At 45.6% G+C, this 71,635-nt stretch overlaps 3 protein-coding genes across 7 annotated transcripts in view; all 3 read right to left on the reverse strand.

Moving 5' to 3' along the window:
• Window positions 1–29,484: 29,484 nt before the first annotated feature.
• zdhhc18b (zDHHC palmitoyltransferase 18b) lies at window positions 29,485–45,868 on the reverse strand. The gene is made up of 10 exons (XM_076302237.1): window positions 45,737–45,868; window positions 44,634–44,877; window positions 43,484–43,644; window positions 40,158–40,316; window positions 38,663–38,800; window positions 36,405–36,456; window positions 35,738–35,840; window positions 35,504–35,616; window positions 34,908–35,001; window positions 29,485–30,908 (listed from the first exon to the last, which is right to left on the reverse strand). The coding sequence occupies exons 1-10, from the start codon at window positions 45,861–45,863 to the stop codon at window positions 30,006–30,008; spliced, it is 2,094 nt and encodes a 697-aa protein (XP_076158352.1). The 5' UTR covers window positions 45,864–45,868; the 3' UTR covers window positions 29,485–30,005.
• A 706-nt stretch (window positions 45,869–46,574) lies between these two features.
• LOC143141023 (uncharacterized) lies at window positions 46,575–51,697 on the reverse strand. Its single transcript, XM_076302238.1, has 9 exons — window positions 51,610–51,697; window positions 50,422–50,532; window positions 49,965–50,204; window positions 49,323–49,434; window positions 49,143–49,225; window positions 48,982–49,048; window positions 48,669–48,729; window positions 48,496–48,532; window positions 46,575–48,297 (listed from the first exon to the last, which is right to left on the reverse strand). Exons 2-9 carry the CDS (start codon window positions 50,506–50,508, stop codon window positions 46,624–46,626), a joined length of 2,361 nt encoding a protein of 786 aa, XP_076158353.1. The 5' UTR covers window positions 50,509–50,532; window positions 51,610–51,697; the 3' UTR covers window positions 46,575–46,623.
• Window positions 51,698–57,509: 5,812 nt separating this feature from the next.
• The window catches only part of arid1ab (AT-rich interactive domain 1Ab), a 57,523-nt gene continuing 43,397 nt past the window's right edge, over window positions 57,510–71,635 (reverse strand). For 4 of the 5 annotated variants that reach the window (XM_076302242.1, XM_076302243.1, XM_076302240.1 and 1 more), the window contains 12 exons: window positions 70,835–70,977; window positions 70,280–70,428; window positions 69,173–69,382; window positions 68,288–68,489; window positions 65,716–65,848; window positions 65,099–65,265; window positions 64,632–64,773; window positions 64,199–64,318; window positions 63,535–63,631; window positions 62,194–63,055; window positions 61,728–61,858; window positions 57,510–61,463 (listed from right to left, as the gene is read on the reverse strand). In XM_076302242.1, the coding sequence (XP_076158357.1) occupies window positions 59,418–61,463; window positions 61,728–61,858; window positions 62,194–63,055; window positions 63,535–63,631; window positions 64,199–64,318; window positions 64,632–64,773; window positions 65,099–65,265; window positions 65,716–65,848; window positions 68,288–68,489; window positions 69,173–69,382; window positions 70,280–70,428; window positions 70,835–70,977 (4,402 nt within the window). In that variant the 3' untranslated portion in view covers window positions 57,510–59,417. The remainder of the gene's footprint in view (window positions 61,464–61,727; window positions 61,859–62,193; window positions 63,056–63,534; window positions 63,632–64,198; window positions 64,319–64,631; window positions 64,774–65,098; window positions 65,266–65,715; window positions 65,849–68,287; window positions 68,490–69,172; window positions 69,383–70,279; window positions 70,429–70,834; window positions 70,978–71,635) is intronic. The other variant, XM_076302241.1, reaches the window with a different exon arrangement.

Genomic DNA, 71,635 nt, shown 5'->3' on the forward strand with positions numbered 1-71,635 from the left:
TCTGCTATTATATAACACCAGTTAAAGGTATTTTGAAGTCTACTTGTCTATCTTTAAATCTATTGTAGCATTGTTTGAGGAGTATTAGTCCTTGACATGAAGGATTATTAGTCCTTGACATAAAGGTCACATGGAGAAGACAAAGCAAGCATGTTACGCAAAGGTAGCCAGTGCAAGACAATACGTCTCATGGTGAGCAAACAACATGCACATTCTTTCCTCTTCATTCCATACCTGCACAACACATGCAGCCTCTTTCCCTCGGCAGGGAGGAAATAAATCATATCCTTGTTGCGCTGATGAGGAAAGCAGTGCATGCACGTGTGTGTGTGTGTGTGTGTGTGTGTGTGTGTACAGTATGTGTGTGTGTGGAGTAGCGTAAAGGTCATCAGGTCACCAAACTCAGGGAAATATCATTTCTGCTCAGCTCAGCAGTCCCTCTTCCTCCTCCTCCCCCAGAATGTATGCTGTGGGGTACAGGAACACACTCTCCTGAAGATCTATGTAACGTGAGCAAGATCCCTGCACATGAGTTTGCCTAACAGTTTTCTTTACTAGCTTTGCCGTAGAGGCACCCTACTGCACATGTGCCATATGACAGGAAGGTTATAAGTATCTGAACATTTTCTTGGCCAGTTGCAAAAACACTAAAACAAATCATAGCATTAATAAAACAAAGTCACTCACTCTGGCTCCGAATGTATTTCTGTTTATTTAAGATAATATTTTAGCCCTTCATACCTTCCTCACATCCAAGATGGAGTCAGACTGGATGATACTTTTTAATCATTGTTCTGTTCTGTGGAGAACGATTTACTGAATTATACGATGAAGGTTTGCCCATTTCATTTCATTTTTTCCCCCATACACTTCTACTTATAAATAGCATGAGTGTGTGTGTGTCTTCTTTTTGCAAACTCCCATTTCATAAACTACATTAATCATTGTTCTGTTCAGGTAATTGGCACCTTGCGTCATACCATCACTCATATCACACCATCAAAGAAGCCCAGATTGGATCATAGGTAGTCTTGTGGCAAGTATTTGTTGATCGTTGGAGATAGCAGAATAGCTCTATTGCTGAGTGCGTTGTGTTACTAATAATGATCAGAAACTGCTTTCTACGTGCATTTAGTGTAGCTTGTGATCTGTAATCTGTAATGTAGCTTGTGTATCTGTAATCTGCAGTTTTTCATATCGATCTCCATTTCTCGAGGTCACCGAGTACTGTCAGTATGAAAAGAAAAAAATTAAATCGGTAATACAGCCAGGCAGCTACAGTATTGAGCTCCACTCAATAATGATCAGAAACACCAGGGAGGGTGTTCACCATGCTTTCTATGTGCATTTAACCTAAAAAGACCAAACCTCATCATTGACTAATCATTTCCAGAAAAAGCAAACAGGTAATCTCTCTCCAGGGGACACATGTGTATTGTTGGAGCTAGCTGTTAGAGGGACGAATAATACTTTTGAGCCATTATGACGTAACAAAGGGGACGGAATGGTAAGGAGCTTATTTACTGGATAGCCGTGACAACATGGAGGGAATTGTAGAATTCACCGCAAACTCGAGGCGATGATTAGAACCCAACAGGCATAGCAAGGAGCGGCCTTTTATGTGATGCAATGACATGATCGGGCCACATGTTTTTCTTTCTGAAAAGGTCACTCATTGTTTCGTCTTTCATATTCATGTGAATGGCTGAGAGGACTACTTCCCCCGGGGGATAAACAATTGCTCACAAACAGGTGGATTGATTTCACCGCTGTTGCCTGCCCCAGACCCCCCCCCCCCCCCCCCCTCCTCTGGGCTGTCATCAGAACTATGGCTGGGAACTGAGCCAGGACGCGTGACCCGGGTCATCACAGCTGTTAAGCCTTTCCCTCTCTCCCTCTCTCCCGCTCGCTCTCAGGAGCTGTCAGTGAGCGCACACGGAGAAGCACGTGCGGAACCCCGAAAAGCTTTGAAGATACGGGCGTTATGTATCTTCTGTGGGGGTTTTTTTGCCTCTGGTGAAATGGAGACGCATCTGAAAGAAATTACCTGCTGGCCTGGGCCTGGTTCCTCTCTCGCTACCTCATCCACAGATATGGGGTTTAGCACACAACTGGAGATGAGAGTGGAGATACAATACCCTCATATCTCTCTCTATCTCTCTATTTCTCCCACACTCTCTCTATCTATCTCATTCTCTCTCCTGTGCACTCTTTCTCGCTTAAGTAGGCCTGTGAGGCAGTCTGTCTCCAGTGTCCATATTACGCTATTTTCTCACCATGTTAAGATGCAGTGGAATCACATAAAACATATCCAAACCAACGATAGTTTAAGGGCAGATAAATGGCAGCTAGAGAAAAAGCTGGACCTCCACAACATGTTCAGGAAGTCTGGAAGTTTTGGCCACACAAGGAAAGCTGATTAAGTCCAAAAGATAGTTCCCTTGACCTAGAATTAGTTAGTGACATGAACACCTTATAATATTGGTAATAAAAGAAAATGTATGCATGTGTTCATTTCTTCAACAAATAATGTATTGTAGTGTAGTGTAGTAGTGTAGTGTAGTGTAGTGTAGTGTAGTAGTGTAGTAGTGTAGTGTAGTATAGTGTAGTGTAGTGTAGTAGTGTAGTAGTGTAGTGTAGTGTAAGAGCAGGGATTGCATGCAGTAGCCTTATAGTCACATGTTCGATTCCCAGCTGCCACTGTTTGAGCAAGACACTCAACCCAGACTTGCTCCAGGGAGTCTGACCCTGCAATTTACTGTAAGTCGTTTTGGAGAAAAGTGTCAGCCAAAAAAGAAAGATAAAGAAACAGAAGCTGGGAAAGAGACTAAAACATCCAGCATTCTGGGAGGAGGAGGAGGAGGAGGAGGATGGGACAGTAGCTGAGGGGAAATACTCTCCCAATGAAGACCCTCATACCCCTGCAGGTTCTGACGCGTTGGAGGCCAGGAGAGTGTAGTGTCCCTGGGCTGAGATGACCACATGACTGTCCTCATCCATGGGAGGCAGGGGAAACGTTTCCAAAACACTGTTGGCTGTGGCGCAAGCGGCAGCACTGTAGCACATAGGGAGTCGGCTTCAGTTCCGACCTGTCCTCATTTGCCCATCCCACACCATGTCGCTCACCACACGTCTCACTCTGTCCACTGTCCTATCAACATAAAGGCTAAAGCCCTGTTGCAGTTGTATGATGATATGTTTGGGAGTAAGGACAGTGGAAGTTTTCTCTGTATCTTAAATGATCTCTGTTTCTCAAGGCATGATTTTAAAGATGCTCCCAGAGTGTAGCACTATAGCTGTCTGGCTGCTCTAGCTGTTGGCTGCAGCAACTCGAGCTAGGTAGCACTGATGGGGTTTTTTTCTTTTTGTTTTTTTGCATTTCTAGTAGTGGAGCAATAGGATCAAAGGTGATTTAATTTGATATGATAGGACTTATATCTAGTTAGCAGTGTGGGTGTGGAGAAGGAAGTAAGCTATTTGCAAACAGCCATCAAACGCTCAAAAGTCATCTCCATTCTCTCCTGCTTTTGTCAGAACAAGTGGATCCTATCCACGGGCCAGATCTATTAAGATAAATCAAAAGCACAAGATTGTCTGATCCCTTGTGCACTGATATTCCTGGCCCCCTCTCCAGTTCATAACCCCATACAGGTATTTTTCTTTCCTCTTCTCCTTCTGTCTTTCTTTATATTCCTCCCTCAGGCATGAGTGTATCCGCTCCTCCATGTGAGTACTTCCAGGAGGCAGTAAATAACTCTGACATTATCATGTCTGCCCCAATACAGAGTTGTTTTCTTCCAAAATGCCCATTTTCTGCTAGATCAACAATCACCCAGGTGTTGAATGCCCTTTCAGGATAAAGGTTGCGGAAAGAGCTGTGGACAACTTTGTGCGGCACATGTGATCTCTGTAGGCAGCTCCTTGGGTCCAGCTCCAGCACCTGGGCCTAATGATTCTACCTGAGTGCGTTCGTAACGACCGCCACGCAGTCTAGGTCATGCACCCGAGTTGGCAGTGGCGGAGGCTTGTATGCCAAAAGCGTGCAAGCACCTGAATTTCCACCTAATGCACAAGCCCAGTTTGGGTTATATACAGTACTAAAACTCACTCACTGCCACGCTTGCATGCATCATTGCTGTGAGTGTGAATGCCAACTCAAACTGTTAGGAGCCAAGACAACATGAAACCAGTTGGAGTCAAAACCATACGTGGCAATGTCTGGGGGTGCAGTTAAAGGCAGTTAAAGGCTAAGTCCATGATTCTAAACCAATATCCACAAGTTTCCACGGGGTGCTGCTGTAAAGAAGAAAATGGGTCAAACTTCCGGTGAGGTGGCGGAAGTAGTATACTTCGTGTTTTTCGTGTGCTAGTTATCGAAGAGGCCAAGTATTTCTCGGATTATTATTTACTATGTAGAGTCGCAAACCATGTTTACACCAGCAAAAGTCTGTTGTGTATGTATGCAATCATGGCTCATCTATAAATGGGAAACAAACATAGTGGCTTAGAATTGACCTGTAAATATTTTCAGCCAATCAGAACATTGCTTCACATTGCACATTGAGCACAGAAGGAAAGGTGTAATTTGATTGGCTGTTAGGCTGAAATATGAATTGTAACCTTAAGCATTTACTATATTTCCTGAATATCTTGTTAGGGTAGAATTTAGAACTAATAATCATTTTCCTGGGAAGTGATGGACTGATTCGCAAAAAGATGTGGTGATTGAGGTACATTTTAAAACGGAACTGTTCCTGAGTATAACAATCGCCTTCTTGTTTCATCAGAATCACCCACTGTATCTTTAACCCAAGGGAACACTCCAGAACCCTGAGGCCTTCCAGAACCCCCTGAGCCGTAATGGCTTACCTGCCTGCCCCCTACCTGTTGGTTTAGTGGAAAACAAATCCTCTCCTGTGCTCTCCATGATGCACGGCGCCAAAGATTGAGCCCAGATGTTTGTTTTTTTGTGCGTCAGGCCCGCAGAACCCCTCGATTTTATGGCCGTGTAAATTTATTGCGGCCCCTCGCGTTTGAAGTCCCGCTTAGCCAAATGCATCATAACCCTGACATGCTGCAGCGCTTTGAAGCTCGACTGACGCTGAGCCCGATATCATAAAAGCCATATCTGCTTGCCATAACTCTCCTCCTACAAAATAATATATCGCTCTCAAGCACAGAGTCTCGCCACCGACATCCTGAACACATCCCTAACTTCGCACAGCACCTGCGTCTTAAGTAAATCAGTGCTACTGGCCTGGAGAAAGGGGGGGGGGGGCAGTTGTTCTTTTAGGAGCTTTGCTTGGAGATGCAAATTGATCAGAGCATTTATGAGAGAAGCTGTTACAGGGAAGGATGTTCTCCCAGGCTTGAGCAAACATGATGGAGAGGTCTGTTACACATAACGCAAGTGGATGTGCCTTAAATCAAGTCAGTGCAATAAAAAGTGATGTTTATTGTTCTCTTATGTCATGGCTTTTTCACCCGCGTCGGGAGTGAATTGTGTATTATTGGACATCAAAACAAAACTCTGAGAGAATAGAGAGGAGTGGCGTCTGTTTTATCCTCTCAACAAGATGAGCAGAAATTAAATGAAAATGACATAAAACGCTCCTCAAAAGCCTCATGTTAACCATGTGGCAGAACCTCTGACTCTAAGTGCAAGGAGCAGGGTGTTCACCAGATCTTTAAATTGTTTCTTTTCAACTGAGAACGGCCCTGCTGAATGTATATCTGTCCATGCATTTAATGTTCAAAATAAAGTTGATTGATATCTACCAGAGGCTTTTATCCAAAGCAATACAGACTTTCAATGGTGGAAATCAAACCAGGGTCAACAGATTGTCAGTCTGTGACGTTAGCGCTGCTCTACCACACAGCAGACACCATTGACCTCTGAAGTTCAGATCTGGCATCTTGCGATTTTTCCTATGGGAAAATAACATGGGGATTTTGAATTATCACACATGTTAAACTCTCTCAGGGAAGTGACGTGAACGTGAAATGCAGACGTTTTGCTCAACACACTCTTGCTTCTGCCCGAGTGGATACTGTGATCTTTGATACGTTAAGATGGCAAACTTAGATTTTTGCTAGCACAGAGATAACTTGCAATGCAACTTGTCATAGGTAGTTAGCTTCAATTAACATCCGGATCTCCATATGTGGGCAAAGATGGCAGTTTTGGTTCCTTTTTGTAGCCGAACTTCAAAGGTCTATTGCCCAAAGTGCCGCACGGTCCATCTAACAGGCAGGCACCTAACAGTGCTTACACTCAGTTGCTTTGCGTCTGGTCTAATTGTTTCAACTATTGTGCGGCGCTATCACGTCTGGCCAGTTGCATTGATTACAGTGGAAGGTATTACCGGTATTGCAGCAGACGCTCCACTAACGAGACGCTTCAGTTACGTACCTGGTGGAGTCTGCTTGTAAGGCCTATGGTATGCACCCTTTGACATGTGCCTCCCTGTTACTCCCTGGAAAGAGTTTCCACATGTTCATATATCTACTAATCCCTAAGGCTAAGATAGGCTAGGCTAGGCTATACTAAGCTGTTTTTGTTGACCTAAACACAAAAGCTGCAGTAACTTACATTCATGTGTTTGGATTAAAATGGAAAATGTGGTTTATCGAGGGTGGTCTCTCTCACCCCTGCAGGGCAACAAGGCTCCATTAAACCCCTGTAATCTCCCCCTGCTAGCCTTTGCATACCCCCATATATCATCGTCCGCCCCTAACAACACACCCGAGACATGCACAGAAACCGCTTTACTTGGTATTTTAGTAGTGTTAGTAGTTTTAGTGCAACTAGTAGTGCAACTGCATGGAAGCGATGTTGCATTTGATCCTTTGGAGATTTCTGATTGTTTACTGCATTTTTTATTTATTGTCTGAAAATTAATTCCACGCTCATAAAAGTTGATTTCCGCCACAGTTGTCCTGATATAACCTCGTGCTCTGAATAGCACTGAGGCCTCCCACCATTCTTAAGTTAAGTTAGTTAAGTTAAGTTATACTGTATAGTCCTATAGGAAGTTCTTATTGGACATTTGTTCTCTGCATTTTACCCATTCCGGTATTCTGACTGAAGTAACACTCGTAGTGTGTGTTGTATGTGTTTGTGGCATTGTGCTTTGCTTTCTTCTGTGGGGACTGACTGACAGACTGCATCTGCAATTGAGCTCAGGACAAAGGGACTAAAAAGGCTGCTGTTGGCTATAAATAAGGACAATAAAATGGCAAACTTGAAACATTCTCTCATTTCTCCTCGCCTCTCCCATCCCTGACCCTCTTTTCTCCTCTCCTCTCCTTAATTTCCCTCTCTTCTCCTATCTTCTCTTCTCTTGTCTTCTTTTATTTTCCTCTCCTCTCTTCTCTTTTCTTCTCTTCTCCTCCTCTTTTTCCTCTGCTCTCTTCTCTCCTCTTCTCCTCTCTTCTCTTTCCTCTTTTTTCCTTTCCTCTCTCCTCTCCTCCTCTCCTTTCTTCTCTTCTTTTCTCTCCTCTCTTCTCTTCTTTCTTCTCTTCTCTTATCTATTTTCTTCTCCTCTGTTCTTCCCTTCTGTCGGCTTCCACCCCCGTCTCTTACGCCATGGCTCTCTCCAGGCTCTGCTGGACTGGGGGTGTGGGAGGAGGGGATCTCATCTCAATGTCTGGCACAGCCTTTCCTCATCATCATCATCATCAACCACCACCACCATCATCATCATCATCCCCCGAAGCATTGATCTTCCGTCCAACATAAACACCACAACCCCTAAGCCCAAAACACCCAAACCCCATGCTGTTTCTGTGGCTCAAACTGGTAGAGCCATGTGTGTGAGTGTGTGTGTGTGTGTGTGGTGTCGAAAGCCTACGGTTTGATTTCCTGGGAGGGCACAGTCCGTTGAAATGGATTTCACAGTTAGTGTATAATATGTGGAAATTTTATCTGCAAACAAACTTATGGAAATGTTGGACTTGGCCTGTGGTATAGCACAAAACAGTGTACTTTGGTATGTGTGCCTCAAAGTGTAATGGCTATGATACATTATCACTTTGGGTTGCACTATTTATAACACCCAAATGACCTCAGTTTTAAAGCATATGTTAAACTAATAAATGGACATACAGTATCCCGGTGATGCAATCAGTGGTTTAATTACTTTACCAGAGGAGTTAACCGACTCAACTCTTTGTCTCGCCTTGTTTCGCATTTTTTTTGTATTTTCCGTGTTTTCACCGACACCGACCGACGATTCTCTTCTCTGGTCTTGGTTCTTCTGTCCATCACCAGTAACCGCGGAGAGAGTGCACACTACACAGAGCGTGATACATAGTCAGAAACACCCACAAAAGCGTTAATTAAGCCCAAGACATAGTGTTGTGGCGATCCGATAAACGAAAGCCTTTGTTCAGCACAAAAGAAGAGAGACACAGGCACACACACACAACAGCCCACCTTCCTGACCACATATGCACATGACTTAAACCCATTGTTCCTCATCTAACCAAGCAAGCAAGCACAGATCCCTGCTCCTCTAACCAAAGGCTGGAGAGAACAAAGGCGGTTGTGTTGCCAGCTAGGTCCGGACAACGGGGAGCAGATCAAATAAAGCGCTTTCCCAGAAGTGTCCCATCAGGAAGCTGTGACCCCCGTAGGCCTCAGGAGCCTGGGGAGTGGGTAGGTGGGTTCCCCGGTGAGAGCTTCACCGAGCAGAGCCTAAGTGATACCAGCTGACTGACTGATGTAGCTCTTTCTTTTTTTCCTCCTCTTTTTGGTCAACCCTTCAGGAGTTATTGCAAAAAGTCATGCTTTGATGGTTGGTTAGTTGGTTGCTATATACCACACATCTAATATATTGCTTTCACTGTAAGAGTTCAATTTGGGGGTAGAGGTAGAGCTTTATAGCTGAGTATTCTTGCTTTGAATGTGCAGGCCCAACGCATATAATCAGACCTCAAAGATAATCTCTCAATCACATTACAGTTGACACTGAAGATCTTCTTATTGCCTTACAAGGAATACTGACATCCAGACGCTCTTCAAGAGCAAAATATGCTTCTGGGATTCCTCTGGCAAAACCATTTCTTTAGCGTTTTTTTTTTTCTCTTTTCACTTTTGTCAGCTCACAAGGAGTTGCTGGAGACTGTGGTGCCATGGTAGCAATCAGACCCTACATAGCAGGCCTGAGGCTTTGCTGTTTATCCTTGTGTGGGAGTTCAAAATGTGGCCAGGCTTTAATGGCCAACTCTTTCAGCTCAGTGAAAGCAGCCACAATGACTAAATTAGAAAAAGGGAAATGTCCATGAATAACCATGACAGGGAGGAGAGTAGAGGAGAAGAGGCAACCTTTAATCGCCTTCTTCCATTTTCCTCGCCCTCCCTCTCTCTTCAAAATTACTGTCCGGAGAGAACATATTCCCCTACAAGGAATACCGGTATTCCGGGGTCTTCTGGGTGAAAATTCCAATTCCTTAGCTCTAAAAAATCAGGTCCTCTTGGGATGTAAAGTCTCCAAACAACACAACATGCATTCTGAGCCACATCGAAGAGCTCCATGAGAAGGACCATTCTCAGAAGAGAAGAATAAATCTGAATTAAGATGTAAACAAGTCTCCTAAATCTGTACATAAGTTCAGGCCAACCCATGACAGTTTCTTCATGGTGTCTTAACTGTAAAAAACTGTTTATCATTACTACAGAAAGCCATTGGCTGGAGTCATACCGCACTGTAATAATTCTTAGTTCTTAGAACACTTGTGCATTTATATTTGGGTGAAGCAAGAGAAACTGCCAAACACTCTTTCCTAACACACACCCATTGACCACACACACACACACACACACACACTCACTCGTGCTCAAACACACATGCTCACTCACACTCTCTCTCTCTTTCTCTCTCTCTTTCTCACACACACACAGACAGACACACACACACACACACACTTCTCACTCCACTTTCACATAAATATACAAAGGCCGCTTCCGTTCCAGCACACACTGCACTGTGATATTGACCAGGTTGGGCCTCTAATCAGGATTAAGAGCCTGAGACCAGAGTTCTTAGATGAAGGAAACAGTTGTGGGCTAGGTCCAGTGAGGGTCAAAGTCCAGCCACACCACTAGAAGAGGTAACAAATCCCACACCATACACTCAAACACATACACACCCCACACATACACTCAAACACATACACACCCCCCACACACACACAATCAAACACATATACACCCCACACAAAATGTTCACATTCACAAACACACACATACACACGCTCAGACACAGAAGCCACCCTACACTCAAACACATACACACCCCACACATACTTCTCACATTCACAAACACACACACATATAGACATGCACAGACACAGACACACAGAACATATCCATACATGCAGAACATATCTATACACTGACACACACACACACACACACACACACACACACACACACACACACACACACACACACACACACACACACACACACACACTCCTATCCCTCTCCCTCAGTCAGCAGAGCATTAATCACAGGAGCTAAGTGCTGCATTGCCACCCTACTCTCACTCTGGGCTAGTCACATTTCCATCCCTCCATCACCAGATGCCAACATCTCAGGCTCCCCAGTGTGAGAGAGAGAGAGAGAGAGAGAGAGAGAGAGATTGAGAGAGAGAGATTGAGAGAGAGAAGAGAAGAAAAGAAGGAGAAGGTCTGGTGGGTTTTAAAAACAGGGAGGGGGTTAGCGTGTGTGTGTGTGTGTGTGTGGGGAGGGGGGTGTTATGTGAGAAGGGTTAGGAAAAACTGTATGGAGAGTCTGCGGGCTGGGAAGAATGGAAAGCATGTGTGTATAATGTATAGACGTGTGGGCGCATTTACATGCACACACACACACACACACACACACACACACACACACGGTATCCCCCTGCAGAAACCTCCTCTCCATTCTCCATGTTTACATCTGTGCTCATGTGTGGTGAAGATGTATATGGCTCATGTTTCACACTTGTGGTGCAAGTAAGGGAATGGGCATTTTAACCCGTCAAACACAGAGAGCGAGGGATGACACTGAAGAGTAGGAGAGAGAGAGTGTCGGAAAAAAGAGAGCAGACAGAAAGGTGAGTAGAGGAAGAGGAGGAAATACACAAGTGGCATATAGTGTAGAACGAGAGAGAGAGAGAGAGAGACAGAGAGAGAGAGGAGGCAAGAGTAGTAAAGAATGAGGGAGGAATGAGTACACTACAGTAAAGAGAGAGAGAGAGAGAGATAAAAACAGAGTGAAAAAGAGAAGGTGTGTGTTGAGGAAGCGGATGTGAGGTGTGTGTGTGTGTGTGTGAGAGAGAGAGGTGGTGTGGTGAGCGCTTCGTTCTGGGAGCACCTCTGGTCTCCATGACCACAAGTAGACCACAGGGTGAGGCGTCCGGCGTCAGGCTGCCCCTGGCGAGTCGGTCGGTTGGTCGGTCGTCCCAGCGGCTCCCCCCAGCCCAGCACCAACCGGCCAAGACTCCGCCAGAGCAAAATAGCACAGGAGCTAGGGTGACACTAATCACAGGGTGTGTGTGTGTGTGTGTGTGGTGGAGTAGCAGGGACAGAAAAGACCCGATGCTCTTCCTGTGCCACCACCACCACCACCACCTCTTTAACACACACACATACACACACACACACACACACACAAGTACTTACATGTACTGTATATGCACACACAAACACACACACACAAGCATGTATACACACACACACACACACATCTATATGCACACACAAACACACACAGACATAAGCACATACACACTCATTCGCCCCCCTTACCCACACAAACACACATACACTTGCCCTGACACACACACACACACACACTCACAAACAAAACTCACCCTTATCCACACACACACACACACACACACACACACACACACACACACACACACACACACACACACACACACATTGTGTGCCACTACGCTCAGCCTCAAGGGTTCTCCCGGCTCTCGCCTCATTTCCTGTGCGGAACCTCCATCCCTCTCCTGTTTCAGACTCTCAGCTTTCCCTCTTCTACAAAGCTGCCCACTGAGGGAACCTTACCTGCCCTGATGTGGGCCTGATTTGCTTCACACACACACACACACACACACACACACACACGCATACAAACACACACACACACACACACACACAAACATGCACACATACATTTACAAACATGCACACACACACACACACACACACACACACACACACACACGAACACGCACACGCACACGCACACACACACACACCTCCCTCTTCTCTCCCTTCACCTCCTCCTATGCTCTGTGCATTTCTGTCACTGTCAGCTAAATATAGGATGGCCTCATGCTCTCATGCTTTAAAGCCGCAGACCACAACTGTAATAGAAAACACTTTTTGTCAAATTCAACAAATTGCTCATTGAAGGGGGTTGTAATTTGATTGTCTGTTGAGCTCAATAATCAACATCCAACATCCCCTGTTATGTCAGCACCACCACATGAAAAGAGATCTCTAAACTAAACTAGGTAGAGCACAGTCCTGATGACACCTAGCCTACAGCCTCTGGCAGCTACGGCACAATCCTCAGCTCAAGTCATCAGTCCCACTGTGAATGTCTGATGAAGTGTTTAGTCATCACTCCTGACTGCTCCTTCACCTCATCCTCTCCTCTCTCCTCACCAGCATGTTCACACTATCTATTTCATACACACACGCACACGCACACACACACACACACACACACACACACACACACAGCTCTACTCTCTCTTGCACTTCTCTATGCCTTCACTCTTCACCCTTGAGTCAACGCTTCACTCCTCGTCTCCCCATAAGCACCATATGACCTCACTACTCTCCACCTCTGCACACTCCTAAGAGCTGCTCTCCTCGTCTCTCCTCCACAGACACTTCTTCCTGTACCTCTGCAATCCTCCTCTCTTTCCCTGGCCCACCTCCTCTCCTCTCCTCATTTCTCCACCACAAAATCTCCTCTCCTCATCTCTCTTCCTCCCCTCCTCTCCTCTCCTCTCCTCACCTCTCTTCCACACCTCCTCTCCTCACCTCTCTTCCACACCTCCTCTCCTCTCCTCACCTCTCTTCCACACCTCCTCACCTCTCCTCATCTCTCCTCCACACCTCCTCACCTCCTCTCCTCTCCTCATTTCTCCTCCACACCTCCTCTCCTCATCTCTCTTCCACACCTCCTCACCTCTCCTCATCTCTCCTCCACACCTCCTCACCTCTCCTCATTTCTCCTCCACACCTCCTCACCTCTCCTCATCTCTCCTCCACAAAATCTCCTCTCCTCTCTTCATCTATCTTCCACACCTCCTCTCCTCATCTCTCTTCCACACCTCCTCACCTCCTCTCCTCTCCTCTATTCATCTATCTTCCACACCTCCTCTCCTCATCTCTCCTCCACACCTCCTCACCTCCTCTCCTCTCCTCATACCCTTCAGGGTCCTCCCTCCAACAGCCACCATAACACTCTTTCAGCTTGTTCCCTTTACATGAAACATCATCTTCTGTCCTTTCCCACCTCTTCACACTAAACTCCTTCCTCTTCCTCTTCTTTACTCTATCCCCTACTTCTCACTTCACTCCCTCTCCCCTATTTCCCCCCTCCCTCCCTCCCTCTCTCCCTCCATCCTTCCCTCTCTCCTCTCAGCACGTGTCCTACAGGCCTCCCCTCATCACACTTTCCATCAGAGGGCTGTCAAGCAGCCTGCTGCCACCAGATATTTACAAGGCCAGTGAAAAAACTAGCACAGGAAAACCAACCACTTATCTCTTTTTAATGCACACATGCACACTGAGCGAGGTTGGGGGGGGGTGATAATTAGTTGCAGAGCTTTGTCTGGGATGTCATCAATGTGACGACTGGTTCCTTTACTTTCTTTTTTGTGGAGGGGTGTTCCTCTCTCTCTCTCTCTGTGTGTGTGTGTGTGTGTGTGTGTGCCTCAGCGTAGGCTAGGCATGCGTGTATGTGTGTGTGTGTCTGTGTGTGTATGTGTGTGTGTGTGTGTGTGTGTGTGTGTGTGTGTGTGTGTGTGTGTGTGTGTGTGTGTGTGTGTGTGACTGTAAGGGATTCCTGACAATAGTGCTTGGGGATAAATACTTTTAAAGTGTGGTCATCTACGTGTAAATGTGTATGTGTGTGTGTGTGTGTGTGTGTGTGTGTGTGTGTGTGTGTAGATGTGAAAGGGGTTCCTGGTAATAGTGCTTGGGGATGAGGATGAATACCTTTTATGTGTGGACATCTACGTGTAAATGTGTGTGTGTGAGAGAGAGGGAGATAGAGAGAGAGAGAGAGAGAGAGAGAGAGAGAGAGAGAGAGAGAGAGAGAGAAAGGCGAGTTGAGACACAGTTGAAGCAAAAAATGTTCAGCAAACAGCTTGAGCATATTCAAGTGAAGCAACAGGAATGAAGCACTGAGAGGACATGCAAACAAGCGCACACAGACAAAAAGATAAGTCATCTGCACACACACCCAAGGCACACATATGGGCAGGCCAGAACTGTCACACACCATTCACACACATACACACACTGGAACCCTGAGTCATTCAACAAAAATATTTCCACAGAATTGATAATATTCGGTCTGGGCTATCCATACTCCCTGCCAAACACCTGCACACTGAACTCCCTCTGTCATTCAATTGCATGTGGAGTTCCATTACATACCGTGTTTAGATTAATCTGATTTGTCTCCTGACGAACAATTAAAGATGGTCTCAAAGACATGCACAAGACATGTGGCTAGTATTGTAAAACACCTTTAGTCACTAAACAACAAACAATACCTCTGTGAGGCCCAGGCCCCAGATCAACTTCTCGAGTGAGTGTGCCGGTTACACACAGAGCTATGGACCCCTAGGCAGCCATTTTATGGTGAGTGCTATTTCCTTCTCACGCGTGAGGGGTTGAGCTCTTGAAGTAGTCTGCTTGAGGGAAAACCTTCATGTGAACCACAGTTGAGGTTTTCCTATTCGATTCCACTCTTGTGAGATCCTCTCAGTTCCTCTTACAACATTAAGTCTGCACAAGTGTGTGTGTGTGTGTGTGTGTGTGTGTTTATTTGAGTTTGTGCAGGACTGTCAACATGAAATAGAATTTAGCATCTCTGCTATTGCCATTGACAAGGCTGCATATGGAAAAAGAAAGGAAAAAAGAAAGGAAAAAAGAAAGGAAAAAAGGAAAACAAGAGGAGTGAAGCGATGCAAATGGCGGCAGAAGAAGCTGACACTGATGCAGCCGTTTCCCATTTGGTGTGGGGACCCAAGCAGCTGCTGGCTCAGAGCTGCATGGAAAAGACAGAGGAGCGGGGAAGCCATGCGGCCAAGCAGCTGACTGCACACACAGTACAAATAGGCCATGAGGACGGCCTAGAGAGATAGAGAGAGAGGAGAGAGAAAGAGAGAGAGAGGAGAGAAAGAGAGAGAGGGGAGAGAGCAAGAGAGAGGGGTCAGAGAAAGAGAGAGGGGAGAGAGAAAGTCAGAGAGAGGGGGCAGAGCGAGAGGAGAGAGTAAGGAGGGTGGGCAGAGAAAGAGAGAGGATAGAAAGAGAGGGAAAGAGACAGACAGACAGAGAGAGATGGAAAGAGAGATGGGCAGACAGAGAAAGAGAGAAGGAGATAAAGAAAAAGGCAAACAGAGTGAGAGTGAGAGACAAAAAGAGAGAAAGGAAAAAACGATACAGCTAGGAAAAGAGAGAGAGGAGAGAAAGAGAGAGACAGACTGACAGACAGACAGGTCAGCAGAACTCCATCCACCGTCTGACGGTCCAGTCTACTGTCCCACACAGGAAGTGAAGCTTTTAAGCCGCATCCATTCTGAGAAGTTGATAGTGTGCACTGCATTTACCAAATCACATATTTTATACCCTGCTGCAGAGCTATGTATTTTATACCCTGCTCAGCGGCGCCGGAACGAGTTTGAAAGTAGGGGTGCAAAAAAAAGAAAGAAAAAAAAGCTGGTTTCGGGCTGGGTTCCCCGAGACCATTTTGAAAATTCCAGAGGCCAACTATTCACGCACGTTTTCACGTGGGATATTACAATATAAGATCTAATAATATTTTTTTTAAAAAGTAAAAAAAATTTGTCATTATGTTAGGTGCGTGGTTAGGTGCTGTGTAGTGATTTCGGGTGGTTTCATTCAAGCTGATTGGACTGCAAGTAGCGTCCTTTTACGCACAGAGTGATTTAGTCTAGGCTACAAGTTCTAAATGAATAACCTGCTAAAATAAACTGTGCCAACTTTTCAAAAAACCTTGGAGTGAGATTTGGTGGGGCCAACCAAAATGTTGCTGCAGAAATTTTTGTTTGGCTCATTCAGCATTATACCGTACAGTAAAAAAAACGTACATCAGTGGTTCTCAGGTGTAGGCTGACGTGCATGGATGTATTATGAACTTTCGGGCCCCTGGGCCTACGTGTATTAAGGTCTCCCCACTAATTGTCGCCTATGTGGAAGGGGGGTTTGGGGGTCCTCCCCCAGAATTTTTTAAATTTGTTTGATGTGATTTCCTGTATTCTGGTGCATTTTGGGGATGGCCAATACTAAATTCAATCAGATTCATAGCCTACATCCTGATGTGTTGATATTGAGGCAATGATTCCATGCAAAGGCTTGGGCTTCAGGGCCCCCTGACACCTTGGGCCCCTGGGTCTGGGCCCAGAAGGGTCGTGCAGTAATCCATCCCTGGGACCAGGGTCCCAGAGTTAAATTAACATTGATATCAAAGGGATCTAACCTACTACTAGGACCATGGGCGTCTCAGGCATTGTGAAAGTGGGTGGGACATTTCAGCTAGGGGGTATGGGGGTCCTCCCCCAGAAAAATGTTTTGACTAGATGCAATTTCCTGAATTCTGGTACATTTTAACAGGTTATTTAGATACTTCTACATCCTAATAGAAAACTGTTAGCTTTCCTGGTATCAAATGACAAATGGTATCAGTTAGGCTATAACACAACATAAATTGTGCTGGCGACCCAAATAAAATCTCCTGCGACCCACCCGTGGGTCGCGACCCAGACTTTGGGAAACACTGATTTAGAACATTTAAGTTACGCTGTTTGTTATTATAATCACAGCACGGCCTTACGTTATCATAACCACATCATACACAGGTGGAATAGTTATGGTGATATTACACCCACCCACTTTTTAAAAGTGCTTCATTGTCATTTTCATTGGATTCTCCCATTTGTGTATAAATCGCTCAAACTTTTTTTTTTTGTTACACACATTCTCCCATTCCGCTTCTGTCACACACACTGTAACAAGCGCCAAATCCCCTGCAGTGTTGAAGAGATCAGTCGTCCCCCTCACTTTTGATAAGGTAAAAAGCCTTATAGGTACGCCAAATAAATAATAACCTATAGGTTTACGCTAGGCTATCTAAAACTCCCCATTAACAGCGTCACGTCACTAACCACAGCTAAGACTGCACAATCTCGTATTCACTCTGTTGGATATCTAAAGCCAGTTTGTCTACTTAGATACTGTAAATCCTCAAATTATGGCCGGGGTCTTAAGACAAAGTACAGGCCTTTAGGGGAAGGATTGTATTTGTAGTGACTGTCCTGACACAAATCAGACACTCGGCAGGGTGAGGGCTAGATCCTGTTTTTGACGCGCTATAAGTCCACAACGTTTAGAATCCTTTGGGTGGTGTTCCCATTTAATAGCGAATGTAGGTTACGTTACACAGATTAGAGTATATGCAAACGTGAGGGCTAATCTAGCTGTGGCATGCCAGCGGTAAAAACCGTGTGATCTCCCCGCCACCCTAGCATCATTACCCACCCGCTACACCTGTGAATTAGTTTTTCTCAGTCGCTTTGGTGCTTTTTGCAGATCAGAATTAAAATTCTCATAACTATTAGTTCAACCTCCACAACATTTAGTCATTTGTGCACATCATAGTAGCAAATTCTCCTTCCTCTGAACAAATTGCAAATGCTTTTGGACATGTATCAGTTGCTTTCATACAATTCTCTGCTGTTTTTTAACATTATCATTTGCTTATGTCATGTCAGTCAAAATGAACTATACTTATGGATACTGAATAGTCGTTCCCTGTAAAACTAATAGTCTTCATTTCATTGCTTGAGTCATTACATACAAAATTGTTGAACTAGTTATCAAATTCTGTCACAATGCTGTAGAATTGCAAAGAGCATACAGTAAAAATGTACGTATTCAGTGTCTTGTACTCACTTACTCCCCTAACTACAGAAATGTGTAACTTTACTGTAGTTTTCAAGTGGCTGTACAAGTAGTGTATAGTGGTGTCTTGAGCATGTTCAGGTAGTGTCACAGAGTTCTGCCTTTTTTTTGCATTGGAAAAAACTGAGAGAACTGTCATAATGAAAACATGACAAAGCCATTTGACTATCTTGTTCATAAACGATGGTGTCAAGACTTCTCATTTTGATGACACTGACAGTTTTATTGACATGAATACGTGCTTTTGAGGAATGGACTATCCATTTTGAGCAAGTGACGTGCTTTTGCAGGTCATCCACTAGGTTTTGCAGTTTGCACTAATTGTTTTGAGAAATGCACTAACTGCTGTGCAAATGTTAATAGTGATGTGAGAATAGCACCAAAGCGACTGAAAAAAACTGTAATGACCTGGCGTGCCTGTGCCACCGTGACCTATGACCTAGCTACTGTAACACAAGCACACTGGCCTCTAGTGTAGACCACCACCACAACATCAACAATAGCTAATGGCTCCCACAGTATTTGAGACAGCCCTTTATTTCTTATGCGGGTTTTATTTTGAGACATGCGTTTCTTGGAGCGGCATACTGGTAGGCCTTCAAAAGCATGACATTTTCGGTTTAGTTTGATATTTAATTTACTTTTGGACTGTTTGATTATATTGTTAAATGTTGGGACTGATGGGCACTGAAATCTGGGGAGGTATTTGATGATCACTATCATGGGCGGACTGGCCATCTGGCATACCTGGCATTTTCCCGGTGGGCCGACGCACCTTTGGGGCCGATAGAATAGGCTATATATAATTTAATCATTTTGGCCAACGATCGGCCCAAAGGAAGGACTATCAGCGGCCCACTGGTCACATTTTCATATGTCGACTGATCCAATAACAGCTCACGTCAGGCCCACCCCTCGCATTTTGGCCCAGAGCCAGGATTTTGTGAGCCATCAGAAGTTAATCGAAGTTGCCTACACGAAATTGCGGCGGATGCCGGTGTTCCAGTTTAGATGGTGAGCAGGTTAACTTGTGATATTTGCATAAAATCCGTGAATATTCAACAAGACCCTGCCTACTTGTTAACAACGCTTTGCTCTGCCTCCGCCCTTCCAGTGCTGGAGATTCACATTTTCACAAGCCTACATTGCTAACAGAATATGAAGCAAGATCTTGCCGAAAACATGCGGGAATCGCTATGTATAATGCATGTCTGCTTAAGCATCCACACAAAATGTTGTGCAAACAGGAAATGTGTCAAAGTAAATCAGCGAAGGTTTTGTTGGGTTTCGAACATGAGTCTCACTGAGGCAAAATGTTCTAAGCAATAAGCACTATCACCACTACGCCACAGAGAGCAACCCTTGTTATTAGTCTATTAGACTAGTCTACTAGCTTACTAGCTATCCTGATGTCCATGTTAACTGGTGATAGTCTATAACATGAGCAAACACAGCGTGCCTTGAATAATTCAGATTAATTTTGCCTCAGTAATTTTGCATCACAAACAGTAACAAATGACCCCATCAGACGTTGCTCGTTTTTTGTGCAGAAAGCAAAAATTAAGAAGATCACTTGGGCCTCGAACTGCTCACTAAAATAGCAAGCTAGCAGCAATAGTCCACACTGCTAACCAATTGCACCACTGGTTATTTTGCATCTATGCAATAGCATGGTGTTCCTATTAAATGAATGTAGGTCTATGTTGCCTTGTGACAGCTTATTTGTCAATCGATCAAGATATTCATTATAGCAAACATCTAGGCTAAGTGAATGTTTTGCAACAGGCTGCTGAACGAGCAGTAAGTAGGCTAAACTATTTTCTAATTTAGGCTATACGTGGGAATCTGAAACAGCAACATCTGTCATCAAACTCTCTAGCTACATCAAAGTTTTGTAATATATGCTACCATGATAACCATTTTGTGTCGTCAAATTAGGACCAACAAATTAAATAATATTTAACTCGGAGAAAATAAGTTTCATGTGTTCACTTCAAATCATTAGACAGATCACTGCATAACTTCACCGAGACATGACACTAAGTTATGATAATTTTTGCACATGACTGACGTATTTCATATTATTAACCCCCAAAACGGAATAAAGTGTTAGTGGGACATGCCAGTTTGTTGTACATAAGTTAGGTTTTGGTATGTGAGGCAAAGATGAACCTATTTTGTTGTTTTGAGGCTTGCATATGCCCATGTTAAATTGTGATGGCACCAGTTAACATGGGCGTATATTTCTCACTTATGTTACAGTTTTTCTCAGTCGCTTTGGTGCTTTTTTCACATCACTATTAACATTTGCACAGCAGTTAGTGCATTTCTCAAAACAATTAGTGCAAACTGCAAAACCTAGTGGATAACCTGCAAAAGCACATCACTTGCTCAAAATGGATAGTCCATTCCTCAAAAGCAAGTATTCATGTCAATGAAACTGTCAGTGTCATCAAAATGAAAAGTCTTGACACCATCGTTTATGAACAAGATATTCAAATGGCTTTGTCATGTTTTCATTATGACAGTTTATTCTCTCAGTGTTTTCTAATGCAAAAAAGGTCAGAACTCGGTGACACTACCTGAACATGCTCAAGACACCACTATACACTACTTGTACAGCCATTTGAAAACTACAGTAAAGTTACACATTTCTGTAGTTAGGGGAGTAAGTGAGTACAAGACACTGAATACGTACATTTTTACTGTATGCTCTTTGCAATTCTACAGCATTGTGGCAGAATTTGATAACTAGTTCACCAATTTTGTATGAAATGACTCAAGCAATGAAATGACTATTAGTTTTATTGGGAACGACTATTCAGCATTCATACGTATAGTTCATTTTGACTGACATGACATAAGCAAATGATAATGTTATAAAACAGCAGAGAATTGTATGAAAGCAACTGATTTATGTCCAAAAGTATTTGCAATTTGTTCAGAGGAAGGAGAAATTGCTACTATGATGTGCACAAATGACTAAATGTTGTGGAGGTTGAACTAATAGTTATGAGAATTTTCATTCTGATCTGAGAAAAGCACCAAAGCGACTGAGAAAAACTGTAACCTGTGTTAACTTTGACTATCAGTTCAATATATACATAGAAATCTGGCATCGATTTCAGCGGCTCGTAGTGTAGTGGTATAGACGATGTAGAAGCTAATCCAAATAATTTTCTTGTCCATGCGTGGTTCGAATCCCAGCTAGATCGCTAGTTTTATTTTTTTCCATTCATTCCGTATGTGTCATATTTGTGGATAATGCTTAAACGGACATGTATTAAACATACACTGGTGATGTTTTCAGCGATATCCGTTATATTGTCTCACTTGCAAACACTTCGTCAAAATGTAGCCTAATATAAACCTGCACTATCGGAGGCAGAGCAGATTAAGAAGTAGGCAGGGTCTTGTTGAATATTCACTGATTTTATGCAAATATACCAAATAACACCGGTCGTGACAATAGTGCAAAAGTAACACCAATGTAGAAGCTTCAAAAATACAATATTGCAAGTAGGCTAGCATATGTCAGCAACATGTTGAAGTTCGTTGAGTTTGAACGAGAATGTAAGCAAGCAGCAATACGAGGGACAGTGAGCAGGTGGTGGAGCCTTGCGGCTACATGATAAGAACTCAGTGGTGGAGCAGGTAGGCTATGTGTGACATGCCATGCTGACGATGATGATTATGATGACTTATCAATTGCGATAATGTAATGATGTGGTTATGATAACGTAAGGCCGTGCTGTGATTATAATAACAAACAGCGTAACTTAAATGTTCTAAATCAGTGTTTCCCAAAGTCTGGGTCGCGACCCACGGGTGGGTCGCAGGAGATTTTATTTGGGTCGCCAGCACAATTTATGTTGTGTTATAGCCTAACTGATACCATTTGTCATTTGATACCAGGAAAGCTAACAGTTTTCTATTAGGATGTAGAAGTATCTAAATAACCTGTTAAAATGTACCAGAATTCAGGAAATTGCATCTAGTCCAAAACATTTTCTGGGGGAGGACCCCCATACCCCCTAGCTGAAATGTCCCACCCACTTTCACAATGCCTGAGACGCCCATGGTCCTAGTAGTAGGTTAGATCCCTTTTATACCAATGTTAATTTAACTCTGGGACCCTGGTCCCAGGAATGGATTACTGCACGGCCCTTCTGGGCCCAGACCCAGGGGCCCAAGGTGTCAGGGGGCCCTGAAGCCCAAGCCTTTGCATGGAATCATTGCCTCAATATCAACACATCAGGATGTAGGCTATGAATCTGATTGAATTTAGTATTGGCCATCCCCAAAATGCACCAGAATACAGGAAATCACATCAAACTAATTAAAAAAATTCTGGGGGAGGACCCCCAAACCCCCTTATGTGACAATTAGTGGGGAGACCTTAATACACGTGGGCCCAGGGGCCCGAAAGTTCATAATCCATCCATGCCCGTCAGCCTACACCTGAGAACCACTGATGTACGTTTTTTTACTGTACGGTATAATGCTGAATGAGCCAAACAAAGATTTCCGCAGCAACATCTTGGTTGGCCCCACCAAATCTCACTCCAAGGTTTTTTAAAAAGTTGGCAGCCCTGCTGCATTGCCATGAACAAAGTAAAGGCAAAAAAGGTGTTTTTTTGTCGAACAAATTGGGATCCAATGTGAGCCTTGAATTGAATGCCATGCAGGAATTTGCTAGGATCTCAAAACCGGATTATGAACATTCTTTGCCATAGAGAAACACACGTTGGATTATAAACATGCTTTGCCACAAAAACAGAGAAAAACGTGAGGTAAGTCGAGCTATATGAAGTTATTATTTTGCTGTCACTTTGTCTGTTTTATAACCCAGAAGGATGTAGTCTACTTGGTATCAAATGATAGCTCTGTGTCTCCTCTTTCATCTGACATGCGTGGCATATCTATCCGATGACAGGTCCGCGAGTAGGCTAATTCAAACGAGAGTAATGGGTGTGCAGTTGGTTTTTGTACATGCCGTTATTATTTTGCAGTCACTTCGTCTGTTTTCATAAGCCAGAAGGATCGACATACTTGGTACCAATGGATAGCCCTGTGTCTCCTCTTTCATCTGATATGCTTGCCATATCTATGCGTTCACGGGTTCACGAGTAATTCAAACAAGAGTAGGCCTAATGGGTGCGCAGGTGAACGCAGAGACTGTAAATATGATGCAATTTGATTTAATTTCATGATTTCTTTTAATCTTCATACTTTAACGTACAGACAAGTGCGTGGTCTCGTTGGAAAGCCCCACTTCTGCTCTGTCACGCAATAAAGGCTTCTCGCTGCTATGAACAGTTGCGGAGCAATGTAACAGGAGAAGAAAAGGTGTGTTTTTTGACGCACTTTGCGTCAATCAGCTTTGAAGGGTTAAAATCTCATGTACCCCCTGGAGTGCCTTCACGTACCCCCAGGGCTATGCGTACCCCCATTTGGGAACCACTGCTCTAATCAATGCGATGCTGTGTCGGTGTCGTGTCGGTCACCAACTGCCCTTTTTTTTTTACCCCCGAAAAGTGGAGGTGCTTCCGGCGCGCTTGACCCTGCTGTAGAGCTATGTATTTTATACCCTGCTGCAGAGCTATGTATTTTATACCCTGCTGTAGAGCTATGTTTCATATGAAATAAAGTATGAAAAGCATGCACTGCATTCAACAAGACATATTTTATGCCCTGCTATAGTCAGGTTTCATGTCAAATAAAGGATAAAAAGTATGGAGGAATCTTTGGGTGATGATTCTTAGCTTATACATCTATGCAGTCTATTAATGTTTAATTGTGGGTTAAAACTCTCTGTAGAAAAAAATTTGAATTTCTTAGACATTCTTGGACAGCAAAAGATGTTTTGATTCCTTCCTGCCTTCTGTTGTTTGAGTGGTCAGGGAACTGTGGTAGCCGCTTTCATTTGTGCTTCAGAAACCCAGATGGCATGGCCACGCTAATCTACACATGGGCTTCAAACCATATAAATAGACAAACATAGCCTTCAAGTGCATCGCCTCAGAAGGGCTAAAAGAAATCTGGCATACCTCTTGACAAGTCCTGGCACGGGCATGCGGCCGTGAGGTAGACCAGCCAGCGTGCAGCTTACAGTAAACTGAGCTAAAATGCTCTCCAGAAGCTCCCTGGCATAGAGAAGGGGGCCAAGCAGCCATCCTCTGTTGAACAAAAAAAATCAACAAAACTTGGTTAACTTTTTAAGTTTTAATAACTTTGACTGCCAGGTGCCTCACGTCATTTCAAATAAACATCATATTAAAATGACAACGTTCTAGTTTTTTTTCCTAGTCGTTTTGTTCCACTGAGGAATAATTGATATCGAGCGCCCGGAGGTGAAATAGGTATCTCGGTGCGAACAGCACCGTACATGGAGCTCAGCAGCTGACTTGAGATCAGTCCCGGCCCCTCGTCTGGCACCCACCCGAGGAGTGTACCCAGACAAATATGCACCTCTTCAACCCACAGGGGTCGGGGATCTCCCTATGTCTGTTCACTCACCACACACACACACACACACACACACTGGCATCCTGCCACACAGTCTGATACTCCCACTTTTCTGAGGAGCTCGTTAACACTGACACACTCATGGAATGAAATGGAGTGGTTATTATATGCAGGCCCGGGGTGGGTAATCGGGAGAATCGGGATAATTCCCGGTGGGCCGCTTCACTTTTGGGCCGGTCGAGGAAAAAAATATTGATATTTGTCACGTTAGTCACACGTTCCGAATTCTGTGCATGGCACCGTTGCCTCTGCATGGGTTGTAGCCTATGGTGTGAGGGAGTTCTCCCCTCCCAAAAAGAGTTGGTTGGGTCCATTTACCCCGTCTTTTCCAAAAAGTTTTCTCAGATACGATAGCCGGCCCTACAGTAGCTATAAGCGTCAGGAAGGATGGATGGTAGAAAGAGGCCAGGAGGGACTGAAACGGCCAGGTAGATGCTGCTAAATGTGCCAAGCTTCTAGATTAGGCCTACAGACAAAAGGCAACTGGTAAAGAGAGATAGCCTATAGGCAATGATTATTAGCAGTTATTGGGCTAATATTGGACGTTTGTAACGTTGTCAAGCTATTTGCAAGAACATATTACATTTCTTAAAATATTAGCCTTTTGTATCCAATTCATAGACTTTGCACCTTTGCACCTGACTTTCCTACCCATGCAAAAAACATGTAGGCTAGCCTAAACATTAGTTCAATATGCCTCTTTGTGGAAGCGTGGGATAGGCTACATTTCAAAGGCTTTCTTTCTTTCTGTCTTTCTTTCTTTCTGTTTTTGTTAACTTGTGGAATAGTGGAATATTTTTTGTTAACTTCTCAGTTTAAGTGAATAAATATAACCTTTACACATTTGTTGAACCATGGTACTAATAAAAACTACAGGATAGTAAGAGCTGAAATGTTGCTTCATTTATCCAATTTCCACCACTATGGAAAACGTGGACCAGTCTAAGGCCTGAAACTCCCGGGCTGAAAAGTGGCCCCACTCCGGCCCTGATTATATGGCTACTCCACTCAGGCCAGCTGTCTCTGAAGGTCAGGGAAGGTCAGGTCATCCTTGCTCTCTAGAGGACAAGAGGACATGCACGACTGCCTCGCTCTCTCTCTCTCTATGTGTCAACCAGGCCTCATCACCCCATAGCGACTGCAATATACACACACACTGCCTCATGTGGCTCTAGTGCAGGGGTGGGCAAACTGCGGGCCGGATCCGGCCCGCCAAGCACTTTCATCCGGCCCGGGCATTTCATTTGGTTATCAGGCTGCTCGCTATTTTTTTCCTGCGATAGAGACGACGTTGGTTAGCTTTACTGCAAACTGCTTTTCACTCTCCTTAGAGAACGTTTACAATGTCAATGTCAAAACATCATGTTAAATAGAGATCATGTTAAACTAAGTTAACTCTTAGTTATCTCCTTTGCAGCAGATCTAACGTGAACATTATGCGATCCATTTAATTGGGAACGCGTCTGCACTCACAAGAGGGAGAGAGAGCTGCTTGTCAATGTTGATAATTGATATCTCCTTCTTATAAGAAACTTTTAAAAGGAAATCATGAAGGCAACAGTAGTTCCCACTACTGACCATTTAAAAACTGTGATGGCCCAGCCGTAGGTACAGCACACTAGCCATAGCGGAGCAGGAATAAGATCATTGAGAAATAAACATGAATTAAAGCGACTGTCTTAAAGCGACAGTGCACAATTTATACATTTGTTAAACAGCATAAAATTAGCAGTATGTTCAAGCAATTAATATTTTAAAAGAAATAATTTTCATACTAAATTATAGGCTATAAAAAATGTATTTTTTTTTATGTGTGTGTGAGTGGGGGGGGGGGGGGGGGGGGGGGGGAGTGTTGTTGTGCGGCCCGCTGCCCAATTTTCAAAACCCAATGTGGCCCTTGAGCCAAAAAGTTTGCCCACCCCTGCTCTAGTGTGTGTGTAAGTCTGCATATGTTCGAATTTCTGTATGCACGGGTGTGTGTGTTATTGTGTATATCTAAACATGAGTATGTGCAGGTAACTATAAGTGTTTATATACTGTGTGTGTGTGTGTGTGTGTGTGTGTGTGTGTGTGTGTGTGTGTGTGTGTGTGATTGTGCTCAGTGCTACCCCACACTGCAGACTGAGGAGAGCTTTAACTTGACTGAGGGAGCAGGCCACAACCTGTCTGCTCAGGATAGAGCAGGGGGAGAGAGGAGAGAGGGGGGGGCACAAAAATGTGCCTTTCACTTTCTAAGTTCATTGAACTTCTACGCAGGCAGCCCGACGTCATAACTTCTCCATGCTCCTAGTCCCATTCCATTTCCTTTTCAATTTTACTTTCCCAATTTTTGCATTTTCCTTTGTCATTTATTTCCCTCTGTCATTTTCCTATAGCCCTAAAACTGAAATGCACCCAAAAAGAAAAGCACTGAAAAGTAAACTTTATAGGAAAAGGAAGCCTGTTTAAGGAAACGTAACAATTTCAACATTATGCATGACTCCTTCAATCTTCGATAAAACACTCATGGACCAGTAATTACTTTGTTTAAAGAGTTAAGGTGTTGATTTTAAAAAAACTGAACACCGCGTTCCAGAATAGGGTGGAAAGAACAAGGGCCTTATATCAGCAAAGCCAGACTGGGCTACTGGCAAGCAGCGGAACACGGCGGTTTCAATTTCAGCTAATTTCACTGCCGTTTCAGAGCGCTAATGATATAATTGCAAAAGCATGTCTGCATCTCCATACAATACCCAAGGACATTTTCAGCTTATACAAGAAAAAGCAAGAAAGAAAAAGAGCACTCATTTTTTCCAACTGCAGCTGCCGACAGACTAAACTAGGGGGAAAGCTATGATAGTAATCTTGTGCCACAGACTACAATACAAACCCCCCACCCCCTCACACAGAAATACAAGGATTTTTTTTAGCAAAACACTCATATAGGCCTACAATCCCTTGTGATGACGCCACTAAATTGTCCCAGATGTATTATGTTAAATCAGTTTTTTCAGAGTTATTATAAGATCATGATAAAGACAGATGAAGTAACCTAACAATTATTGATTGTTTTTACATGTCAGGTGTAAAAAGTTATTTGCACTAGTTTTTCTTTAGCCTTTAATCTGAAATTGATACAAATTCTTCATTCATAGCCTAAACACCTTGCCAGTCATTTAAAGAGAGGCAGAAGTTAAGTCTGAAGCAGAACGCATCCGACCCACATTAGGCCCAGGACCGGGCCGGACTCGCCTGTGTTCCTCACCCCTTTGAGCTCCACAGTCCACTCAGGAGATGAGGCAACAGGGGAGCTGCTTCATTGTGTTTTGTTGTAACTAGCGCCCTCTAGTGGGGCCCCCACAGACCAATTCAGAAGTTCAATTCAGCATTTCACATTGGAAGCATGCTAGGTAGGCAGCGACAGGATGCTATTTCAGGACACACACCAAATTAAAAATGAAAAGGCTCATTTCATTTTTAATTATGGATTTTCATGGTTAATTATGCATTTTACACGAGGCAATTTTTTGTAACCTTTGTACTTTTGTCATCCCCAAAAAACTGCTTCCTAATATTCAAAATTTTCACATCCATGCAAAATATCAGGAGTTTTTATTTTCATTTTTATTTTGAGAACCACTAATACCTTTGACAAGCCCTTTAGTAAACTATGACAAACAGTGTGTGTGTGTGTGGGGGGGTGCATTCCTTGAATGTGTTCACAATCATATGTTCACATAAGACCAAGATGGTGGGCGAAAGATAAGGACAGAAAGTAGACTTGCAAAAGAGGTGTGAGTGACTTCACAGATCTACAAGGAAGATCAATTGTGACAAGCTCTACGTGAAGCAGTGCACTAGAATTCACACAATATGTAGTCTAAGGGGCACACTACTACTGTGTCAACCAATCGCTTCATAGCATTTCCCTGTGCAAAATACTGCTGAGGCTCAAGGGGCATTGTGGGTAAATGCTTCAGGCAAATTCATACAAGTTGTATAAAGAAGTACAAAGATCCCCAGATTGTCGTTGTGGTCCACAGAGTGACCTTCCTAACTTCACCACCTCCCCAAATCACCACACGATAACAACGTTGCAATGATGCATGGCCACATAAAAAAATGACAATGAGTCTGATTTGTCGGGTCAGTGAGTGACAAGAAAATAAAACAAAAGGTCTGGTGTTTTTTTGTATTGCTGTACGAAGATGGTTTTAAGAGCTTCACGCGTAAGTGCTTCTGAGAAAAGGTCCTCCTGGGGCCCTGGAGGAAAAAACAGTCTGAAAAACAAAATACATCACTTCCTGTTCAAAAAACAAACAGACAAAAGGGGAAGCAGAGGACGACGTGCTTGTTTTACATCTCTGTGTACATCTGAGAACTTCTGGTTTGGGTGCACCAAGACCAGATAGGTAGCCAGCAGGGGCAAGTCCTTAGACATGAAAGTCTGGGAAACTTAAGGTAGTACTTTGGTGCGCATGATCAAACACAGCTTAGGATTCTACTTGTGTAGCTTTTTAATAAGCATTTGTTCAACCTCATGCACTCAGGATCATGGTTCTAAAGCGGGATGACAAGGACCGTGCGATGAGCCACAGGTCCTCTGTTTGCATCCATGCATGCAATGATGATAATGTAGAGTTGCATAAAGATAACCCGGTCAAAAGCACACCGTTTCCCCACACGAGTGCCTAGAATTCATATAAAATGATTATACCATTTGTTTGTTTTTTTTGTTTTGTTTATTTCGTTCCTGTGGTTTCACAGATATGCTTTACCCTGCAGAGTAGTGTCATAACACTATTCACTTATTGCTGTTCAGAACAGTCAGTTTAAGCCTGACATAGTGCTGTGTGTGTGTGTGTTCTTATTTTTTAGTGTGTGTTTTTTAGTGTGTGTCTTGTCCCATAGTCTCACAGGGGACAGGAGTGCCTCGGGGTTCCCAGCATGCTTTGCAGGGGAAGTGCAAGATCACATTGGAGCAGGCAGAGTCACAAAAAGTGCATCACCACTAAAGTTTATTACTGTGATATAACTGAAATCTCCATGGAGACCAAACATCCACTGCTCTGCAGAGAGAGAGCGCGCACAAGAGTTCCAGAAAGGCAGCTCCCTGCTTGGAAGTCCAGCAGGAGACGCAGCAAGGGTCAGTCGCACAGGTGGTCAGCACTGCTTGCCTAAGTGTCCTCCCCTCAAGTGCCACCTACCACTGTGCCAGTCGGAGTGCCCTGCCTGGTAGTGCCCCCCTTGCTCCTGCCCGTTGGTCAGTGCTGCGAGGTGAGCTTGGGGTCCCTTCGCTCTCGGCGGTGGCTGCCACTGCTGATGCTGCTGCGCTTTCGACCCGCGGGGGTGGAGGAGGAGGAGCTGGAGAGGAAGGGGGCAGCCGCCTGCTGCAGGGTGGACAGGTCAGGAGCTACAGCTGGCACGGGTGAAGGCGCGGTTGAAGACGCAGTTCCGTTGGCAGGCTTGTGGGTATGGACGTGCTTGTGGGAGTGCGAAGAGGTCGCCCGCTTAGAGCTGCCGTGCCCAGGCCGGCGTTTGTCAGCAGGGCTGGAGACGTTGAGGACGCTGCTGCTACCGCCACCACCACCCGCACTGGTGCTGCCCTGAGTCGGCTCCACTGGAAGACCTGGAGCTGGAGGCAGCTTGGACGCTGGACCTGGAACAGACACTGGAACTGGCGCAGCGACGGGGGCAGGAGCAGAGCTGGTGCGAGGCCGAGGGGCATCTTTGCTGGGGGCCTTTAGGGGGGCGTCTTTGCGGAGGGCCTTTAGGGGGGCGTCTTTGTTGGGGGCCTTTAGGGGGGCGTCTTTGTTGGGGGCCTTTAGGGGGGCATCTTTGCCAGGGTTCTTCAGGGGGGCATCTTTGCCAGAGTGCTTCAGGGGGGCATCTTTGCCAGGGTGCTTCAGGGGGGCATCTTTGCCAGGGTGCTTCAGGGGGGCATCTTTGCCAGAGTGCTTCAGGGGGGCATCTTTGCCAGAGTGCTTCAGGGGAGCATTTTTGCCAGGGGGCTTCAGGGGGGCATCTTTGCTGGGGTTCTTCAGCGAGCCCTTGGCCTTCAGCGAGCCTGTGGCCTTCCCCTGAGGGAGCGGAGAGGAAGAGGTGGAGGAGGAAGGCAGAGGAGAGCGGGACGCCAGCTCCAGTAAGACTTTACTGGTCTCAGCAGTCTGGGAATGGGATGACCATGGCCACAGCGGGGTAGGGGGGGGGTTGGGGGAGTGGAAGAAGGGTAAGAGAAAAGAAACGTTGACGAAATAAAAAAGCAATTCCAACCAATGGTGAGAGGCGAGGAGGTGGTGAGGAGGAGGAGGGTGAAAAGGAGGAGGCGAAGAGGAGGAGGAGGGTGAAAAGGAGGAGGGTGAAAAGGAGGAGGAGGGTGAAGAGAAGGTGAAGAGGAGGAGAGTGAAGGGAAAGAACAGAGTAAGACGAGATTTAGAAAGAACATCACAACATGAGAGCAGTAATCAGTAATCTGATTAGAATCATCTGGCTTCCCTGCCATAAACACTAATAACACACTCACATGCACACAGCCAGCCAAAGTGCAGAGTAAATTTGGGGGGGGGGGGGGTGTAGGGTTAAGACAGGTCATGCAACAAAGTCATGTCAGTGTCAGCCAGAACAAGCAGTGCAGGCAGAGTCTCTCACACACACACGTTCCCCGCTCCGATCCATCACACACCAGGTGGAATTGCTCATTTCTGATACTCATAATTTTCCATAACAGTCATAACAGCGTACCATTACCTCCTGCCAGACAGATGACGCCATCCTGTGTTAACTCCACTTTAATCCAACAGGCCCACACACTGAACATGATGGAGCTCTGCTGGTGGTGAGCTCTTCTGGCCCCATGTGAATAGCAATGCATGTGTGCTGTAGTATGTGATTAAGACAAGCCACACTGACATAGCTTCTTTGTGGGACAACACTGTGAAAGGGCAAAGAGGGAGCTACTATGTCAGGCCAAGTGTTCACTTCATCACTTCAGTGGCTGAGGGTGAAGGATATTCTACAGTGCTGTGAAGCAGCAACCAGTTGTGTTGTAATAAGACAATTATTTAATAAGACAACTGGAAGATAATGACCTCAACAATAGAAACTGAACCCAACCCAAATAAAAACACTCACCCATACAGACACAAACACGACTGAAAAAAAAAAGCACAGTGTCATCAGAATACATCGGTAAGTGAAGCGTTTCCGTTTTCAGCTGTGGTGGAAACTGAAAGCGTGGTGCGTGTCATCGCAGTGTGGGTGCCAGCACATGTGCCTGGCATTAGCACCAGCATGGGCACTCGCCCTGGCACAGGCTGGAGACGTGAAGTCTTAATGATAGACCAGCCTTGACAGAGCTCGTCTCAGCTATGCAGCTAAGCAGCATGCATTGCAATGGAGAGAGAGAGAGAGAGAGAGAGAGAGAGAGAGAGAGAGAGAGAGAGAGAGAGAGAGAGAGAGAGAGAGAGAGAGAGAGAGAGAGAGAGGAATGAGAGAAAGGGAGAGATGAGACGAGAAAGGGAGAGAGAGCACAAGTAACAAATACATGGAAGGGGGGGGTGGAAAAAGGATGAGAGAAAAGAAACAATGACAAAATAAAAACAATGTGAGGTGAGGGAGTGGGGTTAAAGAGAGGAGGTGGAGAAGAGGAAGTGAAGAGAAGAGGAGGCGGTGATGTGTAGAGGAGGGTGAAAAGGAGGAGGAGGTGAAGAAGAGGTCTAGAGAGGAGAGTGAAGAGGAGAGGAGGGTGAAGAGGAGGAGGTGAAGAGGAGGTCTAGAGAGGAGAGTGAAGAGGAGTGGAGGGTGAAGAGGAGGAGGAGGTGCAGAGGAGAGGAGGGTGAGAGAGAGAAGGATGCAGAGGGGGGGGGCAGAGAAAGACAGATAGAGAAAGAACAGAGTGAAGGAAGACAAGCTTACAAACTAAAATAAAAGCTAAAATGAGCTCATGACAGCCCTCCGAGTGAGACACACACACACACACACACACACACACACACACGCACGCTGTGACTGTACCAACCTCCTGTCCAACCTCGTCCTACTGACTCATCAGCTGGTGCAGCTCTGAGCAAAGTCCAGACAATCATCCTCCTGGAGGATGTGCGTACACACACACACACACACACACACACACACACACACACACAAACATAAACACACATGCAGGCACACAGAGGCTGAGTTACACAGAGATAGACATACTAAAACATGGAAAAATCAATCATCTTTCAGAATATGCGTACTTGGCCCGTATCAGGGTGTATAGCGCAGCTTAGACCAATCTCGGACACAGACCATTTTAAGTACACACACACACTCACGGAAATAAAGGGGTAAAACTGAGACAATAGTAGGGGTGCACTATTAACTTAAAAAATGATTTTATTCTTTTAGATCCTCTTTCATTATTAAAATAAAACAAACAAACAAACAAAACTTAACAGAATTGTAACAAAACAGATATAAAAATATAAAACAAAATAACACACATTCATGCAAAAACAAATTGGCTGTGACAAAAAATCAGAAGGACAGTCATTTACAACAGCGGTATGAAATCAAAACAGCAGGACCAGGGATCTATTCCTGAGTTACCAACAAATACTTCACACTGGGAAAAAAAAAATACATTCTCACACACATAAAAACAAAACAAAACAAAACAGCACAGTGAGGCACACAGTACACATGCTTTTAAAGAAAGCTTTCAGTTTGTTCAACAATGAAAAAAAAGTCGAAATATTATTTCATCCATTCTGGCAATCAGCACACAACACTGGCTGGTTATTGCACGAGAGCGCTTATCCTTCTCAAAAGCACCGGCCATGTCTTCCCTCTTTCTCTAACATTCACTTCATGGACCAAAGCAAAACACTACGAGAGGGAGTTTGTGAGAATATGGTCTAAAGTGAGAGGAGGGGTCTTTCGCTCTGACTGCTGCCCATAAGGACAAAGACGAGGGAACTGCTAAAGGCCGGCTCCCCAGCCTCGTGCAGAGGCCTTCCAAACAGGCGGACAGACGGACCAACAGACTGACCACACGTTCCTCTTTAACGTTCCGCACTTCTGCGTAAACACCCGGACCGGTTTCCAATTCACAAGTACAATGGTCACACAACAAGATTTCATGATCGCCAAGTGAGGCTAAGCTACAAGGCTTGACCACTGGTCTTTTACAGACATCAAAATAAGAATATGAGAAACACCTCAGTTTGCAAACAAACACACACACACACACACACACACAGATCCTACTTTCTGAATAAGCTTATGGATCCAGATCATAAGCATTTTGCACAGTGTGGATCAAGTGTGTGTGTGTGTGTGTGTGTGTGAGAGAGTAGCGGGAAAGTGTTTGTGTGTGTGAGTAGCGGGAAAGTATTTGTTTGTGTGTGTGTATTTGTGTGAGTGTGTGTGTGGTTGGGGGGTCGGGGGGTAGATAAAACCACACGTCTCCCTTCCTCTTTGACTTCCCAGAGCCAGATCACACTACTGAACAGAGATCAGTTGGCGTTGAAAACCACGCCACTTTCTGACCGACAGTAAACACTCAGCCGCCACCCTGAGGCAGACTCACTGCTGGGTGGTCACCCAGTCCCCATGCCTGCCCCGACACCCTCAGGTCACTGCCCGGAGCATGGCATGGAGTATGAGGAGGTCACTTACTGTAGTGACAGCTACACATCATGATAAAAAAAGAAAGCAAAAAGAAAGATAAAAACTAAACGGAACAGAAACCAGGAAGTGAACCCTCCCTGGCCTGAACGTTGCCTAAGCTACGCTAGCACAATTAGCCACTGAGGCAGAATTCTACAGCTGCACTGCAGCGATCACCTGACACACCCGTCCTGCACTTCCTCATTCCCTTGTCTTGACTGTCATGGCACCATCACCCAATGAAATGTCCAGAGCCTTGGCTCCTGCCAGGCAGTCAGAGGTCAAACAACAAGATAAGTCTGGGATGCATCCTGGGGGGGGGGGGGGGGTCATGACAAGTTTGAAGGGTGGTGGGGGGGATCCTTGGGGGGGGGGGGGGGGGTGCATTCATCATTCAGGCCTTTGGAGTGTTTAGGATGGACAGATGATGGGACAGGAATGAGGTGGCGTCATGGGGGGTCAGAGGTCAGGTCAGGGGTCTCCTAGTAAACCACTTTGGCCACTTTGCCTACCACGTTGATGTCATTTTTGGCAGCAGGCAGCTGGATCTCCACGGTGGCGCTGGGGAGGGAGTCCTCAGGCACATACCCTCGCCTGTCAATCAAACTGGGGTAGGCAGAGAGAAACACACGCATCACTATGACGACCACAGGTAAGAGAAAAACAGCAGAGACATCCAGGAAGTAAGAGGGACAGGACAGAGACAGGAAAAGAGGGAGTGAAGACAGAGGACAGAGTGGGAGAAGGAAGGAGAGAGAGAGAGAAAGAAGAGAGGAGAGAGAAAGAAAGAAAGAGAAAGAGAAAAAGAGAGTGAGAGATTCAGATTATTTTGGGTAAAAAGCACACACAAGTTAGTCCTATGTGTTGGGTGGAAATATAAGTGACAAAGTAAAAAGTAAAATCCACACGCTAAATTCTGCTGAATTTGTAATACATCATACACTGAACATCACATGCAGATATTATAAAAAATGAATAAAAAAAGCCCATTAACTTAGTTTGGGAGCAGCATCTAGTGTGTGGTCTCAAGACCTTTCCCCTGATCGTCCATACAGTACCTAAGCATATGATAACTGTGCCTCCATCCTGCCCTCCATGTCTCACTCACCTGGGCGGCATCGGGCCACACAAGACCACACAGCAGTTCTTAAAGATGTTGTGGTAGCTGTAAGGATTCCCAGTGTCCTCGGAGCCACTCTTCCCTGACCACGAGCCTTTGATCTGGACAGCGGACAGGAGACACACTTGGTATTAGTCAAACGGACGTCATGTGTACCATTTCAAGCTCACATTGTTCGTATTAGGACGAGTGGAGAGGAGAGCATGTTGAGTTCATACTCACGTCTTCATTGGTGGTGAGATTGGACGCCACCAGGTATGTATGGAAGCCTGAGAGGCCCAGAATAGACCAGACCGAGAAAAAACAGACCACAAGCTCTAGAGCAGTGCAAGGGAGGTTAAGGACTCAAAGAGAAGCTTCACAAGAGAACAGATATATACAAGAAAGCGAGAGATACATTCTAGCCTCCGGGCACAACACACCCACAATAACTCAGGGGACTTGTATGGACTCCACAGCAAAAGAAGCAAAGGGACAACTAAAAGGAGAAGGCAATTTTTCACAAAGATCTGTTTCTTGAGGTCACCGAGTACTGTCGGTACAAAAAAAAGAAGAAAAAAAAAGCTTGAGTTGCTACAGCCAACAGCTAGAGCAGCCAGGCAGCTACAGTGCTACACTATGGGGACATGGTTGTAAAAATGCTCCAGTTCCCCTGAACTGCCCCAGAATCCTCCTTTAAGGGGAAATAGCAAACATAGGGTAGAGAAAGACAAATAGTCACCATTCCCTAATGGATATTTTGATGACAAACTCATGTTACACAAACTAGCTTAATGTGGTGAGTTCTCAAACAGGTTGTACAGTTAAGAACCATTGTCTCGAGCCTTTGGAGGAATATCTAGAAAATAATAATGATATCTTAAATCCAAGCATGTAGGAAAAAGGATATCTGGCTGGGCTCTCCTGAAGGGCATTCACCAATCCATTACTTCCCCGTGATCCTGCGGGAAAAATACACAACCGGCATTAGCTGTTAAGTCAATGCTGAACCGGCTCTCAGCGCATTCGTTTACATGACCGCAAAGAGCAAGGAGCAAAGCAAGAAGTTGGGCAACAAGTAAAGTGTATTAGATTATGTTGTTGCTCATGGTATTACATTAGCAGTCACTATCAGTCTAATGAATTCTTTCATTGTTGCTTGTTGCTCAACTTTGCTCTACAAGCTGGGCTCTCTTTGGTAAGTTTAAATACAGAGTGAATCTATACAAAATGACAGCTAATGCACAAAAAAAAAAATCTATAAAAAATATAAAAAAAAGGCTCATAATGCAGACAGCTGTGCTGAAAGATCTGTAGAGCTTTGAAATGGAGGAATAGCTGAAAGACGTGTTGGGACGAGCGTACGAATAAGCAGACACACACAGTCAGACTGACAGTCTCTCATTAACATAGCTAAGGCTCAGTCAAACATGAGGGAAGGAGTGGAGAAAACACAGGGAACAGAACAGGGCTGCATTTGAAGTCAAATTCCTGTTCATCTAGACATACAGGCCAAGACACATAAAGGGAAATGCCTACACAGACAGAGTAGGCAATCCCCAAGGCAACCCGCACAGAAGGGAACACTACAAAAAAGGGTGATATTACAAACATACAAAGTACACATTTAAAGAATCAGAAAAAGTTGGGACGGCGTGTAAAATGCAAATGAAGGCAAAATGTAATAATCTGCAAATCTCGTAAACTCATATTTAGCTGCAAAAAGGATACAGACAACATATCAAATGTTGAAAATGACAAATTTGACTATTTCATGGAAAATATATGTTCATTTTGAATTTGATACTAGCAACAAGTTAAAAAAAAGTTGGGGCAGGGGCAACAAAATACTGGGAAAATTGTGGTGATAAAGAAAACAAATGGAGGAATATTTCACAACTAATTAGGGAAACTGGCAACATGATTGGGTATGAAAAAGAGCATCCCATAGAGGCAGGGTCTCTTAGAAGTAAAGTTGTAGTGGTATTCAGCACTATGTGTAAACCTGTGTGCACAAATGATGAAACAAAGTCATTGTAATGCTTCTTAACATGAAATTATGACATATGGGGATTTCATCATCTACAGTATATAATGTCATTAAAATATTCAGAGAATCCAGAGAAATATTTGCAAACAAGGGATAGAGCTGAAAAACAATATTGGATGGCCGTGGTCTTTTTGACCTCAGATGCCACTGCATTAAAACCAGACCTGTTTCTGTAAAGAAAATCATTGTATGGGCTCTGGGAAACTTCTGATAACCATTGTCTATGAGCAGAGTTTGATACTCAATTCAGAAATGCTAGTGTTAACTTTACCATGCAACAGCCAAAATTGTATTTAGACAAGGTACAGAAATACCACTGTCTTATCTTGGCCTGAGCTTGTTTAAAATGGACTAAGGTAAAATGGAAAAGGTCCTGTGGTTTGATCAATCAAAATGTGGCATTCTTTTTGAGCATCATGGACTCTATCTGGGCTAAAGAGGAGAGGGCCTGTCCAAGTATCCAGCCTATCCAACTTGTTTTCGTGCTCAGTTTGAAACCAAACATCTATGATGTGTGGAGGTGCATTAGTGCCTACTACAGCATGGGCATCTTGCACATCTGGCAAGGCACAATCAATTCTGAATGATGTACAGTATACAGGTTTTTAGCAACATATACTGCTATTTAGGCAATGTTTTTCCAGGGAAGACCTTGAATATTTCAGGAAAACAATGCCAAAATGAATTCTGCACATATTTAAGCAGTATTTTTCCATAGAGGAGCCAGGTGTTAAAATGGCCTGTCTGCAGTCTAGATACTAAAATGGCCTGTCTGCAGTCCAAACCTGTCAAATTAGGTGCATCACGAAATGAAAAACATGATTAGGAATACCCCATACAGTTAAGAAACTGTCCTATATCGGGCAGAAATGTTTATGAATGAATGAAATGAAACATTTAATCCTCAAAACTCTAGCAACTGGTCTCCTCAGTTCCTAAACATGTACAGAATTTTGTTAAATGAAGAGGTGAAGCAGAAGCAGCACAGTGGTAGATATTCTCTCAAATCAAATTCAAAACGTATTCATAACGTATAGTTTCCATGAAATAGTCAATCTTTTTCATTTTGAATAAAACTGGAAACGTTCAGAGGGAGCTGAATTTGCAGATATACGTACGCAAGGCCAGGTGTGTTGTCACACAGCCGAAGATGAAGGCGGTGAGGAAGGAGAGCGACACGATGAAGCAGTAGAAGAAGCGATAGTTACGCTTGCCCACGCAGTTGCCCACCCAAGGACAGTGATGGTCAAACCGCTCTATGGAAGAGACACACAGTCAAATCACGGTCGCATAATAACATTTGACTCTTGACACGGCTACAACACAAAAAACATCCCTCAGGTCTGTACAAGCATGTCCACATTTACATGTGATTTCTCGTCAACACTGTACACCAAACAAAACACTGATCAGAGAAGCATGGTCGAGAGAGAGAGAGAGAGAGAGAGAGAGAGAGAGAGAGAGAGAGAGAGAGAGAGAGAGAGAGAGAGAGAGAGAGAGAGAGAGAGAGAGAGAGAGAGAGAGAGAGAGAGAGAGAGAGAGAGAGAGAGAGAGAGAGAGAGAGAGAGAGAGAGAGAGAGAGAGAGAGAGAGAGAGAGAGCACATAGACAGACATCTGGTCGGGCCATGAGTGCAGCACCCAGCATTCCACCTGCTGTTCCTGGCACCAGACCAGCAGCCACATCTAAGCCCACAGAGAGCAACATGTGGTGGTACGCTTATCCCACGCAGCCTGCCAACACCCAAGATGCTCACTATGCTGCCATTTACAGCAGAGTGCACCCACACACATGCGCTCAGATACACACAGAGACACACACACAGGCATGGATGGACATGGACACACACGCGCTCAGATACACACAGGCATGGATGGACACACACACACACACACACACACACACACACACACACACACACACACACACACACACACGCACACACACACACACACACACACACACACGTTGAATGCAAATGAGGACAAATGAAATGCTGCTGACAGATCATCAATTCCACATCTATAATTAAGACACTACTACTGTGATTACTGTGCCAAAAGGCTGATCAGGCAAGACACTAGGAAAGTGTTATGCAATTTTACTGTTCTTAACATCCTCCTATTTCCATCATTGGTGAAAAATGAATCACTTACTTCACACCTAATAATTTCAAAAGTAACATTATCAGATTTGTGGAAGCAAAGTCCCACATTCCGCAAACACACAATTTGCACTTGACATATTTAGGGCACTGACAGACACTGAATTCAGCTGCCACAGCCATATGAGAGAGGAGGGGAAATATCACCCTGCAGGCAGCGACCACACACACACACCAAAAATACACACATGTGGATATGCATGTGCACACACGCAAGTATTACAGAAAACACCCATGCGTGCAAACATCACTCTGCAGGCAGCGTGCACACACACACACACACACACACACACACAAACAGACAGACAGACAATGTACCCACACACACACAACAAAATAAACAAACAAACACACATACACACACACAAATGGCACACACCCGTTTACACACACATGGCATACACACACACACACACAGACAGACACACAGACAGACACACACACACTCACCCACGCAGTTGTCACAGAGGCTGCAGTGGGAGGTGCGGGGCGGCCGGAAGATCTTGCAGGTGAAGCAGTACTTGAGCTTGACCACCTGCTGGTTGATGACGATCTCCTTGGTGCGCGGTGGAGGGCGATACGTGGAGGATGAGGACGCACCGGGATTATCTATGAAGAGGAAGAGGAGGGAGGGAGGGAGGGAGAGAGAGAGAGAGAGCACATGAACACCCCACAGAGAAGAGGAAAGGTCAGGGAAGTGATAACAGTAACAGCAAACAGAAGAGGGTGGTGCTGGCTACAACCCAAAGGGCCTGACTAACACTAGAGAGCCATGCAGCAGAAAAGCAATCTTCCACTGCCAGACAATCACACTACATTAGTTTACAGCAGTGTAGTAAAAAACGATTTATGACAGCGTTGTAACCATGGGCTGTGAGGCAAAGCATTATGGGCAATGTTGTAGACACACTGATGTCATAGAAGAGGAAGATGAACTACTACTATAGAAGAAGTGATACTGACATTGATCGAGTAAGCAGAAATTACATAGAAACTGCTCAGGGCAGGAGAAATATGATAAATGTAACTGGACATGATAGAGGCTGGATCACTAAGCAGTAGGTCTATACAAGTAGATATGCAATAACAAACACATTCATCACTTAAATACATTAAGTAGGATAATATATAATTTTTCTTTATGTAAAGAACATTAAAGGGGAAATCAGGCGATTTCCGATCTCCGTTTCTCGAGGTTGTGTGCATGGGGGCTCACGGACATGCCCCCAGAGTGTAGTGCTGTAGCTGCCTGGCTGCTTTAGCTGTTGGAACTAGCAACTCCAGCAAGGTAAAATCGACTTTTGTTTCGTACCGTTAGTACTCAGTGATCTCGAGAAACGGAGATCTGTGAGATAAATCGCCAGATTTCTCCTTTAATAGGAACGTTTAACCTTTCAGTATTACAGTCTGTAACGATGAGGCCTGTATCTATACACCATGCGGCAGGGCCTATAGTGCTCCACAGAAGACATTCAGACCAGTGGAGGGGGAGAGACATATGGAGGTCACAGAGAGAGAGAAAGTAAGCCATTGTCAGTGAAGACGTCTGCAATCTTGGCGGGAACCCAGAGTTGCTGACTGATGACAATGACGCCCACAGCGTGGGTCACTGTTTAGTGTTTACCGGCCCACAGATGACTCACAGGACTTTCCTGCTTCCCTGAGTGGACCGTAAACCACTGGCCACACTCATCCTTGAATGGCAACCAGACACGAGCACACACACACACACACGTACAAACATGCCCACAGGCACAAGCACAGAAACCTGGGGGGGAAAAATCCCACTTGGGTCTGACATTTTCTCTGAGAAACGTTGCAAACACAAGGCACCTTTTGGGACAGAAATAGCCGTAAGAGTGATAAGTTTTAGCAACGGTCAAGAACAGAGGACCGCTCAGATACAGAAGACCTGTAATAAATAAATGTCAGTCAGAGAGAGTAGGTGGGTGAGTGAGTGTGTGTGTGTGTGTGTGTGTGTGTGTGTGAGAGAGAATGTGAATGTGAGAGTGTGTGCATCCTCAGGACATCCGTCAGCACGGTCCTAGGCTGGGTGGAAGTTCTAATGAATGGATATGACTGACTGCCTCTTAATTACCAGGCTTTTATCAGAGGGTCAACAAGTCCAACTGAGACCCTCATCACAGAGACACACAACGTCCACTCCAAACAACTTGGGCTTTGGGAAACACTCATGGCCATTTTTCACCATTTTCTGACATTTTATAGACCAAATAGCTAATCAATTCATCAAGAGAATAATGGACATATAAGCTCTTCATAATTAGGCCCGGCATCACAGAGTAGACATCACAGGCATGCTAAACACAGCCTTTCATCCAAGACCCAATCGAGACAAAGAGTCCACTCACAAAAAGGTCTTTATCACAGAGTGAGTGAGTGAGTGACACATACAAAGTCCACTTGTGTCAAGCAGAGGTCAAGCGAGGAGCTGACCTTAGCTAGGATCTTGATCAAATCAGCAATCAGGGGAAAATGAGCAGGGTTGTGGTCATCAAAAGCATTGTTGTGCTACAACCACCACCACCACAGAGACAAAGAGAGAAAGGGTGTTTAAAGATTAGACTACATCAGGTTCAACTTTGGCTAATTGTAAATGTGCAGAAAACAGATACAAAAGGTAACTGGATAGAATTAAGCTAATTGGATAAAATGACATTCTGATGGTGATGATGGTTAATGGTTTGTATGTAGCACAATGAGACTTTTTGGAAACTTTGGAAACAACATGGGAAAACTAAACAATGCACTTTGAGATGCTTGGATGCCTTTTCTGGCTACATGCTCTATCCGCTGGTCTCTGGATGCTATGTGAGGGCACTGAAGCGTCATTTGGATCACTCCACTGGGTACCGTGTGGCGAGGCTGATTGCAACACGGGGCCTGCACTGTTCACTGAACTGCAAAACAAACAATTCAGAAGCTAATTTACTGAGCGCTTTTCCTGTCTGTGTGTCTGTGTGTGTGTGTCTGTGTGTGTGTGTGTCAGGACAAGCACAGTTAGAAAGACTGCCCTGAAGTGAGTAATTGTGTCTGTGTGTGTTTATTTTTGTGTGAGTTTATTTTTGTGTATGTGAGACAGTGGAGAGAGAGAGAGATTGAGATTGAAAGCATTACGTCAGTGTCACACACTTCTGACAGGCCATCACCTCAATTTAATTTCTCACACAGTTGAAATGACAGCCGAGTGCCAAGGGCCCTCACATTAAGACAAGTGGCTGGTCTGAACTGTCTGTCACTGCGAAGCCCACCCACGCACAGTCACATCACAGTGCCTTAATTACAGCATCTCTCTCAGAGCATCAGCAACACAACTATGGTGGTATGGAGGGGGGGGGAGGCTAGTCCATGGCACTGCAAAGCAAATTAACTGACTCAGAGAAATGTACAAACAAACAAGACACATGCAGTGCAGCGATTGCGTGAGATCAAGCCATGAACACCATGAATCCACAAGATCGCACTGGCCTGACTATGGGATTACACCTACTGGGTAGCACTATGTCTGCTTCGCTGTATAGGAGATTAAAGGCTCTTCAGATGCAATATAGATATTAGTGCCTCTTAAGTGTAACAATTTCCAACATCAAATAAATCTTGAGGGTGGTTAAATCAGCATGTTTTGCACATAAGTGATCAGTATTCGTTTCCCCCTTATTGCACAAGCCAACAGGCCGCTACAGAGTGCTGAATGTGTGGAGGCTTGTGTGACTCATGTCGAAAGGGCCGCAGGGGTTCTGTCGAGTTTCCCTTACCGATCTGTTTCTCGATGTCGGCAGCCTCCTCCGGTGTTGCCCGGGGCAGAATCCCGGGGTCAGTGAAACTAGTCTGGAGCAGGGAGATGACCACAAACACAAACAGCACGCCCCCGATCACTGGAATGCCACTGGTCAAGTGCTTCACCAGGAATGGACAGCTAGGAAAGCAAGAGAGAGAGATGACAAGGATTCTCGCAAACATTGTTTAGAACAGTCTCTGATTCTAGCATGCTCGGTCACTAGAACATTAGAGTGTTCCATTTCCTCCAGCTATGCTATTTAGCTGGTCACTGAACCCTGTGATTGATCAAGTGATGGATGTGTCTGCCCCATTTTGAACTGTTAGAAGACTGAATGAAGAGTGCTCCAGGCTACAGCCACAATTAAGTTGGTAGCAATTCACTGAAGAATTCTACTAGCTAGAATCATCTTTTTCAGGCATGTGGTCAAGCACTTCCACAAATATAACAGATTAATTTCAGAAAGTACCCTGTGCCCGAGATCATTCCACCAGAAACGTTTATGCTTTTTATGAACAAGGGATAAAGAATAATAATTCCACACTCCGCAATTTTACATCAAATCATCAACTATAATCAAGCCATTGATCATGAATCAATGATACAGATACTGATACTTTAGAATGGACAAAAGTGGTGACATTTAAAGGTAAACTATGCAGTATTGGCATATTCCTTACTGTTTTCTCGGTTTTTGATTCTTTTTCGCTGGCTCCGTCATGACGAATGTCTGAGAAACTCCATCGCTACCTTTTTCTAGCCGGTGCCTGGCGTGTATGTGTATTTGAACGCAGTAAAGCATTCAAGTAAAGTAAAGTTACACTCGTTATACTTCCTGACACTGAGGCCATCGGCCCGCGACCCACAGTTGCAAGGGTGGTTTTTCCGCTCACAGGCGCTAGGGGGAAGCGAGACGGCCACCATTCAACCCGAAAAAAGTCATAGAACCATTCCAATGACTCTGAAGCTGTTAAATTAAGGTAAATTAAGCTAAAAAACTTGCACATTAAGCTAAAAAAACTGCATAGTGTGTCTTTAAGAGAATATCTTCCTCCATCACCAAGTCATTGATTGCTGACTTTACAAATATGAGGATTTTAAAGTCATTCAACGAAGGGTGCACTTACTCAAATATGAAGAATAATCCACTGGTGACGAGGATGAGACCAAGCGTCAAAGGGAGAACACCACTCTGGCGAGATACGATTATCCTGCCGTCACAGTAAAAGCGATTCTTTCCGGGGAATACCTCCCATTTTCTCTGTTGCTTTTTGGTCTTCTCGGGACAGGGTTGTGAAGGAGGTGTTGGAGTTGGTGTGGGTGTCGGTAGTGCCTGAGGATCTATTTGTTGATATTCGCAATTTTTCATCGCTACGACGCGAAAACACAAGGTTACTCGTAGGTTTCTTATTCTCTACAAATCACACAAAAATCAAGCATAGGCGTCCCCACAAGACGACTATCCCAGCAGACAGAAATGACTCGCGCGCTCTTCCCCCCACTCGCCGCTCTCTATAACCACGCACCATCAAACGCATTTCCCAAGAACAACCAAGTGCTAAATATGACCGGAAATCTCTGTCGTGATACCCGGAGTCATTGCTCCTCACCTACGTACTCAGCAACGTCAAACCACGAGTCTTTGTTCAAACACTTTGAGGCAACGTTAAAGGTAACTGGCCATTCATCGCCAGCTCACGATATGGGAACATTCCCCAGACAACAAAGGTTAGCTTTTACTCATATCCATACCCCAGCGTCCTGTCTACGGATGGCACAAAGGGGAAGCATGACTTGCTCACGTATGTGGTTTATGACGATGAAAATGTTACATCACGCTGACTTATTAGATAATACTACGCGGGTTCAAAATGTTCATGGGATAAGTCAAATCTCTCCCATATAATGCTAAGCTAGCTGCGGCACTGCCGCGTCTTAGCATCAATTTAAAGTGAAAGTAAAGCCTGCCATACAGTAATACACTGGCGTGCATGAAACGGGTATCTTTCTAGATACAACCACACATCTGTAACGTTATCAAGGTTTGGAAAACTAACAAGCGAGCTATCTACTACCATGTGACGGATCAGCTGATAAAGATGCTCTCTTTCTCGAAGGAGCTGTTAGCTAACGTTAGTCTACGTGAGGCAAATACTACGACATCCAAGATAGATTATGAGATGATTCTGCACGCATAGCAATACTTTTAGGCATAATATTCGCTACATACTTGAGTGTCCTCTTGCTAAAGCGCCACCGTTGTCTTTGTCGCTGCTTGGCTGAGCATCCTTGCCACGACCCATAGCGTGAAATCCTGTTGTGTACCGTCGGGTGAGACTGCTAGTGCTTTGCGACATATCTCATACGACGTGGCGTGGCCAAATCCCTGACGTCATGTTGATTGACGGGAAATGCATCTCTGAGTTTTATGAACTTACTGCTAAACATGAATAAATTAATTAATGAAAAAAATATGATTAGGAACATTTATTGTTTCATCACTACAGTACAGGCAGATGACATGCATAGCCTTCTCTGAATATATTTGGACAAAAGTAGGCCACCTCAATAACCCAAGTTAGAGTTAGCCTAGGCTAGGCCTACTCTATTGAAAGGGGTCATCCTTATGTTCCCTGGGTCCTATCTTCCCCGCTCGGTCAGGGTCCTATGATCCCCGGTCCCATACAAAGCGGGGAACATAGGACCCGGGGAACATACGCTCCGAACTGAATTTCAGATTTGTTAATATCTGTTGCAGAATTGATCTATCTGCAAACCAAATGACAGAGCCTCTGACCTTTGTAAACTCTATATCACTTTCTCTGAAAGATGAGACATTATTTTACCAAATGTATGTCAGGTGGCTTTGTTTATGCTGGTATTCATGACTATCAATTATGCCGTTTGCAAAAATGTTGAGCTACTTTTTTTATCCCCACATCAGTTGTATTACTGACAAGCAGAGATTTGGTTCTGGACTAGTACTTATTGGAGATCCTTAGCAGATATTGCTTGTAACACAAAAGTCTTTTTCATCATAAATGAAAATGTAACAATTGGTCTAAGTTAGAAAAATGTTTATTTTTTATGTCTTAAGATTGTTATTAGTGAGTGCACTTAAGGGCTGTTATCTTCAAGGAGAAGTTTGGACACAATGTCCTTTGTGAACTCGCACGCCGCAATAGACGTGTCAGACACCACAGCGTCCACGTGCACAGGTCCTCCCTGGGCTGTGACACCTGCGCACACGTCGCTCTCAGACTGCGTCTGCCGGCTGAGGCTCCGTGTGGCACTTACATCGTTTAGATGGTCCAGCAGAGCCTGGATGACCTCACAGACGAGATGCTTCTCTCTGAACTGCTGGCCGTCCATCTCTTGCTTGTCAGAGGTCATGCTGCCCTCCCAGCTGTTGCGTCTCTGAATGGTCTGAAGGAGCCACTTGGTCACCTTGATGGAGTGGGGGTTGATCTCCGAGAGGGAGCTCCAGGAAACGCTCTCTTGGGCTCCAGGGTGGGAGCTGGCGGCCATGGGAGACATGGACGGACTTCCCAGGCTGGTCATCTGCCTTCCCACGAAGAAGGACATCAGCTTCCTCTGCAGATACTTGTCCAGCTGCATCTTCTGGAGGATGGCGAAGATCACGCTGTTGGGCGGAGGAGACACCGCCTCTGCATCTTTGTGTTTGTCCTCGGGCGAGGAAGGAAGCCAGCTGCACGGACGCTCCTCTTCCAGGGCGAAGGTCATCTTCTCGAGGATCTCGTCCACCTGGTCAGAGGACAGCAGGATGCTCTTCTCCAGACTAACCACGAAACCAGACGAGGCATCGGAGCTGGTGCTCTCACAGTCATATGCTTCCTTGGTCACGTGGCTTTCTTCGCTCCCGCTGAATTCTGGGTGGTCACTCATCACATCATTGGCTTCAAGCTGCTGCTCAGAGTCCTTCCCGATGTTATCAGATGACTGTTCAACAAGGTGACGGTCAGAGCTGAAGTCATTATCAGCAGAGGTGGTATCTATAGCCACAACAGCAGTGGCTTCTGTGGTGACAGCAGTGGTGCTGGTTTCCATGGTGAAGCTAGCAGTGGCGTCCGTGGTGACAGCAGTGGTGGTGATATCCATGGAGACAAGAGTTGTGGTGGTATTCATGGTGACAACAGCCGTTTTATCCGTGGTAGCAATGGGATCAGCAATGGTGACAGCAGTGGTGGTATTGATGGTAACAGCAGTGGGATTATCTGTAGTTTCAGGAGAAACCATGCAACACATCTCTGCACCAACTTCCATCGCTCTCTCATCCTCAGGCTTGGTCTCTTGGATTTTAGCATCCGATTCAGCTTTGTCTTCCGCACATTTAGCGATGCTTACAGTCGCCGTGCCGTCCACTGAGTCTTTGATGATGTCCTTAATTAGATTCTCCACCTTTAGCAGAAGGCCAGCGGTGGGAGCGACCACTTTCTTCCTGAGACTGCGCCGGTCATTGTCCTGACCATCCTCTGGAGAGCTGGCGCTCCACAGCTCCACTCGGCTCGCACCCCTGCTGTTCGGCAGCATGTAGTTGGGGTACGTGACATGGACCTCTGACATTGAGCACTGGGAACTGCTGGTGACGGGAGAGATCTTGGAGGTAGTGGAGGATGTGTCGTAGCAAGAGGAGAGATCCTTTGGGCTGTTGGCAGGCAGTACTCGCTCATACTCAAAGGCAGTGATGGCCGGAATCAGGATGTTGTTGACCTCCTCCACTAAAGTGACCACCATGCCTCGAAGCACTATCTGCAATTCCTCAGATGTCACCTGGAATAAGAAGAGTATCAGGTTGCTCGATTGTTCCAAACTGACTGTTTTTATTAGTAAAAAAATTCACCAATGATATTTACACATGCCTTGGTGAGTTTAAAACCACAGTAAGTAAAGTGGTAAGCAGTAACAATACCATAATAATTATACAAATGTATTTGTTATAATGTACAAATAAGTGTCAAATAGTCTCACCATTCCTTTGAAATGATTCTCTAGTAATGTTTGCTGACTGAAGAAAAGGAAGGGGGAAATCAGTTAGCGTTGATTGTGCTTTACAACAACCATAACCCAAATTCACATTGCATTAAGTTCAGTGTAGGCTGGATTCAAAATAAATCATCCGTAAATGTGTGACTAACACTCACATATCAATCAGACATGAGGAGATTTGTTCAGCTGATGGCATCTTCCCACGTATGATTCCACCTGGTTTTAAAAGAAGCGTTCACCTTGCGGATATGCCTTACTCATCAAACCCACAACTGAGATATGCACAGTGAAATGCTTTGTTACAAAAAACAGTCTAGCTTTCTTACCAGTGTGTCTGAAATCCAGTGGCAAAATGTAATAACCTAAAATCATTTTCTAATCTTTTATATGGTATACCTTGTTTCTGCTCATATTGTTTTTCTAAATAAATGAATAACAATATTCAACACCCACTCATGCTGATCTTACATGCAGAAGCTGGTCTAGGTGAAGTGGACGGCTGGATGACCAGTTTCTGGCATATTTCAGAGAGTTTCTGAAAGAGAAACAATGTTATTTGCATTCATGCAAACACAGCATAAAAGATAAACACCAAAAGTAAACAAACAGATATAAATAAACGCAATCACCTTCTTTGCATCAGAGAACAGATGCTGCTTGACAAGAGAAATGTTCCTCTCTGGTGAGTTTTGTCGGCTGGAGCGAACTCTGTCTGCAAGCACGACAATCAAAACAATTGAAATCAAAATCATTGGAGGGGGCTATGCTATGAATAAAGAAGGGGGGAAAGAGCAAAACATGCTGTTTACCATTTGGTGTTAAGGGAAAGATGAGGTCAAGATCTGCATGAGGGGGGGAATGCTGACATGAAGACTTCTGTGGAGATGCCGTTTTCCCTACACCGTGCTCAAGCTCTTCCCACTGTCACAAGGAAAATGGAATGTATGACAAAGTTCTTCCGTGACACATGTTCTCAGGAACTGTGAAAGCTGCTGTGTTGCCTTATCTACCCGAATAACTGATTTAGATCATATAGAGATTTTAGATCAGGTACAGTATGACCGGTCTACCACCCACTGACTGTAAAAAGCATGGACAGCGGTGGACCTAACCTGAGTGGACCTGACCTATTTTCCTTGTACTACACATGGTCTGACTGCAGCAGTCACCTCTGGCTGCAGTGTTGCCAATATGGCTGCATGACCTTCATAATTTCGGTGCATGATACTATGCTGGCCATGCATTTCACATTCATTGGTTGTATTCACAGTACAAAGTCCAAGAAGGTCCCAGAAGAAAGACTCTACACCTATGAGTCTAAACCTCTGTGGCAGTAAAGCCAACCTCACTCATCGGTTTCACTAAATTGAACACAGAATTATACTTTGGTTTGTCAACTACAAGGCATTTAGGCTACATACTAAAATATAATATTTTAGTCAAGAATTCACCCTTTCACACAGCTTAGCTGTAAGGTCTCCTCTGGGAGAAGGTACTTTGGAAGAGGCAGGCAGGGATGAGGACACGTCCAGGGATTGGGAGGGTTCCCCCTGGCCTCCTATACGCTTTTCAGTCTCTTCAGGCGGTAAGTGTGGGTCTTCACTCGATAGACCTTCCTGAGACTCATTTGTGCTTTTGGATTTTACAGTCTTTTTCACTTTCTTCAGTTTCCCCTGAATCCGCTCCTCCCTCTGTAATTAAGAAAACAAAATATCTGGATCATTTGTCATGTCTCATATGAGCATACTGCGAGAGAGGTGACTGATCTCCCCCAATGACACACCCAAGAATGATATGCATCCAAAAATATGTTCCATGTCATCTTCTCTTGCATTGTGAAAGAGGATCAAATGCTCTAATGCTCTCATTGTCATAGGTTTCCGTGTAAACTGATTGGAAGGAACCTACCTTCTTTTCCTTGTTGATTTTGGAGTCGACCCAGCGACGTTCGAGTCTCATCTCCCTCTGTACCTCCCTAGTGACCTCCTCCCTCATCCGAATGCCTCTAACGCTCCATATCTTAACAGCAGACCAAGCAGGAAACAGAAACGGTCATACTATGTTGGTTCTGATACACTACTAGTCTATCATTCTGCCTTCAGAGGTATAAATTCAAACCCTATTTACAAACAGAAATATACAAAAACAAAACTCTGTTACATTCACATTAAAGAGTTGACCAGTTTTTAAATTATCCAAGTTTAAGGCCTGTCCCAATACCTCCCCTACCCCTAGATTTTTGCCCTAACCCTCGTTTTTGCGCGTGCACGTGTAGGGCTAGGGTGTCCCATTACTTTAGGGAGCAAGGGGAAGTACTATTTTCCCCTTAAAATCAACCCTCAAAATATAGCCAGGACCGATGCAGGCTTAAAACGAAGTGGGAGATGAAATTACCCAGGATACCGTGCGAGCTCAGCGAGCCGGCCAAATTATATACATATATTTTCGCAAATAAGCATATTAAAATTTCGAAATATGTTGGAATATGTTAGTTTGATGCACATCTGATGGACTGTTGAGTTTTGAACACTAATGTTAGAAAATATCTCACGAAGCTATCTGACGATGTTTATGATATCTGCTGAGTGCTTTGAGAGAGTCCCATCAAATAACGTTATATATCGATCTGGGTAGTTTCGTCAATATTTAGGATGTGTGTTCTGGCGTTCACATGAACACGAATATCTTTGTTGATTAACCAGACGTAGATAAACCAGCACAGCCCACACAACAATGACCGCTGGAACGGGCATGTTCCTGAATGAAAATAGTAGCAGGCTACTACCGGTAGACACGTCGGCGCTGCGCGTGATGTAGGTGAGCACGTTCGCTACGCTAATTTGCATATAGCGGTGTCCCAATTCATAGGAAAAGATCTTCACCCCCACTTCCCTTGTCGAGGGGGCTTTAATGTTAAGGGCAATCAAAACCTAGTGGAGGTTTTAAGGGGGGAGAAATGGGACAGGCCCTAAAACTGGCAAAGGCTCATATTGGAATCTTCACAGAATATTGGCAAACATTCTAGAACCACCAAGTTTATATTTCATCGACACAACCAAAGCATGAGGCTGTGAATAGAAAGAGCATCTCTCTCACCAGTTCAGATCTGCCAGTGGAGCCCGGTGAGACCTCTATGGCACTGCACCTCTTAGCAATGGCAGGGAGATGCTGCAGCCTCAAGGCTGGCATGGACCTGTCGTGCATTTCATGAAACCTTATTATGTTCATGTTTATGGCTCTATGCTTTTTTACAAAGCGACTTGCAATGACACCAATAAAGCACAATTGAGTCCTTAAAAACTTAAGTATAAGTATATATACTCTTTTGATCCCGTGAGGGAAATTTGGTCTCTGCATTTATCCCAAAATGTGAATTAGTGAAACACACTCAGCACACAGTGAACACACAGTGAGGTGAAGCATACACAAATCCCGGCACAGTGAGCTGCCTGCAACAACAGCGGCGCTCGGGGAGCAGTGAGGGGTTAGGTGCCTTGCTCTTCAGCCATGCCTACTGGTCGGGGTTCGAACCAGCAACCAGCAAGTACAGTAACTTGTAAAGCACACTGAATGACCCTTGTGTATGAAATGCGCTATATAAATTAACTTGACAATAAACATTACATTAACATTAAAATTAACAGCTTAAAATATTTATATAGCCTAAATAGCAATAACAATGAAACAAATGTCCATATTAATGATGGACTAAATGAACAGATGAATAACAATTACCATAAACAACTCTGTAAGAGTGAATTAGTTAGATATAAGGTAAACAGGTGAGTCTTTAGACGCCTCTTGAAGATCCCAAAACCATCACTAGAACAAAAATCACCAGCGAGGGATCACAGGAGTCTTGACCATGACCTCTTAGTGTTAATGAGGCCGACATACAGTAGCAGACCCTCATCAGAGGACCGCAGTGGGTGAGAGGGGACGTAGAGCTACATCATGGAATTAGGCAGAGATGGCAAAAGTACTCACTTCCCGTACTCAAGTAGAAGTACAAATACTTGTGTTAAAAAATACTCTGGTAAAAGTAGAAGTACTGATTTAACTTCTTTACTCAGGTAAAAGTAAGCACAGCCTTGGAAATTTACTTAAAGTATAAAAGGAAAAGTAGTCTTGTGAATGACAACCATTTTTTATGCAACGGTACCTGGACCACACAAATGTTACTAGAGTGCAAGAGTGCCAGTCTCTTTTTAAATCTTCCCACAACCATTTCTAGGCTTCCCCCCCAACATTGCACTGCCTACTTCAGAGGGCAGTGTGTTCTTTTGGCCTACCATCAAATGCTGGACATCTTTAGAAAGCTAAGATCCTGTAGTTTCTTAGGAAGCACTGGCACAGAGTTACAGAGCCTAGAATATAGTTTTTTTCTTTCTGCCCGATAACAAGCATCTCTGAACTGACCTCATTTCAGCCCTTTAGGTCACTTAATATGATTTTAGAAACACAACTGAGCCCTAGGACCAGGTCTTGCGAAGCTGTGTGCAAAAGTAGATCAATATACAGTAGAATGAAAAATGAGTACTTTAGACCATTATTTGCCAAAGTATGCTCATGCGTTTTCTAAAATGCCCTATTGAAACTCCCCATAGGACTTTTGGTTACCCAAAATGCATACTTACAATAAAAATATGCATTTCTGAAGTTTCTTGTAGACTATTTGGATTGTATGTCAGGTTCTGATAGAGAATTACCACACAAAATGGTCCATTGATCACTATTTCTGCATTTTCTTTGTTGGCTTCATAGGTGTGTATAAGATATGGACTATACATCTGCACAACTAATATTGGATAAAACAACATGAATATTTCATTCCTATGGATTCCTGTAAATACCAGGAAGACCTAGCCTGGCGGGCCATCCTATATCATTGAAATGTATAGTCTGGAATCGAGCCATTCACCTCGCTTAATCCAAGGGGCGGGCAGAGAATTGTCTTTCAAACTGCCTAGGCATGCAATAGGCCAGCGCTACGACCATATCCGTATCCGGTCGGCAAAACGGCAAATACATCCTTCTTTGAAAGGAATGACTTAAGTGCATTGTGTTGCTCAACTTTCAAAGAAAAGCAGTCCAACTCCTCCAAAGTTGACACCAACGCCGATTCAAACAACCGCTCTTCGTTCGCCATAGCCACCTTCCTTGTTGTGTAGAAAGTACCGATATTCGTGTTAAAAATGTAAGGAGTAAAAGTAAAAAGTCGCCTCAAAAATAAATAGTAGCCTAAAGTAAAGTAAAAATGTCTGAAAAATCTACTTGAGTACAGTAACGATTTTGTACTTCGTTACTTCCCATCTCTGGAATTAGGATAACAAGGTGCTAATCCAGTGAGTGTCCTATAGGCCTGAGTGAGTAGCTCAGGTAATGTAGAGAGGAGAATATCATCGGTCCCTGTGTCAAAGGCTGCATTGAGTGTACTTTTCTTGAGCCAAGGTGTAACCCTTGTTTGAAAGAAAAACAAACTTCTCAAGAATGGCGTGATGAAATAACAAAATGTGTGACCGCTGGCAAAATAGTGGGTGTGACATATTGCAGAAGTTGTTGGACAACTTTGCTGAAGAAGCCTACAGAAACTTCTTCCGCATTAAGAGGAGAGAAAGAATCCATTGATGCTACCATGTCTATAAGATAATGCCTTTTTAAAGGCTTATTGAATGGGCACTACTCTTAGCAACGTTTTCAGTGAGAAATGTGGCAAAATCATCTGCAGACAGTGAAGTAGTTGATGGTGTAGGATTTGACCGACTTGAAAATAGAAAAAAAGTTTACATTTGGCTGTGGCGTATCTAACTTTTCTCTGGTATAAAGCCTTTCTAGTTATTTGTAAAAGTATAACACTAGTGTGCAAACACATACAAAAGATGAGAAATTTACATTTGGATTCATCATCCAATGTGGACTAATCTGTTTTTCTCCACACCGGTTAGACTGAATGGAACCCACAGACACAAACATACTTTAAAGTAAAGTCCTTGTATGAAGATATAAAGCAGTGTATTTTTCACTGTCAGTTTCTAAAAAGTATAATTATGCAGTTTCATTTTAAACTGTGTCTATAGTATAGACCTGCTTTTATATGCATGGTTCAGATAGAAATACTTTACAGACCGCCAAATCCAGTCGGTCACATCGGCCACAGTCACTTCAGAGCTGATCCGTCCCTGCTCTTGCAAAGTCAGGAATGTTCGGACCATCTCCTTCTGCAACCAACAAGGAACAGTGACAGGTTGTGGTAAAGGAAGACCTTACGTGAACAAAAAGACCAGATTTTTGACCTGACGTCAAAATTCTACGAAAGGGAAATAACATTCTGCTGACGTGACACACCTGTTCCTCCCTGAACCTGCAGCCCCAGGCCTTCTCCACGTCCGCCACGTGTTCTCTGTATCTGTTCAAACTCCTTAGAGAGCAGATCACCTGCACAGATTTTAACCTTATTATTCTACCTTTATCTCAAGCAATGTGACTTGGTGAATATGGAGAAAATGGAGACTTGTACCTTATGTATTCAATGTTGGCTTAAATGGATTTATTTTTTAACTTCACATCTTACCGTTTCAGGCTCATATAATCATAGTCATAGATGAATATCTGGGAGGATTACATTTTTACAATAATCCCTTGAAGAGTGGCAAAGCCGTTTATCTGGCAGCAATCTGATTCATCACTCTAAGGCTTGCAAAAATGTCCCTATAGCGCTGGCCAAACTGGCCATCTCTGCAACGTTGCACTGTGTTCAGGGTTTGATATGAAGACTCACTTTATCATCCTTTGTGATGAAGCCACCTCTAATGAGCCTCTGGTGGATGTCCTTGCGGTAGAGGTAGCCTCTCAGGTTGGGATCATGGAGGCTGTTATACTCTGAGTTGATCAGAGAGCCCCTGGGGTCACTGAGGTCAAACTCATTCTTGGGCTGAATCAGCTGAAAGGGCATCAATGAAGATTTTTAATGTTCATGGTGGCTCGTTGATTATAGCAAAGCATTCAAGGTAGGCTATTGATTGCTAAAACAATAATCAAATGTAGCCTATTTTATTTTAAACATAGGCTATATGGGCAACTCGTTTAAGATAAAGATGGGAGATTTTAAAACAATAGTTTTCTCCTCTGAAACCATTGTTTCTCAGATGCACAATATCAGTTGTGTGTGTGTGTGTGTATATATATATATATATATATATAGCCTATATATGTAGGCCTATGTTTTTATTAACAATGTCCAATTTAATCTGAAGGACACATTTCCAATGTGCTTTTCACTCTAGACATAGGTGAATCTTGACCTGAAGGTGTCGCTAAGACACAATGATTTAACTATGACCTTACCCTTTTACACAAGCGGGTGGTATGGTAGACTGCGAGACTGCCCGGTGCCCGGGCAATCTTCCTGTGCCCGGACACATCGAGGGGATGGATGGTGTCCCCTTGATATCTCAAGACTTTCTGAACATTTGAGACAACGTTGACACGTACATAGATTAGGCATACAAAGTATGTGTTTAAAATATATATTTATGCAGTTGAAAATAAGACGGTATTTAGCAGACCTCTGCTATGCTCATCTTAGAAAGCGTCCACAGAATGTTTTAGCCAAAGCCTGTGTGTGTTACATTCGCGCTCAGTTCTAGCTGTGTTGGACCACTTTAACCTTTCTATACCAACCTGTTCTTCCATGTAGATGTTATCCTACTACATTTCAATCAAAATAAATTGAGATGGGTCGTCTCGCCATCAACTTGTCGACTTGTTGTTGAAACTGATTGTTTTTTTGGATTCTTCTCAATGTTGACATGACCTGATGGAATGAGCAGCTTGGCCACTTGTCGTTGTCATAATTGCATCATTAAAGAATCTTTTCAATGGAACGAGCGCTGCCTTGAAGTCGACGGTGGGGCCCAAAAGACCATCAAGCGGGACTGAAATTCCAATGGTCCATTATCAGCCTGGGTCATCAATAGTATCTAAAATTAACTTTATTATTGAACTAGTACTAACCATTTATTTCTGAGGGGTTGGTCTACGGAGGGGAACGAAATATTTAGACAGGCCAGCATTTACCTAAACACCTGGCGAGTTTAAGTTCAAGGGAAACTTCACAGGATCACGCCGTTCCCATGGTCAGTAGTATTTTGGCAAACATCAGTTTACGCTGTAGGACACAACTTCACTTCGACCGCATGTCGATGTGATTTGACTTTATGGAGATGCATGCTCTGGTCATCGCGTCTGCAACCGTGCCAGACAGATGGGCGTGTCCCACTGGAATTTAAAAGCGCGGTAACAGCTGCGCTCATGTTAATCCGTCCCAACAAGTTTTAGAGTTGGTGTGTTTTTTCCCCTCCTTGAGCTGCAAAACCAGGGACATTTCGGTTTTAGGTTCAATGTCAAATAAAAACCTCATCTGAACCGTCAGCATTAACATGCACAGGACTGCATGATGTTTTGAATACAGAACAGAATCAGTCTAAGGTTGTGGTTTAGGGTTAGTTGAAGACCCCTTTATCATCTTTGACAAATGACACTGGTCTACAGTAGGCTATTGATAGCAAAGTGCTAAATAAATATAAGTACTTAAACATCCCTCTCATTCTTATTCCAATGTTGTGTGCATCATTGTCACATGTGAGACACTCCATCTCTGCATGCAGCAGCCAACACCTACACTACCATCCATGAATCCATCTACAAATCATTGTTATATTCCTTTAAAATACCTTCTCAAAAAGCCATATCTCTTCCATTATATGTCTAAGCAGCCATACCACACACTTTTGCCTGTATGCAGTCGCTACTCGTATACTAACACTGGGGGGCCTGTAGGTAACAACATGCCACTCATACAATGTGCAATGCCAGCAGGGCAACTAACTCCATCTCACACACATTGGTTACTGGAAGAAAACACAAATCAGTTGTAAGGTCCCAAAAATCCAAAGTGAAACTACGTCATTTAATAAATAAGTTCATCACAAAGCGTCTTACCAAGATTTAATGTACATTTATTCTTAACACGTGGAACATATAGTATAAAGATTTCATACTGAATAAATGATATTCATTAAGCCCCAAAAAAGAAAAAGAAAAAAAAAGGAATTTACATCAAGGTTTTAGCTACATTGTCTGAAATACAAATATGCGTAATCCATGTCACAGGAGGGGAAAAAAGTAAATAAAATCATTCGATCGGACCTCTCCACCCAATGGAGAGCTCTGACTCGTGCAGTGGTGAACTAGCTGATGTCCTGCTCCAAACGCCTGGTGACCAGTCAAAACTTGTTAACTTGATCTGCTTTTTTTTGAGGGGGGTGGTTAGCAGGTTTTGGGGGTTGCAATGAACAGCAGCTGTACAACCCACCTACCCCTACCTCTCCCCTTCCTCCCCCACCACCACCACCACGACCACGACCATGACCACCACCATCATAGGCCTGACACAGGAAGTGTTAGAAAGATCACATGGCAATACGCAATGACGACATGGGGGAGGAAAGTGGGACTTGTTTTGAGTTAAGCCTTTTTATTCGTTCAAAAAAAGAAAAAAAGAATGAATGAATGAATGAACAAAAACAAAGAAAAGAAATGAATCAAGATGAAGTGATGCATAAGAAGAGCGTGCCAGAGATGTGAGGAAGTAGAGCAAAAAGGATGTCAAATATACAACATCGTTTTATATACATTGCAGCCTGGACTGCATCTAGCGCCAAAGACCAGTCCTAAGAGGTGATTTCATTGAGGGTCAAGTCATCGAGGGATAGAGAGAAGAGGTACGGGTGTTGTAGGTTCACGACACTTTGGGGGAAAAGCCTTTTTTTTTCAATCTCTCTCTCTCTCTCGACATCAACTAAAATCAGTTTTTAAAAACTACAGGATTCTTTTTTTTTTCTTTTTCTTCTTCTTTTGCTGCCAAGCCAGCGTATCTCAGTGTGAAACAGTATTATTACAGTATGTTAAGTTTTTTTTTTTCCGTTTCTTTCTTTTTTTAAGGTGTACAGTACGAAAAAAAAAAGAAAGAAGGAAAAAAATAAAACGTCCTACAAGCTACTGCACAAGTCTCCCATGTACACATCTGTTCACACGTCCCGTTTCCCAGCCGACGGCCTGCCTCCCCGACCAGCCCAACGCAGAGGAGTTCTTCTTACAGCAACGTTTGCTCACAGGAGGGTTCTGCGCCAGGCTCCGCGCCAGACCCGGAAAAGAAAAACCCCTGCGCTCCAACACCCCCTTCGTCCAGTCCCGTTGCCCCCTGCCCCATAGTTGCCCCTGCCTTTGAGGAGAATCAAATCACCCCCTCCCCCCCCCCTCCCAGACTCACTGTAAACAAGACGGCAACTTTGGTTACAGTTTTTTGTGTTGGTTTTTGTTTCAGGTTATTATTTTTTTTGTGTATTTTTGTTGAATTTTGTTAAATCTAGTTTTTTTATCTCTCTTTATATAAAAATGTCAGTACTTCTCAAAGGGCAGTACACTCGTCCAAGCTGGGGGTGGGTCTTGTTTAGTCGTTTCGACTTTACAGTCTTCTCCTTTTAAGAACGGAGGGGAGGGGGGTGTGTTGGGAAGCAATTTTGAAATCCACAACTACTTCATGAAATCGCTCCTTTAGAGAGGCCAAGGATGGGTGAGAGACAGGTGGGATGAGGGGTCGGGGATAGTGGGGGTTAGTGGAATCCGAGGTGACTTTGCATAAATAAAAAATGGGAACAAAAAAATACGACAGTCATTTTCTGCTGTTTTCTTCATTCATACACTCACTCGTGCAGACACACAGGTGAAGGAAGGTAAAACAAAAACAAAAGTAATCCTATGGAGATGGTGGAGCTTTGGGGAGGGGGGGGGGGGGGGGGGAGCAGGAGGCGTCTGAGGCAGAAAAGGCGTTAAACCCCCAGCCGTCACGACTGGCCGACGAGGAACAGGACGTCGCAAATGACGTGCGACACCAGCGAGTTCATGAGTGGTGACACGGAGATGTCCAGCAGCCGCGACTCGTACAGTGTGAACTCCGAGTGGTTCTCATCCACGCGGGCGAGCGCGTGCAGCGCCCGGGCCGCCCGCCGCATCATGTCCACGCTGGTGGGCTCGAAGTGGGCCTGCATGTGCTGCACCAGCGCCCCCTGGCTCTGCTGGAACTGCGTTGCGGCCAGGCTGTCCTCCAGGAAGCCCAGCAGGTTGCCCACGCTGCTCTTCTGCACGGCGATGGCGCGCGCCGCCATGCTGTCGCCCTGTGCCAGGTTGGCCAGCAGCACCACCGCCATCTCGCGGCACACGGGCACCTTGCGCTCGCCCACCAGGCGCACCAGCGTCCCGAAGAGCTTCTCCAGGCGGCTGAACGGCGGGGTGGCCAGGATCAGGTCCACGTTGTTGTCCTGGATGCTCAGCTTGCTGAGGGTCTCCAGGACCAGCCGCTGCGGCGACAGCTCGCCGCCCAGGCCCAGCGACGGGAACGGGTCCATGGCCTCGGCCGACGGGCAGACGGCCCAGTGCAGCAGCCCGTCGAGCAGGGGCAGGCAGATGCTCTCAGGGTAGATGGACAGGTCCAGCTGGCCCGAGATGTTGGCCAGCGTCACCAGGCAGTTCTCGCGGAGCACCTCCAGGCAGTCCCACCACCACTCGTCGCGCTCGCAGCTCACCCCTTCGTCCTCCTCTTCCTCCTTCTCGTAGGTGACGGGCGCCTGCTTGCGCTCGGGGTGCCAGTGCTGGAGCAGGACGAGGCGGCCCAGCACCAGCAGCAGGCCCGGGTGCCTGGACATCTCGTGGTCGTTGCCCGGCACGAACGACAGGCTGCGCACGATGTTGGACACGCAGATGCAGCGACGCGCCAACGAGTCCTGCCAGTCGGACAGCGTGCCCAGTGGCGTCTCGTCTTTGCTGTGCGGCTCGTCCTCCAGAATGGGCACGCGGCTACCGGCCTGCTGCGTCGACCGGCTGGAGTGAAGCGTGAGCGTTCCGGAAGCGTCTTTCTTGTCGTCGGAGACGTTGCGGCTTCCGGTTAGCCCTCCCGCCGGGGTGCTGTCGTCTCCAGACTTCTGCCGCGAGGAGAGGACCTCGTCGGCAGTGCTTGGGGTGCTGGGTGCAGTCGTGGAGGCAGCTGGACTCATGTCCGCGTCGGCCGAAGCAATCTCCGCGGATGAACTTTTCGCCCGTTCCTGCTGCTCTGGTTCTTCCTCCGCTGGCTGCTTCTTCCCAGAGGACTCCTCGCTCGACTGGTCTGTCGTTGACGTTGTTGGCGCTGCTGCTGGCGTTGTCGGCGCCGTCGTTGTCGTGGCGACAACAACATCGTTCTCAGTCACTCTCTTCCGCTTCTGACTGGCACAGGTGTTCGGCTGTTTCCGTGACGCCAGCGGGTCGGACCTGATCTCAAAGTGCGTCTGGATGTGGTCAGTGGTGTCCCCGCCCCCGGCGCTCCAGTGGAGGAGACCGCTGTCGAACGACTGCCGATGGCCGAGCTTGGAGGCCCGGCTCCCGGCGAACGGGTTTCTCTTCCGCACCACTTTGATGGGGCGCTTGTCAAACTTGCTGGCCTGCTTGGGCCTCTCCTGAGTAGTGTTGCCGTCCTGGGCTGAGGGGCTGGACGCGCGGGGCTCTTTGGCCGACGACGACGATGATGACAATGAAGACGACTCAACTTCCTCTTTCTTTTCGTTTGCGTCGTCATTTTCCCACTCGTCCTTCTCCTGTTTGACCTCGACTTCTGTCGAAGTGCCGTCCGCAGTGCTGCTCTTCTCCTCTCGTGCATCGTCCTCTTCGTCCTCCTCATCATCGTCCATGTCCTCCATGTCCAGTGGGAGCTCGTTGTCCGAGAGGTCGTGGTCCACGGCGTTGGGGTCAATGAGGGTGCGCTGGCCTGGGTCTCCCACCTCGTACTCCTTCAGGATGCCGAAGATCTCGATGAGACAGTGCCGGAAATACTCCACCACCAGCTCCAGGAAACCAGGAAGCTGCAGCAAGAGAGAAGGGACCAGTGTCACACAAACATGGCTGACACATGTGATATCAGCAGAATTATGGGGTATTTTCAAAAAGCATTCTTAAAACCTCATTCCATGTGTTGCATTACATTCCACAGCCCTTGTAACACTATATCCTTTAAATATCAAATCAAACATCAAATTATGTAAAACTATATTATAATACTGTATGGTATATTTATTTAACAATTGTTTACATGTTGACTATTGATGTGGGTGGTGAGAGGTGCATACCTGGCAGAGGTTGAAGGTAGTGATGCTGTTGTCGTCATACAGTAGAATGTTGATGGTGTCCAGGGCCCACGTGCTCTCGGCTAACAAACCGGACTTCAGTGACATCATCACTCTCCATGCCTCTGGTGTTCCTGTTGTGAAACAACAAAACAAACATGCGGTAACAACATAAAAACAAGGAAATGACCAAACCTCTCAGGTGTTTTAGCTCTGCATAGGTACCACTATAAGTGTCAACAATGGTGAAAGTTACCAGCCAATATTACAGTAATGTATTAATATAACACATGGCATAACAACTGAGCAACTACCTCAGGTCTTTCAATCTAAAAATATCAAGATGATGCTTAATGAGAAGGTCCAAGGTTTTGATCCCTCTTGATCTTACAATAATGCACCGTTCTGCACTACACTTAAATCCAACACCCAATAAGAGGTCATAAATAGGTCAACCGAGCTCCTGTACCGATGTCTTTCGTGGTGAGCCTCCGGCGTGGCTTGAGGACAGGTTGGGTGGCCTCTATCGATCCGGGCGGGAACGCCACATCTCTCCTGATGAGTGGCGGCTGCACGGGAGGCTGTGCGATGTGCGAGGCGGGCACCGGGGGCCCGGCCTTCTGGATCTTCATGCTGGGTGGCCCGGAGTGCATGTAGGGCGACTTGCTGGGCGACGTCCGGCTCTCCATGGGCCGAGGCATGGGCGACGGGCTGGACACCTGCGGAATGTGGTTCTGGTTCTGGAAGCTGGGCTGCAGGGAGCGCGAGACGGGCGGTCCGGCCCCGGGCCCGTACGGGGGCTGGCGCTGGCTCATGTGGGGAGGCCACTGACCCTCGTGGTTCATGCGTTGCTCCGACGACATCATGTCCTCCGAGCGGTTCATCCCGTGGTACCCCGGGCCTTGCCCTGGCATGCCTGGCGGGCCTTGCCGGTTGGGGTAGTTGGGGTAACTCATGTCGTTACGGCCCTGCCACATGGGGCCCTGCGGCCCGTCGGGCACAGACGACATCATCTGAGGGGGCATGGAAGGCTGGGCGTTCGGGCCACCCCCTCCTCCGCCGCCGTTGCCGCTGCCGGTGGGTGGACCCCGTTCCCGTCCGAAGGGGAAGGGGAACTGGTTCTGTGGGCCCCCGGGCCGGCGCTCGGAGCCGGGGAACTGGTTGTACTGGTTGAACATCTCCTGCTGGGACTGGGGGGCGTTGGGGGGGCCCTGGGGAGGTCCCTGGGGAGGCTGCTGCTGCTGCCCACCGCTGAACGCCACGTTGTACATCTCGCCTTCATGCCGCTTAGCCGGGGGACCGTAGCCTCCGTCCACTGGCCGCTTGTAGTTCTGCCCAGAACACACACACACAAAATAATAACTAGTCAGGAATAACGCATGAAAACAGTGCACTGCACAAGTCATTCAGGCGGAGGATTTATCCAAGGCCACTTACAAGCGAGGAACAATGCAAACAATCAAGCAACAACAAAGCAGACGCAAAAGATCTAGGCAAAAGGCCTTGAAAATGATATGTATTGTATTACAGCACAATGTAACAATAGTAGCTTAACAATAGTATAACAAAATTATAACACTTCATACTGATATAACTGCAACGAGAACCCAAACACCACCAGCCATTTAACAGGGTGATATAAGGTATGCTGGTGTATTCAGGTGTAACCCACCATCTTAAATGACTAGGCTGTAATCAACACAAGTGCCTGCTAGCTTTTCTGAATGCCTTCATAAAACTTTTAAAAGCACCCTAAGTGAATTACACAATTTGCAATGCAGGGACATGAGTTACTTGAAGTGTCACTCACCGGCTGTTGCTGTGGATACATTCCCGGCTGCTGATTGGGGTAGGGGCCACCAGGGGGCGGCCCTTGGCCAGGGTACTGATTACCATAGGAATCATGCCTGCAGAAGGAGGACTCGAGAGTTAGACCGTGAACGCTCCGGATAAACACAAAACTTTTAAAGACAAATACCACACAGACAACAACATTTACACAGCCTTGGCCATGACGCAGAGTCTGAGCCTCTCTAGAGCAGCCATGTACCAAGAAAATAAGCTTTAAAAACAGCCTTATCTGATAGTCCTTGTTCAGCTTTGTGTTAATCAGCAGCATACAGGCTCATATGCTTTGATAGTATTTTTGGAGAAACAATCACAAGGCTGTACAGATCTTAATTAAGGCATCTATACTTTCACCTTTCCAGATGTCTAGAAATTGAACTGACAGCCTAACACCTATTGCAACGGCTGAGGCACGTCATGTTTCTCGTGTGAACTTGAGGTGTGTATGAGGTTAAGAGGTTAAGGGGTGTGTGTGTGTGTGTGTGTGTGTGTGTGTGTGTGGTTAAAGTGTGTGTGTGTAAGTGTGTGTGTAAGTGTGTGGGTGTGTGTGTGTGAGAGTATATGGTGTGTGTGTAAGTGTGTGTGTGTGTGTGTGTGTGGTGGAGGTATGTGTGTATATCACTCACCTCTGCTGGTGTGGGGGCCGGTTGGGCGAGTACATCCCCGTGTCGGCATTGGGAGGTATCATGTTGGGCTGAGCAGAGCCAGGGCCCATGGCGCCATCTGGACCCATACCTGCCTCTGGTCTGTAGCGGACAGAGAAAGGCACGTGTCAAACTGGACACACGCACACCGGCCATTTGCCCACAGAGTGAGGGGTGCTCCTACTAAACATGTTGTTTTTTAAAGCAAAAACTTTTTAAGTCGGATATTGTGAAAACAGAATGTATAGTTTGCATTGATTCAAATGTTAAGGATGTAATGAGAACACACACACACACACACACACACCACGTAATGAAACATGCAGTACTGGCGTTTTATTATGCCAACAGGGCATCCAAAATTGTAGAGAGGCCAGCCAGTCAGACAGACAGAGTCACTGTGGGCAGCTCGTACCTTCGGTCGTATCCTGGGCCGTAGGGGTACTGCTGCCTCTGGGCCATGGGCATGTTTCCCATGGGTCCTGGGGGGCCGCGGTTGAACTGCTCCCCCATGGGGGCGTTGGGGCCCTGGTTGGGACCCAGGAACTGCTCCCCAGCTGCAGGGAGACATGATGGGAGGGGCATGATGAAACATGTGAGTCTTTCGTATCAACTTACTTGGATAGTTTCAAAACAGTGTGTACATATGGGAGGGATTTCAGGACTTGTGAATCAAGGACAAAACTTGTGAATGTACTGAATTTCATGACCTTTTCCAAGATTAGAAAATGGGATTTTTAAAATTCTGTGACTTTACCTGGATTTCTATGATGGTGGAAACCCTGCTACACAACCTAAACCAACGCACTCTTACCCTGCCCACTCCGACTACCCTGGCAAATCTACTGCCCCCACTCGCTCTCTTCCTGTGCCAACGCTCACCTTTCCTCATGCCACCAAAGGGGTCCTTGTTGGGCTCGTAAGGTCCCATCCCCATGCCCGGACCACCCATGCCAGGCTGGAAGCCCGAGTTGGGCGTCATGGAGTTCCGTCGGGGGAAGGCTGGGTCTCCACCATCAGCAAAGGGGTCCTGCAGATTGACACTACTCCTAAGGGAAGAGGGGGGATGGAAACACAGAGATTCAGATACAGGTTTCTGGGCTGTATGTGCTTTGAGAACATGGTTGGGTATTGTTACGGTTGAGAGAGAGAGAAAGAGAGAAAGAGAAAGAGAGAGAGAGAGAGAGAGAGAGGAATCAAAAGAAAGAGAAGGGAGAGTGAGGAAAAGAGTGAGGGAGAAAGAGTGTCCTCAAGGGAGGGAAAGAAATTCAGAGAAAAAGTGCATGAAGAGAGAGAGAGGACAGAGATTAGGCTCAAAGGATGCAGTGCAAGGTTATCACACCACTCTATAAAATGGAAAATGTGTCAAAGCCGCCCTGGGCTCAGAATCAGGAGGCAGCACAGCTCAGGTTCCGGAACACTCTAGAGAACATGCCCTAGAACTATATCCTGTGCTTAAGAGGCCAGAGTTGGGGGTCAGGGTTAGGAGTGTGACGTACCTGACTCCTGGCATGGGGGGCATCTGAGTGTGGGGGGTGGAAGCGGGGGTAGGGGGCTTGAGGTCTCCACCCTCGGCCATGGAGCTGCTAGTGGACTGGGGCGTCTGGGGGCCCTGGAGCGATCCTGATCCTGCTGCAGGGGTGAACACACACACACAGACCAACATCAGATACAGGGTGCCCAGTATAAGCACGCATTAGAGAGCACCCAGTGCACACACACACACACACACACACACACAATTGGTCAGCCCAGGTTCGATTTGCAAACATGCCGTTGTGAGCCTGTGACAAAGGCGTATGCTAAATACCAGTATATTAAAATGGAGAGCATAAAGCCCAAGGCACACGCGCACACACACACACACACAGAGAGCAGACTGCATACAGGACAACACACATATATTAAACAGAAAACACTGCATAACATACAATGTCATTCTCTTCCACCAAATCAGGCTCCCAGTGCCATGACCCATAAGTTGTGCAGATCACTCCCAGTCTCAAAACATAGAAAACTAAAGTTCAGACTCTTCAGCTAAAATTTGTGCGGGAGTGCACACACACACACACACACACACACACACACAGCAAAAATGCCCCCATCTCAGAGCCCCATAACATTAACATATGCTCAGCCCAGAGAAAGTGTGTTTACAAACATGTTTGAAGAAGACAGACTTCAACTTTATGGCCGAGAGTGTTTGTGTGCGTGTGAGAGAGAGGCGGGGACTGTGATCGTCCTTGTGGCCGGCTGGCTGGCTGTTGGCTCAGACACTGGCTGTTGTCTGTGGTGTAATGCAAGGAGAGAGAGAATGAGAGAGAGAGAGAGGCAGAGACAGACAGAGAGAGAGAGAGAGAGAGAGAGAGACAGAGAGAGAGACAGAGAGAGAGGGAGAGACAGCGTTGGTTCTTCTTCTAGCCATTAGCACGGCTGTCTGATGAGTCATGCCTTCCCTTTCATTAGTGTGTAAACAAGCAGGGTCACACACAGGGCACACACACACACACACTTACTCAGGCAGCGTGCCGCCTTTTTTTCCCCCTTTGATTTTTTTTCCACCCATACTCTCTCTCTCACACACACACCCCCTTGGTCCTCATTTCCTCCCTCTCTCTCTCTCTCTCTCTCCCTCCCTCTCACCCACCTTTCTCTCCCCCTCCCTCTTTGAGTAGGGATTTCCCGTGACGGCGCATGAACTCAAGAGGAGGAGGAGGGGTGTGCGTGTGCGTGTGTGTGCGTGAGGGGCAGGGGGGGGGGGGGGGGGTTGGTTGTGGTGAGGAGGGAAAAAAGTGTGAATTTACACACAAAACGGCAAGCCCCCAACTCCCCATTCATCAATTTCTGAGCTTTAATCTCTAGGGGTGAAGGGGGGGGGGGTACTCTGTGAAGCTCAGGGCCATGTAGCGAGCAGTGTACAAGAGAGAGAGAGCGAGAGAGAGAGAGAGCACGCAAGAGAGAGAGAAAGAAAGAGAGAGGGAGAGAACAGTGTGAGAAAAGATGAAGCGAGCATGCTAAAGGGTGAGTGAGCAAGTGTGTGTGAGAGAATGAGAGAGCGATAGAGGGTGCGTAAGCAGTAGCCTCAGCAGCTCTGCATCCCTGACCCAGTGCCAGGAGAAGAGCTCCCCATGCCCAGCACACACACACACACACACACACACACACACACACACACATACAGGAATCCCCTCTGCTGACGCCACGCTGGGATGCCAACACACACACACAGCCTCTCCCCCACCCAAATATGCGGGCCTTGGCCAAGAGTCCCCATGCTGGCACAGGGCTGCGAGAGGCTGGGGCGTCCGGTGCACGTGGCCAAAGCTTGGCTCTCGCCCGCTGGTCACCAGTGCCATGCCACGGGGGCAGCCTCTCCAAAACAAACTCACACACACCCACACAGAGCTGGAGGAGTGCACATTCCAGAACACACACTTGAGTGTTGTTCAGGAATACATCACATTCCAAATACTGCTTGCCAAACGTCTCCGGTAAAGCGCATTGAGCTGCAGAAATACATTTTATTAACCTTTATTACAATCATTATAAGCCCTATACACACGCACGCACCTCAATACTTGAAACAAATCTAAACCCTTCCAACATTTCAAAAGTTTCACCATACAATAGCACTAGCAATTAAAGTGTTCAAGCACCAATTTTAAATCTAATTTAGAATCTACAGAATAGAGTGATACATGGACCAATTAAATAATTCCTCATAAAACCCTTTTTCCACAGTAACACACTGACAGCCCATACAATATCCATCAAAAAATTGCACATATAAGCCAGACATTAGAAACACAAGAGACATATATACATCAATCTTACAGGGAGGCTACACTGGGTCCAGAACTGAAGTGTTCCGTTCGCATAGCGTAAAAATAGTTTTAGAAGTCTGGTCTAATATTTCAAACGTACGCGCCGCTAACACGTCTGTTGTAGCCAGTTCCATTGATTACAGTGGAGGCTAAATGTTAGCGCAGACGCAACGTGAATGGAATGCTTCAGTTACGTGCCCGGTGTAGCTTCCCTGTTCCTCCGGCCACAGTCCAAGCTAACACTGACCTGGGGATGGAGGCTGGATCTTGGGCTGGTTCTTCTTGTTGTCGGTGAAAATGTCGGGTGGCGGGTCCTCCCCGCGCTCGATCTTGCACTCGAAGGCGTACAGGCACTGGATGTACTGCTTCTTCAGGGAGCTGGCGGCGCTGCTGGATGTGCCCACATTGAGTGCGGTGGCCAGCTCACGCCACTTCTTATTCTTGTTCACCTGTGTAGGGCCGAAGGGGACAGTGTGTCGGTATCAGCCACTGTTTCTGTAACTCACTTGGTAGAATGAAGCACTAGTAGACCGTTAAGGCCAACGCTCAGTGGCGGCGACATTCACATCTATGGATTTGACGCTCAAGAGATAGAACTATTTTCTACACGTTGGCGTCGACGCGTGTCAGATGCTGCCAGTGGGCTTTGCTGCATTAAAAGTAAGAGTTCTAAACGTTGGCGTCACATGACGCGTGTTAGACGCCACCACTGGGCGTTGGCCTTTAGACTTCTCTCTATTTCTCGGTGACTCTGACTTTTTGAAAGGTACTGTAATTCCTTTTGCTCACTATTTCTCATCATTTGGATTTAGTTTTAAAAAATCTCTTGGGTGATATGATGGGAAGTGTATAGTGCTAAATGCAAGTGTGTTCAACCACCAAGATGCACCGTGATCCGATCATTCAAACCACTCGCCTGGTGGTCTGGGAAGAACGGTCGCAACCACAACCACACTGACAATACACAATACACTGCTACCAAGACACCCGCAAAACGGAAATAAAACTGTTCACCACAAACACAACCAAACACACTTATAAGGACTATACTCTCCAAGGTTTTCACACTCTTACCACATGGACCCACACATAAACATAAACACACACACCGACAGAGCAACTGTTCCCTTACCTGTGTGAGTCCGCCGATCTCCTTGACGGAGACGTAGAGGCGGTAGAGGTCTAGGGGCTTGCGTCCGACGGCAGGCAGGTTGGTCATGCCCAGGGCCTTCTCCTCGCTGAAGGCCAGGTAGCGGTCCACCCACATCTTCCTCTCGGGCTCCGGGCCCAGCTCGTACAGCCGTGTGATCTTCTCATTGGTGGTGGTGGACGAGTTGGACTTCTGCAACACGCCGAGCAACAGAGACACACCCAGAGAGCGCGTGAGCAGTTTCACACTCCATTACCAACCTGTTGTCTTACTTGATGACGGACAGGACAGAGCATGGACAGGCATAAAAAAACCGAGGATAACACTAAGCTTTTCAATAACCTGTATCTGAATAACGGCCCAAAAGAGTGACACTGTTTTCTTCAGCGATGTTACAAATATAACACAAAGTCCCCCATGCACAATTCTATTAAGTATGATCCGCTGACTTGCTCCTCAGAGCACAAAGTGGCTGCTAATCGTTTTGAGCGTTTTCTTTTCAAAGGCTCATTTACAAAATAAAAGGCCAAAGAAAACATGACATAGCAGAACTGCATAATGGCCGTCTCCTCAAATCTCAGAACAAGTGACTCTATACTCATCGCAGTCTAAAGTGGAGAGTCTCCTCTTTCTCCACACACGGCTGTAAATCACACACTCAAACGGAATAAAAGGAGACTGCTCAGGGGAGATGGCTTGACATCCTTCCAGGGCGACGCACTTCTATAAATGTCTGGCTTTTACGAGGCAGCCTGTTTTACTGTGACCTACAAAACTATGGGGAGACCTCGGGATGGAGAGAGGGAGAGGGAGAGGTTGGAACAGAGGCTTCGCATTACGACTCTTGTAGCTGCCAATACTCATCAGCCTCCCCCATAGATTTCTCCATTTCCTTCTCATCGCATCCGGTGACGGTCAGGTGAGGGATCGACTCCAACTCATTCAGGTGTGTGTGTGTGTCTGTGTGTGTGTGTGTGTGTGTGTGTGTGAGGGGGGGGGGGGGTCCCTACAGGGTCCTAGACAACCCTAAAGCTGTCTTCCATTGATTTCACTCCCAAGGTTAAAATACCCTGCCAAACTGAACGCTACCTTTTTCGGCTTGGTCTTGGGGGTGGCGTCCACTTCGTTGTACGATACCTTTTTAGACTCAGTCTTAGGGGTGCCATCGACTTTGTTGTTCATCTTCGGGGCCTGGTTCATCTTCACGTCCATACCGAACTCTGGGCTGGGTGCCATGCCTAACAGGGCAGACACACACACACACACAGACACAGTCAAACGGCATGCAGAACAGAGACACAGTCACATAGTCTGGATCTCGAGAGCATTTGCAAGGCTTTAAATGTTTCGGTTATGAGAAACATTGGCCTATTTAATAAAACATTTAAATTCACACGTGAAGCATCCCAAGTCCAGTGTTGTTTTGGAGATTACCAGAAGATACCAGGCTCTGCACTGAAGCTTCAATCTTATTCTATTGCTGTAGCTCTAGTGCTTAAATGTTAAAATGCTTAAATGTAATTCTAAGTCGCTTTGGATAAACGCGTCTGCCAAATGAATAAATGTAACTTGGCAGAGATGCAGAGCAGCAGCTACACAGGAGTCTGAGAGACAGGGTGAGGACGGGACAGGTGTGGAGCTCACCTGGGGTGTTGTTGGCCATGTTTCCCCCCATGGGGTAGGGCCCTCCCTGGTTCATCATCCCCTGCATGCTGTTTAGGGGTGCGGAGTATGGGGAGCCAGGTCCCATCATGCCTTGCGGCATGCCTTGCGGGTAGCCTGGCGGCCTGGAAGAAGAAAAGCATTTCCCATTTTAAATGTTTGTGATGAGTGGTTGTTGTTGACCGGAGGTCAGTGCTGCAAACACAACCCAACACAAGACTGAACAAAAGCTGTAGCTGCGTTTTCTTTTCTTTAAATCGACAATCACAGACGGGGTGTGCTTCCAGGTTCTCTTCTGAGTGCAGTGATGATGAAGGTGGTGTTGGGGCTCCACTTCCAAACAAATGGTCATTTCTTTTTCTTTTTTTTGCCTTTAATCCAATAGAGTGACAGGTGGGAGAGAGCGATGGGGTGAGACTGGGAAACGACCTGAATCAGACTGGAACCCGGGTCGCTTCAAGCACATGGTCCCTAATGTGGTGCGGGGCATGAACCTGTAATGAACCTACTGAGTGGTGGACGGCTGCCACCCAGACCTTCGTCTGCCCTGATCTGCCTTTTTCTGTCTTTCTCTGGACCTCTCCGAACCTCTCCGCCTCTGAACCTGCTCCTTCTGATGACCTCAACCTCTGCTCTCTTAACTCCCTCATCTCTACTCCTGTCCAGTCTGCAGATGATGAAGATGATGATGATGATGAGTGATGATGCACTACAAGTTTAAAGGAAAGATACTCAGCAGTACACAAACTATAGACATACACAAAGCATACAAACACACTGACT

The sequence above is a fragment of the Alosa pseudoharengus genome, unplaced genomic scaffold (genome assembly GCF_046254945.1).
Source record: "Alosa pseudoharengus isolate Yale_2024_CS ecotype anadromous, Long Island Sound unplaced genomic scaffold, YU_APseudo_1.1 YU_APseudo_1.1_scf_23, whole genome shotgun sequence".
In the NCBI taxonomy this organism is placed as follows: domain Eukaryota; kingdom Metazoa; phylum Chordata; class Actinopteri; order Clupeiformes; family Clupeidae; genus Alosa; species Alosa pseudoharengus.

Excerpts from the sequence above, each read along its gene's own strand:
- zdhhc18b (XM_076302237.1), bottom strand. The coding sequence starts at position 45,863 with ATGTCGCAAAGCACTAGCAGTCTCACCCGACGGTACACAACAGGATTT. Across the intron at positions 44,878-45,736 it reads TTTAGCAAGAGGACACTCAA|CGATGAAAAATTGCGAATAT; the intron begins GTATGTAGCGAA and ends TTCGCGTCGTAG. Across the intron at positions 35,841-36,404 it reads CTTCAGGAGAGCCCAGCCAG|TGCTCTAGAGCTTGTGGTCT; the intron begins ATATCCTTTTTC and ends CCTCCCTTGCAC.
- LOC143141023 (XM_076302238.1), bottom strand. The coding sequence starts at position 50,508 with ATGAGGGAGGAGGTCACTAGGGAGGTACAGAGGGAGATGAGACTCGAA. Across the intron at positions 50,205-50,421 it reads AAATCAACAAGGAAAAGAAG|AGGGAGGAGCGGATTCAGGG; the intron begins GTAGGTTCCTTC and ends TCTTAATTACAG. Across the intron at positions 48,533-48,668 it reads TCCTCATGTCTGATTGATAT|TCAGCAAACATTACTAGAGA; the intron begins GTGAGTGTTAGT and ends CCTTTTCTTCAG.